Genomic DNA, 69209 nt, shown 5'->3' on the forward strand with positions numbered 1-69209 from the left:
ACAACTCTAAGACAGAAGGGCAAGGGATAGGCAATTGGGGTTAGGTGACTTGTCCAGGGTCACATAGCTAGGAAGTGTCTGAGACCAAATTTGGACCCAGGTCCTCCCAACTTCAGGCTTGGTACCTATCCATGGTACTACTTTGCTCCCCTTCAATGATGGCTTTTGAGCATGGCAGCGACATGATGAAGCTTGTGTCTCAGGAAAATTTGCCTAGTGGGATGGTTGCTAGAGTCATAACTAGAGTAGGGTGAAGGAAGCCTTGTCCCAAGGAGCCCACATCCTGGAGGGGGCAAGAACAATACTGGTCTTGCTGGCTAGCTAGTCATACTCTCCACAGCAGGGAAGCTGAACTTGAGACTTGACTGGCCCAGAGGGGTCAAAGTTCTGGGGCACTGACCAGAATTCGAAGGATTTGGGGCATCAAAGGCTACCTGGGGAGGAGTCAGTGCCCTTTAGCCTTGGTGGTTTGGCTGGTCCCTGTGGGTCACTACATTTAACCTGCCCTGTTCACTGGATGGGTCTAGGTGTCTGGGACATTAATTGAAAGGAAGTGCGTATCACAGACCTGACTATCCTTTCCTTGCTATGAAGCTGTAAACGTTTTGTTAACTTTCTAAAATTTATCCAGGGAGATACCAGGGAAATTTAATGTAACTGACAAACAAATAAACATTTCAAAAATTAACAGACTTTAAAAAAAAATAAAAGAAAAAAGGAGGATGTGTAATGGGGGAAGATGAGGGGTATGTTAGTCTGTTCTAAGCCTGACTTCTCTTGGGAATAAATAATTCAGGAAGATGCTTAATATCTTTTGTTAGTTTTCTGGCTACACCTGAATCTGAAACACCAGGTGTGGTCTATAGTCTAGGGTGTGGGCCATCTTCCTCCTTGAATAAGGTCACATGCTACTATCCTGCCCCTCCTGGTCCTGTGATGGCTTGGGCTTCAAGATGAGGTGCTGCTCTCTCACCCAAACCAGGTGTTAGGATTTTCCCCATGTGAAGCCTGCCTTCCATAGCATCACACTTTAGTCACTGCAAAGGCAGGGGTTAGGGGTTAGACCCTCTGGAGGAAACACTGTCCCCTCTCCTGGCATTGAAGCTGGATTATTCCCCAACCTGTGTCCTTCACTTAGGTACTCCTGCCTCCAACTCTTTTTGCTCCAGATGAAAGAATTCCTATTTAGGTAGGGCAGGGATAGTGTTGGATTTGGGGTCAGGAAGAGGGGAATGTGAATTAGGTACTTCCTGGCAGTGTGACTCTGGGTGAGTCAGTGATTCTGTTTCAGTTTTTTCATCTGTAAAATGGGCATGAAAATAGGACCTACTTCTCAGGATTTTTGTGGTCAAATGAAATACATTTAAAAACATTTTTTGAAATACAATTTTTAAAGTGCTTTGTAAGCTTAAACATCATATATATATTTTAGTCATTATAATATTATTTAGGGTTTTGGGGAGAGGGGAAATATTGGAAGCAGAGGGGCCTCTTAGGACATAATAAATTATATTATTCCAGGTAAGAGGAGCTTCATTTCCTGTAGTTGAATATGGTAGGAGTGGAAACAGAGGCATGGAGGTTAGAGATCGTAGTGAGTTTAGAACTATTCCACTGGATGACAGTGTTTTAAGTTAACAGATAATATGGTATTTCTTCCTTCTACCTTCTTCAAGTACAAATAAAGAAGAAATAGAAAGTGGGGCAGCTGGGTAGCACAGTGGATTGAGAGTCAGGCCTAGAGATGGGAGGTCCTAGATTCAAATCTGGCCTCAGACCCTTCCCAGCTGTGTGACCCTGGGCAAGTCACTTGACCCCCATTGCCTGGCCCTTACCACTCTTCTGCCTTGGAACCAATACACAGTATTGACTCCAAGACAGAAGGTAAGGGTTTAAATAATAAAATAAAATAAAATAAAAAAATGAAATGAAGAACAGAAAGCTTTATTTTATCTGATTGTCCTTTGACTTGTGACCTTCCACAATGGTGCCTGGTTTGGCCTCAGAAGAGGCCTCTTGGCTTGGGTGATCCAGGAGGGATGCTCAGCCATGAATGGATATGGCAGAGTCATAAGAGTCAAGGCTGCAAGTGACCTTAGACCTCACTGGGCCATCATATATCTGGATCACCATGTTATAGGGACCCATATCAGGTTAGAAAGGTTATTAACACAATGGTGAATGCCAGAAGATCTTAGGTAATGAGTATAAGGAGGGGCATATTAGATCATGCCATTGGAGAGGGGGGATGATCTAGTGAAGAAATAGGACATGTTTAGTCTTGGGAAAACTGTGGACTGGAGTGGATAGACACTGACTATGCTTAATTATTTTTAAAAGTTCTCATTTGGAGAAGAGATTGGGCCTTAAAAGGCAAAAACTGGTGTGGGAGGTGCCCTACGTCCATTAGCATGCCCTACTCAAGACAAAGAAAGGATCTGGCTAAGCTGCTTAAATGGAGTCAGGGTACTGGGGGGAAAACACTGGATTCGGATTCTATATTCTAGATATATATTATCTATCTAGTATCTATCTATCTATCTATCTATCTATCTATCTATCTATCTATCTATCATCTATTTATCTATCTTCTCTCTTGCACCATCCCCATACCAGTTACTTGCACCCTTGAAGGAGGGTGACTCTTTTGGAGTCAAGGGAATTCCTGCCTAGATTTGCCATATCAGCAGAAGTTCTAGCCATGCTGTTCACTTTCCATCAGCAACACAGTTTGGGCAGCTAGGTGGTGCAGTGGATAGAGTACCAGGCCTTGAGTTAAGAAGCCCTGAATTTAAATCCTGCCTCAGATATTGTCTAGTAGTGTGAACCTAGGCAAGTCACTTAACCCTGCTTTCTTTGGTTTCTGTAAAATGAGTTGGAGAAAAGAAAATGGAAAACTATTCCATGATTGTGCTAAGAAAACCCCAAATAGAGGTATGAGGAGTTGGAGGCTACTGAAAAACGACTGAACAAAAACAAGAAAAGTTATAAAAAAATTAAAAAAACAAGCAGCAAATTATTGAATCCTAGGTTAAGATTCCCTGGCTGAATGATTGTTGTGGTCAGTTTCACAATATAACAACAATAACAATAAAAATGTTTTTGTTGTTCAATCCTGTTGAACTCCTTGTGATTCTACTGTTTTTTTTTTTTTTTGGTGTCAACCTGGAAAAACACAGAACCATTAGTCAATAAAACCCAGTCTTTAATCAGGAAAGAGATAGTTAGTGCTCAATATTTGGCTGCCATACAGAGTCAAGCACCTAAAAACCACATAGAGGCAAAGGTTCTGGGACTCTGGGAACAGTATCTCTGAGAGAATCACTGCTCTCTCTCCAAAGAATAATAGAACATAGAGATCTTATATACCTTTTGGGGAATTAAACACAGCAAACATACACTGACGAGTTATAAGCTGACTTGGGAAAGAGAGGCTGTAGCCAGAGGCTGGAGTATCAGGAAGTCTGCTATAATGGATGCTAAAAGGATGTGCTGTCCAGGTATTGGTCTTCTTGGGAATGGATCTTTGATACAATGGGGGAAACTTCTAAGACTAAAAGGGTGATCGAACATTTCTATTACGCCTATTCAGGACACTTAACGGGCCCTGAGAGATCCCTTATTCAGTCTAAGACAGTCACTTTGAGACTTTCCTTAAAGTAAGTTCCCAAAGGAAATGGGCAAACTTGGGGCTTCCAGAATTCATGTCGACACAGCAAAGATACAGAAGAAGTTTGTCAATTCCTTCTCCAGCTCATTTTACAGATAAGGAAACTAAGGCAAACAGGGTGAAATATCTTGCCAGTGTCACACAGCTAGGAAGTGTCCGAGGCTGAATTTGAACTCAGGAAATCTTTCTGATTATAGGCACAGTACTCTAGCCACTGACCCATCTAGCTGTGACAAAAATAATTAGCATTTATATAATGCTTGCAAAGTTCTTTACAAATATTCCATTTGACCCTGACAACAGCTCTAAGAGGTAAGTGCTATTATTATCCCCATTTTATAGACAAAGAAACTGAGGCAGAGGTTAGATGCCTCCATTTGAACTATTGGTCTCCTCCCTTCTAGCTCCTTAAACCTGTCCTCTCTCTACCACAATAAAATCAAAATAACCAACTTGCCTTTATTTTGTAGATACTGTATTTACATGTATATAGATCTTTAGCTCTGGGGAAATTCTAAGAGCTAACCAAGTCTATTGTACCCCTCTTCTGCAGACAAGGAAACTGAGGCACAAAGCCATTTAAGAAATTTGCCAACAATTGGCAAGGACTTAAATCCCCAAGTCCAATATACCTTCTCTGTAAGGAGCATGCAGTACCTAGGTGGTTCATTGATTCGGGAAGTCCTGAGTTTGAATTTTGCCTCACACACTAGCAAATGGCTCTATCGGCTTCAGTTTCCTCATTTAGAAAATAGGGGGAAGAACAGCACCAACCCTATAGGGTGCCCGGGAGAATCAGAAGAGTTCACAGTAGGTGCTTCACCAGCTGGCGGCTGAAGACTAGATAGTAGCAGAGAGGAAACTTGAACCCCAGCTGACCTCGGCAGCAGGAAGAAGTCGTTCGCTTCTTCTCGGGCTAGAGGTAGTTATTGCAAAGCTCTGTCCCTACGTTTACTAAGGCCCACAATGTGCCCCGATGACGCAGGACCAGGCAGCTCGGGTAGCAAGCCCAGCTGTCCCGAGCCAGTGCTCCGGCAGCAGCGTCGCGGCAGGACAGCCACATCAATCATTGGGCCTCAACCGCAACCTTCCAGCAGGTTACTTTGTGGTAACTTTGCGAAGCGGCTGGGTCGCAGAGATACCGGGCCAAGAGCCGAACCCCATCCCCGTCTCCGCATTGGACAGAGGTGGCATCCATCCCACTCTCTTTTGCTTCCATTGGCGGGGCGTGTTGGACTGGAGAAGGCTGCTGGAGGCCGAGAGAAAGGCGTGTGACGTTTCCATCTTTATTTGTTGTGGGGGATTCGGGATATTAATGGCTCAGCCTCAGCCCGCGAGGCCTCGGCAGCGGCCATTGGCAGCTCGGGTTCCAACTTGATTATTCATGAGCCGATCCCTCCCTAGGCTCGGTGCCCCAACTTCCCCGAGCCAGCAGCAGCTGCGCAGAAGGGCCGGCTGGCGACAGAGGCGGGGCCGCGCATAAATTAGTCAAATGCAGCGGGCGCGGGGCGGGCCGGGAGCCCGGCGGCGGCAGTGGCGGCGGTGGCAGCGGGGCAGGCGAGACAGCCGAAGCGAGTGAAGATGGCGGCGGAGCGGAGCCGCTCCCCGATGGGTTCGCCGGTGCCAGCTTGTATGTTCGCGCCGGAGCCCAGTCCCCCGGGTGCGGCCCGTGCTGCGGCCGCCGCCGCCCGCCTTCATACAGGCTTCGACTCGGACTGCAGCGAGGACGGGGAGGCGCTCAACGGCGAGCCGGAGCTGGACCTCACCAGCAAGGTGCGTGGGGGCCGCCGGGGAGAGCTGGCGGGTGACGGGGACTTAGGCCCGGCGCGGGGCATGCCGGGAGGGACCGGGTCGGGGAGAAGAGGGAGGGGGCGACACCATGGCAACTGCGCTCTGTCCCGCCAGGCCCGGCCCCCCACTTGGGCGTCTCGCTCCGCCTCCCAGCGCGTCTGGGGAAACTGAGGACCAGGGAAAGTGGGGGAGGGGGCCCGGGCCATTGCTTCCTCTTCCCACTCCCTGCTGTTCCGGGGCCTCCCCCTCCCTCCAGAAGCGTTTTATCTGGCATCCCTAGGGAGGGGGGCCCCTGTCCCGTCCCTGCCCCGCCCCCTCTCCCGAGATAAGCACTTGGTGCACTTTCCCTGCCAGTCTCTGACACGTGGGCAGCTGCCCCCCACTCCCACCCCCACCCGAGGCGGCTGGTGGTGGCTGGGGCTGGAAGAATATCTGAGGCGATTGAGGGCCTTGAGCCCTGTTTGATAGAGGAGGAAACTTAGGTCTGCTAGGAGTGAACCAGAGTAGAACTGAGAAGGACCAAGGCTTGTCCTGGCCTCCTCTTTTACAGAGGAGGAAACTGAGGTTCAGAAGCCCTATGGGCTCGAAGGCAGTGTTTTGGCGGCTGGGCCAGGGCCCCTAGCTAATGATGGTGATTCACGAAACTGAGCTTGGCTTCTCACCCCTCCACCCTTCCCTATCCTGTCGGACAGGTAGTGCAGGGATGGATGGGTTGTGACCCCGACTTTAAAGCCTCTGGGAGCCCCTGCCAAGAGTAGCTTCAGACCTGGGGAGTTCTCCTTTCTGCCCCTCACTGTCCCAGGCAGCTTTGTTTACAACCCCAGTCCGATGAGAGCAAATGCCCCAGTAGTAGGGCTGCATCGGATTTAGTGACACCTTGTAGATATTAGGATAACCCCAGGATCTTCTAAGTCCCCCTGAAGCAGCCTGGAGGCAAGGACCCAGGGTCTCTTGGATGTTGAGCCCTCCTGTCTCTTCCTGGGGACTATACTGAATCCCAGGGAGACCCTCAGCAAGAGGTCCCTGGGAGGGGACATTTTCTATGGCACCAGAGTTGGCAGTCCAATTAGCTTGAGGATGGGGAGGGGGCCCTGAAAACTCACACCTTCCTCTTGATGATAATCTCTGCCTGCTTGCCTTGTCTCTGTGGGTGCTGCCATAGCTGGCTTTGGGGTGTCAGGTTTCATCCTTCCTCAAGGAATTACCATTGGAACCCAGCCCAGCCCTACCTCCTTTTCCACAGGATAAAATCCGTACCCTCACATGGCTTAGACTCTCCCCTGGGCCAGTTAACCCACCACCTAGATACCAGAGAGGAGATGCCCCTTCAGTGCACCAGCCAGCTCTTCTTTCTCCTGGGTTCCTCCCAGGTCTTAACAGCTGAGGGCTTCCTGGGTAAACTGAGGAACACCAGTGCCTAGGAGATGGAGCCCCCACTTTCTGCTACCTCCTCTTCCTTTGATGGGGCATTCTTATGGTTAAGGGGTGGAGGAGGATCCCCTTGCATTGGCAAGTGTTCATAGATATCAGAGTATTGGAGTCTTGGCCAGAAGCCAAGCAAGAAGGAAGCCTTGCTTGCAACAGTGTGAACTAGTTTTTAATTCAGAAAGAGGTTTCCCTTTCTTCCAAGTCTTGTCCTCTAGTACTTGAGTCAGGGGACCTGGATTCAAATCTAGGTCCTGACACTAAGGAGCTTCAGGATCTTTCCCCATGGAAGCTGTAGTACTGTCTACATCACACAGGATGGGAATGTATGGGGCAAATCTCAAAGTATATTTATAAAACAGCAAGGAGTGTAAGAGGCAATGGAGACAGAGACACACACACATATAGTAGAGATAGGAGAGAGATGGTTGAGCTGGGCCAAGAGAGCTTCTTATTTCCTTGTACCCTCAGTATTCAAGGACTACACCACTCAAGTCTTGGCCAGTTTGTGAACTATGTCTCTTCTCTTTCCTGTGTATGTGATTGTTTGGGGGGGGGGGGGAATGGTATGAGCCTTCTCCTCTAAACTGTGACAACACAAAATGAACACATATAGGCCATGGAGAACAGTTTTTTTTTTTACATTAAACATAAACCTTCGAGAAAAGTTATGATAAAAAGTGCCCCCTGTTGCCCCTGACACCCCAGCCATGTTTTACTCCAGATAGGTCTTGCCCGGCCTTCCCTAGTTAGTTATAAAGTTGAGAGGAATCCAGATGATTTTGCAGCAGTAAGAACAACTGGGGGGGAGGAGGGGATAAGTCAGTGGTGATTGGCCTGATACCAAATGATAGCCAGCATCCTGCCTTCAGATCAGCTTAGTGAAGGGAGTCCCAAAGGGCTAGGCAGCTGATAGAGGTGCCTTATAGGAGATTATACTGAGAAACCTGAAAAAAAAAACAAAAAACCCAAAACCCAACCAAATCTGCACAAGTCATGGGGTAAACAAACCAAAAACCCACTTGACAATTGAGGGTAATTTCACTCACTTCTACCCTGTGAAGTGTCTCTTTTTCTGAAAATAGCTGGGGATACCCCAGTGTATCTGTGCCCCATTTCCCAGACCTACCCTTGGAGGAGTGAGCAATCATCGGGGTTGATTAACTCCCTAGTTATCAAGCAGTAAGAGGGGCTGAAGAAAGCAGCCTTGCTGGATGGATGGAGGGAAACATTCTCTTCCAACTAGTGTCTCAAGACTTAGCTGGGCTGAAATTTCAAGGGTTTTATTGCCTGGAGCACTTGGGCCACTCTGCCTTAGGTGGCTGGGGAATACTTCATGATGGCCCAGCCCTAGAGCTGTAAGGAGACTGCCAGGTCACCCCCAGGTGAGTCTGCCAAGGGAGCAGATGAATAAATGATAAAGCATATGCCATGGAAGAAAGTGAGGCTGGCCTCAGTAGACTTTGGCCTGCCATTTGTTGCCTATTATGAGGAAGGACAGAGATGGTGTGGCACCCGAACAACAGAATAAAGGGGTGTTGAAAGAAGCAGAAGAAAGGTTGTGGGGTGGGTTATGTGCCAGCTTTGACTGGGTTGATACTCCAGGCCCTGGGGGTCCTAAGGCTTTTTGATTTCTCCTCTAGCTGGTGCTAGTAAGCCCAACATCAGAGCAGTATGACAGCCTCCTTCGGCAGATGTGGGAGAGGATGGACGAGGGATGTGGAGAGACCATCTATGTCATTGGGCAGGGATCAGGTGAGCACTATTCTTTCAACAATGCAGTACTTCCAGGTACCATGGTTTCAGTAGCTGGGAGGGCATGGTGTTCCCTCCTGACACAAATCACAACCCCTTCACGTCTGAGTAGACTGTTGTCATGAGCCGCTCTGACAGAAAGTCCCCCCATACCTAGTGTTGAGCCTCTGTGGGCCTTTGCCAGCCTGGCCCTCATTCCCAAGTCATTGGGTTAGCCTGTTGCCAGGTTGTGCTCAGACTCTGTCCTCTGTAAGCTTGGGTTCCCTGAGAGTAGCCATCAGACAAAGGTGCCTTATTCAACTTTTTTCTTGACTGGCTTTTCTCTCCCCACTAAGAATATAAAGGAATGGTTAGAGAATAGAAAGTACAGAGAGAAGGCATTCACTTGAGAAGTCAAGGAGCAGGATACAGTTGAGCCTTCAAGCCCCTAACTGCTCCTTTCTTTGTGGGTCCTGGATCATTGGAGAACAATCATGAAGTCAGGTTTGACTTTTGACTGTGATTCTGGCCAAATAAAAGAATATTACCCTTTCCAGTCAGTTTGGCAACCCTTGTACCACCCCTTACAGGAAAAATGGGCCCTTCTTGGCTGTAGCAAGTTCTTAGTAGGCCTAAACCAGGACATGATTCCCATGGTCTTGGAAAGGCCCTCATTCTGTGCAGGCCTGCTGGTCACCCATCTTCGAACATTGAGCTATCATCGTAGAACTTGTCCTCTTCAAACTTTAGTAGGGCCTGGTGGGTGGGCATTGGAACTGGCTCTTCAACCTGGTAGCTTTCCTGCAAAGTAACCCTTAGTGCTTCAGAGCTCAAGGAGCCCTTCTCTCACAAGCGCACGTGTCTAGAGACTCCATCACAGACTTGATGCCCTGGTGCCCTCCAGCAGAAATGAGGCCTTTGGAGGCAACTAGATTGCACAGTGGATAGAGCATCGCATAGAGGCCTGGAATTGGGAGGACCTAAGTTCATAACTGGCCTCATATACTTTTTTTTTTTAATATATTTTATTTGATCATTTCCAAGCATTATTCGTTAAAGACATAGATCATTTTCTTTTCCTCCCCCCCACCCCCCATAGCCGACGCGTAAGTCCACTGGGCATTAGATGTTTTCTTGATTTGAACCCATTGCTTTGTTGATAATATTTGCATTAGAGTGTTCATTTAGAGTCTCTCCTCTGTCATGTCCCCTCAACCGCTGTATTCAGGCAGTTGCTTTTCCTCGGTGTTTCCACTCCCATAGTTTGTCCTTTGCTTATGAATAGTGTTTTTTTCTCCTGGATCCCTGCAAATTGTTCAGGGACATTACACCACCACTAATGGAGACGTCCATTTCGTTCTATTATACCACAGTGTATTAGTCTCTGTGTACAATGTTCTCCTGGTTCTGCTCCTCTCGCTCTGCATCACTTCCTGGAGGTTGTTCCAGTCTCCATGGAACTCCTCCACTTTATTATTCCTTTTAGCACAATAGTATTCCATCACCAACATATACCACAATTTGCTCAGCCATTCCCCAATTGATGGGCATCCCCTCGTTTTCCAGTTTTTGGCCACCACAAAGAGCGCAGCTATGAATATTTTTGTATAAGTCTTTTTGTCCATTATCTCTTTGGGGTACAGACCCAGCAGTGCTATGGCTGGGTCAAAGGGTAGATATTCTTTTGTCGCCCTTTGGGCATAGTTCCAAATTGCCCTCCAGAATGGCTGGATCAGTTCACAACTCCACCAGCAATGAATTAATGTCCCGACTTTGCCACATCCCCTCCAGCATTCATTACTTTCCTTTGCTGTTATGTTAGCCAATCCTCATATACTTTTTAGCTTGTATGACCCTGGCCAAGTCACTTAACCCGGTTTGCCTAGTCCTTGTCCTTCTATCTTAGAGTTGTTACTAGGACAAAAGGTAAGGGATAATAAAAGAAAAGAAAAGAAATGAGGCCTTCAGCTGTCCTCATCATCCTAGCATTCTCTTCCCTGGCCAGGATAGGTAGGGCATCTTGCCAGTGACCATAAACAGGTCCAGTCCTGCCATCTGCTTCCCTCCTCCCTTTGACTGAAGGTCAAAAGTGACCTTATTAAAGGAATGGTTTCATTTCTGAGCTTTGTTTTGTGTAAGTAAGGCCAGAGAGTGAGGGCATTTCTATGTCCTACCTTGATTTACTGAGTCTTTTGAGTGGCTGCTGGGTTGGGATGGGATGAAAGGGGTCTTCATCCCCTCAGATGTGTCATGGGCCCTGCAGTGAGGAAGCTTGGAACCTAATAAATGAAGAGAGATCAAGGCAAGACTGGGGCAGGCTTCCCTCCATTGAGACACAGGAGACGGTCAGTTCTGGAGGACTAATCAGACAGTATGCCAGAGGATGTGAGGAGAAGGGAGAAGTTTCCAGTTCAGCCTTATCTCTTTTTGTCAATCTTTTTAAATGTTTCACTGATTTCTCTTTTGTTCGTCATGGCTAGTCACCAGTAACTCTTTCCAACATTCATCCACCCCAAATCTAGAATCTTCCCTTCTAATAAACAAGTTAATTCTCATACTGAATAGACCCAGAGATGAATGGCCTTGTCCAATATACTTGGTGCTCAGAGAGGTCATCTCTCCAGGGTCCCCTTTGGCCCTTCCTTTCTAATCTTGTGACTGTCTCCCAAGTTTAAGCCCTACTCTCACTGCCTAGATCATGCTAGCTCTCCATCTGGGGTTCTTCCCAACTCTGAGGTTCTTCTGGTGTTTCCTTTCTTTCGGTCTTTTCCTTCAGAAATACTGAGATAGTCTCTCCAGCTCAGAAAGCTAACTGAGTAAAAGCCTGGCTTGTTCCAGAGGACCTCCTGGTCCTGTCTCCTTTCTCTCCAAGGATCCCTCTTCCCTTAACTTCCTTAACTTGTATTTCCACCTAGCAAAATCCAGGGTGGTCTTCACCCTCCCAATTCCCATGCCTCTGTGATCTTTCTCTAACCTTCCTGCCTGGATATTTGTTCACCTAGCATTTGTTGAATGTGGTGTGACCAGGTTTGCTAGAACCCTTTGAAAACCCTGATTCTCAGGGCCATGGCTGTCTGCCCCTTTCTCTTTCATGTGGCTTCTCAGTGGACTTCTCTAACTTAGCATCATACAGCTAATTAGTCCTTTCAATCCTCAAGCACCATGTGGTGTCCATACACTCTTTAATCCATCTTCCATCAAACCTTCTATGTGGCAGCCTTGCAGCTGCCCATCGGCCCTGGTGGATGAATAGTGCTAGTAAGACCTTCCTGGATGCTCACTTTCTGCCAGAGTCAGGGTTCCTCATTCCATCCTGCATCTCCTTATCCCAGGTCTTTTTACTGACTGGCCTGCCAGCTGCCTTCTACTTCCCAGGCCTGAAATGCTCTCCTTCCTTGCCTCCACTTTTGCTACCTTGGCTTCCTACAGGACTTGGGCCTTCCTTCTGTTATTACTGCCCATGGACACAGTATAGACCTTGACAGGTTTGCCTTTCTCTAGCTTCCAGGGCTGAGCCAGTGCCTAGCACATAGTAAAACCTCTTAAATGTTTCTGACCGACTAGGCCTCAAGAATGAAAGACTGGTCTTAGTTGTGCCCTCTAGAACTTGGTCCCCTTCAGAGAGCTAACCTCTAAATCTCAGCCTGGGGGCCTAGAAGGTGACCTTGTCCAGCCCTTACCTAGACAGGCATCTCTCTGAAGGTTCCCCCCAAAGCCTTCTTCCAGCTTGTGCTTGAAAACCTCAGTGGTCTCCCTTGGTCTGAGGCCATGCTAAATCTGGTTCAGTGTCCTCTGGTGAAAGTGGCAGAAGATAAGAGATGGGTCAAAAGTCATGGGTCAACATGGGGCCAGGCCCATGGCCTTCTTGCCTCAAAGAGTTTTGGCATTCAGGCCCAAACCACCTGCTCATCAGGCATCTAGCAGCCATGCAGTTAGTGCATCCTTTATGCCAGGAAGTATACCAGGTGCTGGGGAGATAAAGGCAATGACATAGACAAACAGAAAGCAAGTGCAGGGTAATTGGAGGTGGGGGTGACCAAAAAGAGCTTTAAAAGTAATGAGGGATTGTTGGAGGTAAAAGTGAGGAGGGAGGACATTCCAAATAGGGGGAACAGCCTGGGCAAAGGAGTTGAAGTAGGAAATGCAAAGTTACTGTACTACTCAGAGCTGGAGAACTGCCCTGTGAGAGCACTATAGTCCTTTATTCTAAAGATACCCTGCTCCATGGGGACAGCTTGAATGGTTGGTCAGTGTGAGCCTCCTGGGTTCTAGAGGCAGGGTAGACATGGGTTCACATTTGTTGTTGGACAGTCACTGAAGATCCTCATCCATAAGACAGGAGCAGTGATGGCAGTGCCATGTGGCACAGTCCCCCTCCCCTGCATCCTGCCCAGGCCCTTCTGCTTACAAGCAAGTGATGGTGCTTGGAAAGTTGGAATCCTTTCTCTTTTGCTAGTGGGGGCTTAAGGGCCCTGCTCTGATGGAAGGCCTCACTGTGTAGAAGGGCTTTTCAAGCCCTTCTGTCTTCTCTTCCAAGAATCAATCACTTGGGGCATCTCTGCTAGCCTTGTCTGCCTCTCCAGGTGCTGGAGGATGGATGAGAGCCCAGGCTCGGGCAGCACAGGGGGCCAGGCAATGGAAATAGAAGGGTTTGGTCAACAAAACACCTATGGGTTATGTTCATGCCAATAGTAGTAACTCCATTTGACAGATAGGGAAATAGGTTCAGAGCAATGAAGAGGTTTTCTTACTCAAGAGGACTCTGTATTCTCTTGCCTCCCTGCTTCATGTGACAAGAACATGCTCTCAGATCCAGGCTGTGGAAGTGCTCTCATCCCTCCCCTCCCTGCTCTAGGTACTACACCAGTGCAGACAAATGAGTAGCTCTGGTGGGTAAATAATCACCTAGTGAATAGAAGCTTTAGGTATCATCTCAAGTATCTGAAGGGCTGCCATATGCCAGTGGGGTCTACTGGCTCAGAGGGCAGAAGGAGGATCTGGGGTTAGCCACTTTACTCCTCTTAGTCTTAGTTTCCTCATCTGCAAAGAAAAGGAGAGGGGTGGGAGGGGCCTCAGGGGGAATTCCTACATGAACTCAGCAGGTAATTGTGAGGGGCCTCTTCTGTGCCTGAGACTAGGGCTAAGTACTAGGGACAGAGACAAAAGGAGAATCCATGGAGGTTAGCCTAGACCATGACTGACTGAGGCTTTGAACAGACAGACATTACCCAGGGAATGGTGAGTGGGAGTGGGTGGACTTCCCCTTCCTTTGGGTCTTTCAGCTCAGGCTGCCAGGAACATAGGAAAAGGGATGCCCTTTGAGGTTCTTCCCAATTCTGAGATTCTACAAACATTCCTTGTGTGCTTGGACAACAATAAACAAGGTCCTGTCCTGTGCTTCCAGTGTAAACCATAAAAGGAGAGAGATTAAAGGGACCTCAGGCAAGTCTAACATCCTGGACATACAGCCTCTGATCATCCTGGGTTTGGAGGCCTCCTTCCAGCCATGGAAAGCCCAGAGGCCCATCATGCCACCTTTTTGGTTTAATGTACTAATTTTATTTTAAATTGAAGCATGTTCTCTCTCTTTTATGCTGAACTTATCAAACCCCAAATAAGATTAGTATTTCCATGTAAATTGTAGCCTAGGAGAGGATGAAGCTGTGATTGCTATTATGCTGGGCTTGTTAATTCTTTTTGAGGATGTAATAAATTCAATATGTCACTTCCCAAACTGCCCTGTTTATCTGGGATCCCTTAACGACTTTTAATCTTTTTATGGTTAGTACCACTGACAACTGACAGGCAGAAAGCCCTGGCTCTCCTGCTGTTATTGAGAGTGTTAGGGAGGGAAGGGGTGGGCAGCCACAGAGCCTTGATGGCCCTGGCAGCACCCAAGCTGCTTCACCCAAGCTGCTCTCCAGGCTCCTGGGGTGGAGGTGGGGGTGGGGGCGGTATTTGCTATTGCCTCTGGGAGGACTGATATGCCTCCCTCAGATCTCCTCTCTGGGCATTCTTCCTGGGAGGCCGTAGCACCTGTCACCTGGAGACTTCAACCTATGAGCCTGAAGGGCGCATCTCAGTGCTTGGGTGTCTTTTGGGGAGTTAGTAAATTCTCTGAATGAATGGCAGTACCTTTCTGCAGATGGGACTGAGTATGGACTGAGTGAGGCAGACATGGAGGCCTCATACGCCACCGTCAAGAGCATGGCCGAACAGATGGAGGCAGACGTCATCCTTCTCCGAGAGCACCAGGAGGCTGGTGGTCGTGTACGGGACTACCTTGTCCGGAAGCGGGTTGGAGACAATGACTTCCTGGAGGTCAGGTGAGGAGATGACCCTGTGGGAGAATGGATCCCTTGGGCCCAACCTCTACCTGATGTAGACAAAACCTCGAGACTTTGCCATCTCAGTTTTGATCCTCACTTGTTTATGCTTTCTTTGAGGGTGTGTGGGCCACCTAGCAATGGTGGCCCAGCTCCTTCCCTTTCCCAGCCTTTCCTGTTAGGATTTGGGTTTAGATGGTCTAGAAGATGAGGGGTGATAGGAAAGGCAGCGCTGATCAGGGGCCATCTCAGTAGTTAGTAAACCAGAGATTAGGTTGTACTGAAAGGGATGGTCTGGGGGAATACTGCAGGGAGAATAGGAATCCTTGGAGAGGAAAGGGGAGGGAGGATAATCTTTTTAAAAAGCTAGACCTTGGGGGCAGCCAGGTAGCTCAGTGGATTGAGAACCAGGCCTGGAGATGGGAGGTCTTGGGTTCAAATGTGGCCTCAGACACTTCCTAGCTGTATGATCCCAGGCAATTCATTTAACACCTATTGCCTAGCCCTTATTGTTCTTCTGCCTTGGAACCATCACACAGTGTTCTAAGATGGAAGGTAAGGGGTTAAAAAAAATTAGACCTTGGGAGCACCCTCAGTCTGGAGCCTGGCTTCTAGCCAGAGTTGCTCTTTCAGCCTTGGCTGTCTTCTGATAGACCCTGATCTCAATCATGTGAGTGCTGATTGTAGCCCATATGGCCATCCCCCCAAGGAAATTCATGCCAGGCTTGTGACTCAGCTTGTCCATGGGCATATAGACCAGATAGGCAGGGAGCCTAAAGGGAGAAGCCCAGGAGGCCCCTGCATAGGTGTAGGTATGTATGGGCTTTGTGCTCCATGCTCCACTTACTCTTTTCCCCCCCACCTTTATGCCCTCCCTCAGAGTCGCTGTGGTGGGCAATGTGGATGCAGGGAAAAGCACACTCCTGGGAGTCCTGACTCACGGGGAGCTGGACAATGGCCGAGGCTTTGCTCGGCAGAAACTCTTCCGACATAAGCACGAGATGGAGTCTGGCCGCACCAGCAGCGTGGGCAACGACATCCTGGGCTTTGACAGTGAGGGCAATGTGGTGAACAAGCCTGACAGCCATGGGGGCAGCCTGGAGTGGACCAAGATCTGTGAAAAGTCCACCAAGGTCATCACCTTCATAGACTTGGCCGGCCATGAGAAGTACCTGAAAACCACTGTTTTTGGCATGACTGGCCACCTGCCCGACTTCTGCATGCTCATGGTAAGTGCACGCCTCCACACTGAAGGCCAGCTGACCAAGAGCATGGCCTGGAGGGTCCAGAGTGCATGGAGCGAGGTACAGGAGTAGTCTCTTGCCTTGTCAGACAGTTCACTTGAGAGGTTTGATAGGTAAAGGATCTCAGCTCTACCTACAGCCTGAAGGGCTCTGAATAGTGTCGGTAGCATGTTGGAGGGAAAGGGTGCCAGAGTGGATGTCCTGGCCGGGTCATTTCATAGCATTGTCCTCACAGCAAGCCAGAAACCAAAGCCCAGGTCAGGAGGTGCCGGGACTTTCTCTGAGTCAAGCAGCTCCTGAGGTGGAGTGGGGGTGGGGGCCAGAGGTCACCCTGCAGAGCCAGGACAGCTGTGTGACTGTTTTTGGAGGAAGAGAAGCTGTAGGCACCCTCTCCCTCATGTGGACTGATGAGTATGGATGGCAAGAATGAAAATGCCCAGGTGGAGGAGAATGTTGGCTGGGTTAAGAAGTCTAGACAAGGGAAAGTGCCCACAGAACCGGGGACAAGGCCCAGCAGAGTTAGTTCCGTCACCTACGGAGATCACTACCCAATGAAATGAAAGGACATCTGGGCCTTTGTATTCTAGGGGTTCATTTATTTTGGTCAGTCTGGAGTTTCTTATCTGACAGAGGGAGAGAATGAGAACTTACAAGGTCTTCATTAGCCACATAAATAACAGTCAGAAATAATTAAGCTACAATAGTTTTGTATGGAAAGCACAAGTTGTATTGGCGGGCCCTTTCTGTAGTGATCTCATGTTGTCCTGCTGTCCTCAGGAGCAGGTCCATAAGCAAACATCTGCTCATAGGGAAGACACACAGACACATACACACTCACACAGATATACTCATACAGCCACACACACAGATTCTCAGGAAAACCAGCCTGGAGGGGAAGAGATCTCAGATGGTGCTTGTGGTCTGATCATCTTCAGCATGGCAGCAGCCAGGACCTATTCCTGTGGCCTGGCTAAGAGCCAGGCTTCTTCGCCGTATTTATGCCTCAGACCTCTTCTCAGAACCATGTTTGTAAATGCTTAAAAAAGAGTACATAGGGTGGTGAAGGAAATCAGTTTTATGGAAGTGCTGATGGCCACAATCAAGATCCTTCAAGAAGAGGTCACTCCCCCTGTTCCCACAGCCTTCATTTTGCCAACAAGGGAGGTTGCCTGATGGGGTGGGATGGGGCTGAAATATGATGGACCTGACTGTTGTCCTCTGGGTGGACCTAGGCTCTCCTGCTGGCCCAAGCAGGCTTCCTTATCCTGGACTGTTCTCACGCACCTTTCCCATAGAAGATTTACTCAGGCAGCTAGAAGCCTTTCTCTGAAGCTCACCCCTCAGCTGTCCATCTGGTCTCTTGTACTCAACTTCTCTTTTAGTCCTTTGTGTCCTTGGTGCCATCCTTCATGCCCCTTGGTGTCCAGTCATCACCAGGGACACATGATGGCTACAGTCTTTCACTTTGCTTTTGCCTTTTGGGTCACTGAAATTTTGATTGAGGTCATGGGTCCTCTGAGCAATGCTCAGAAACAGTAGGTCCTGGCAGGAGAAGGCCATTGGTGTTCTCCAAAGTGCTGCCTGGTTTCCTGCATGCCATGGGCATTGTGCTCTGCCACAGATTAGTTAGGGGCCCAGCTGAGTCAGTTTACTTCTCTGAGCCAACCATTGAACTGGTACTCCAACCTTGCAGGGCTGGTGAGAAGTCTGCTGTGACCTGTAGTGATGGGCCAGGCACTTTTCCACCCAGAGTCCAGCTTTGTTGGTTCTTCTTAGTCTCTCCCTTTGCAACCCTGGGTTTCTTTGTAGGCTATAGGCAGGCAGACCATGTGGTTCAGTAGGAGCTGACCTGCCTGGCTGTGTGGTCTTGGCCAGGTCTCCTGACCTCTCTGTAAGAGCCCAGGCCTCTCTCCAGAACAGTAAGTCAGGGGCACTGCTTGTCTGTTTTGGTGGAGGGGCTTTTTCAGCTCAATGATATCCCAGGTACAGATCAAAAAGAAGAGTTGATAGCACTGGCCCCTGCCGGCTCCTGTGCCCTCCTGGCGTCAGAGTCATGCTGTTGTGCTGCTGTAATAAATAAATGACAATGCCTGAGGAAGCAGTGCAGGCCAATGACGAGACCCCTTCCTCAGCTTTAGGGCTGGACCCTGATTACTGGGGGAGACAGATTTTTATACGTTAAAAACAATAAATCAAACAACAACACAGTATTAGGTCATTGGATTTCTAGTTGGAGGACAGATTAGGGACTTTGCAAGGTGGGGTTGGGGTGGGAGAGAACGAACAAATATAGTTCCTAAATTCAGGAAGAGATGTCCTACTCTTCCCCAAGTATCTGTAGATAATCAAAGGAACATGGAAACAATAACCGATTGACTAGTATGGCCTTGGGGGGTTTTCAGATAAGACATTTAGGGAACTTAAGATGTACAATTAGGAAAAAATTCTGACTTTGTCTCTAGGCAGTGTAACCTGGGTCCCTGGTTAAGGGTCTCTAAACAGCAGGGACAGGTGGGTCCTAGCCATGCAAGGCTAGGTTTGGATAATGCAATAAGATTCTCTTCCAGGTCTCACAATTGAATCAAATTTTCTCATGAGACTCATATGTAAATAAAAAGGGGACTGAGCTGTCTCCAGAATGGTCAGCAGATGGAGGTGGTTCACTCAGTTCCCACAGTTCACCACTTGCTGTCCCATTCCCCTCAGTTCCTTCTCTGCCAGTGTCAGGTCTCCTGCCATACCAGCTTTTGAGTTCCTTCTGTTCTGACAATCCCAGTACTGAGGGCCACCCCTGCCCCTACCTCCCTTCTACTCACAGTCTCTTTCTTTGTCTGGGCAGGTGGGCAGCAATGCTGGGATTGTGGGCATGACCAAGGAGCATCTGGGCTTGGCACTGGCACTCAACGTTCCTGTCTTTGTTGTGGTCACCAAGATTGACATGTGTCCTGCCAACATCCTGCAAGGTAATTGGGGGCCTCTGCCTTGGCATGCCCTCCTCCTGGGCTCCCTCCAGCAATCCTAGGGTGGCTTCTTGCTAATTTCTTGTTTGGATCTTGGCCTGGAAATGTCTTTTTAAATTGAATGACTTGTCCCCCCCCCAGATCCTGAAGGGTGGAACGAGGGGCAATGGGGTGGAGGCAAAGAGAAGTTGGGCAGTTGGTGTGGAAGGCATGCTGGAGCCTGACACCAACCTGCTTTTCCAGCCTTATCCTCGTTACTTCCCTTCTCTCTCTGTGTGTGGCCAAAGTGGATGGTGGTTCTGCTCTCGGCCTGCTCAGCTGGCACACTTGCCTTACCTGTTCCTTTAAGGTCTGGGTGAGATGCTGGCTCCTCTCTAAAGCCTGCCTTCATTTCCCTCAGGTGAAATGGGTTTCTCCTCCTGTTTTTTCCCCCTTAGAGCCCTTTGTCTGGCTCTCTCCCCTACTGTCCAGTCTCTCTTGTATTGTTCATAGCAGTGTATGTGGCTCCCCATCCCTGTGGGAGGTGACAAGCTCCCTGAGGAAAGGGTCTGAGGGTTTCCTCATCTTTGGATTTGGGGACTGAATGGTGGCTGAATTATTGATGGAAGTTCCAGATGTTCCTACTTGGACCCTAGGGGGCCTAGCTCTGTGGGAGGATGGAAGCAGTGGTCACGTGGGCCAGCCCATACCTTCCTAGAATCTCTGCTGACCACTGGTCATAGTTTGCTTCTCTGCTCTGGGACAGTTTGGACTTTCAGGAAAGTTTTCCTTATGTTGGATTCAGTTTAGGGTATATCAGGGCCTGCAGCTGGAGAAAGCTGGCAAGTTGACCCAATCTGGGGAGCCCTGGACTTCCCTAGGTGGCAGGAAGTGGACCTCAGGCTGTGAGCTCTCTTTTGTCTCCCTTGCTGTCACTCTTGCTTTCTCTTTTTCTCCCTCCTCTCTTTCTCCTCCCTTCTTTCACTTTCCCTCTCTCTTCCTCTTTCTTTGTCTCTCATCTTTTGCTCTTCTTTGTCTCTTTCCCTTTCTCTTTCCCTCAGTCTTTCTTGGTCTCTTTCACTCTCTTGGTCTGTCTTTCTCTGTCTTTCTCTTTTGTCTTTCTCCTTTGTCTTGATCTTTCAGTCGCTCTCATTCTTGGTCTCTCTTGATGTTTCTCTAAACTTTGTATCTTCTTTTTCTCGATCTCCTTCATCCTCTGTCTCTTCTGTCCTGGCACAGGCTGTCACATAAGTTTTTGACCCTTTCTGTTTCTTTAGGCTTCATGGTCATTAACGCTCATCTGCCCACCTGCCCATCCACTCATCCATGTGTCTGTCTCCTCTCATCAGTGATGAGCACACCTGCCCCATCCTAGGAAGCCTGGCTGGAGGGATGGCTGGGCACCCTAATTCTGTTCCCTTTCCCCCCTTAAGAGACCCTGAAGCTGTTGCAGCGCCTGCTGAAGTCTCCAGGCTGCCGCAAGATCCCTGTGTTGGTACAGAGCAAGGATGATGTGATTGTGACCGCATCCAACTTCAGTTCTGAGAGGTAGTCAGGGTGAGGGCTGGGTGGGAGAGTAACACCCTGGGCCAGAAGCCTAGGGACCAAGGTCATGGGGCTTATACCCAGGGATCCTGTAGATCAAGACTGACTGGGTCTATATGTGGCAGGGACCTCAGCAGCATCCTCCCAGGCACTAGTGATCTAGAGCCACCCCTTCTGCTCACTGACTGTCCTCTTGGTTAGCCCATCTCTCACGGCCCAGTTCACATGCCACCTCTTCCAGGAAGTCTTCCCTCTTCCCCCTAGGTCAAAGTGATCTCTTCTTTTTCTGGACTGGAGTCCTTTATTCTGAGGGTATTATGGTCAGATCAGATGGTTATTTGTCATAGTCACCATCATCCTTATCCTGGGGAAGGTCCTTCCAAGCTCATACTGCCATAGTCCTTGGTAGTTTGTGAGTCTTGTTGAGGGCAGTAGGGTCATCACCCTGGAGGAGCTGAGGCATGTGGCTCATTTCTGACCTTCTTGGCCTGTTCTAAGGTAACCCTAGTTTTCCACTGTCACTGCTATTTTTGGGAGTTGCCAGTTGTGGCCTCCTGGGCCCAGAAGAGTGGGCAGTCCCTTGGAGGACTTTTTTTGGTCACCACTTTTCCACTAAGATAATGCCTCTGATTTCTTTGAGGTTGATACAAGTTGTCTTGAAGGCTGCAAACTGGGCTTCCTTGGGGCTCTGTTGTTGATTGTGGGGGAAAAGAACCCAAAGCCTGCCCAGGTCTGGCCCCAGTGTGGAGCCTCCATCCTCACTGGTCCCTAAGGAAGGAGCCAGCCACTTCAGCTTGACTGTTCATTTCCTTTGCTCCCTGCTTAGGATGTGCCCCATATTCCAGATCTCCAATGTTACAGGAGAGAATTTAGACCTGCTCAAGATGTTCCTGAACCTGCTGTCTCCACGTACCAGTTACCGGGAAGATGAGCCTGCCGAGTTCCAGATTGATGATACATACTCTGTGCCGGTGAGAGGTCCAGGGCTATGCTGGAGCCTGGGGATTGGTGCCCAGTGGCTGGCTGGGGGGATGTCCCAACACTAGATCTCTTTCTTTCCCTGTAGGGAGTGGGGACTGTGGTGTCGGGGACTACCCTGAGGGGCCTCATCAAGCTGAATGACACATTACTGCTGGGTCCTGATCCCCTGGGCAACTTCCTGTCCATTGCAGTGAAGTCCATTCACCGAAAGAGGATGCCAGTGAAGGAGGTGCGCGGAGGCCAGACAGCCTCCTTTGCTCTGAAGAAGGTGAGGCCATGGGCACAGAGCCTAACATGGGGGCTTCTCCTGGACTTGGGGGCAGACTTGCCTCTCCCTCTGCCTTCAGGCTATCAGGGCTTAGACTGAAATAGGATTTCTTAGTCCATCTTGAGGGTAAGCTTGCTTTGTTTGAGTGTTTTGGTTACTGTATATGACTAGAATAAGTTTCCTTTGTAATACTGTACACTTATTTTGTGTATTTCACAGTGTGGATCTGAGAAGGGCTCAATGGGCTTTATCAGACTGACTGCCCAAGAGATACTAAGAGGGTGAAGAATCCTCTGGTGCCAGGAAGAAGCCCCACACCCTTTAGGGCTTTCTAGGGTTCTCTCCTCCAACTGCAGAAGAAGCAGTGAGGGCCTTCCAGAGCAGGGGAGGGGGTTGCTGAACCAGAGCCAGCTCTCTAGCTAGAGAAGGGCAGAGAGAGCACTTGGAAAGCTTGGGTTTAAGACCTGGCCTGCTCTTGACCAGCACTGGGACCTTAGGCAGGTTGCCTCTCCTCTGAGCTCCTTTGCTCCTTTGGAAAGCCAAAGAGCTTGGTGAGCCTTAGAGCACTCCTGTCTTGATGGTCCCTCCCTCTCAGATTAAGCGCTCATCTATACGGAAAGGCATGGTCATGGTCTCTCCGAGACTGAATCCCCAAGCCTCCTGGGAGTTTGAGGCAGAGATCCTGGTCCTCCATCATCCCACCACAATCAGCCCTCGATACCAGGCAATGGGTAGGTAGCCCCCCAAATCCAGAGACCGCTTCTGCTTGTCCCAAGCCCCTGCATTGACCAGGACCCTCAGGTTTGGACTTTATCTCATCCTGTCTACCCCCATTGGTGCTGCTCAGTTTGGGGGAAATCCATGGTAGGGGCTGTGGCCACAACATTTGGAGCTGCTGGGGGGGTGATGGTCCTATATCCAAAGAGCACAGACCTTGTCTCTCCTCTTACTCTTCCTGCTTGGCAGGATTCTCCCCTCTCCCCACTAAGGACCTTGGTTGGGTCAGGTTGGCCTTAACTTGCTTATAAGGCCCAGGAAGGCAGAGGACATAGCTTAGCTAGCTTCTCTCCTGTAACATTGGAAATCTGGAATATGGCACATGTTGCCCCCACTTCCCCCCAATCAATTTGGTGACCTTAGTCTATCCCAAGGTCAGCTGGGACTACCCACCCTCTTTAGCCACTTCTCCAAGATGAGCAGAGAGAGGTAACTCCTTCCCCTCCTCCATGGCAGTGCATTGTGGGAGCATCCGGCAAACTGCCACCATCTTGAGCATGGACAAAGACTGTCTGCGCACTGGGGACAAGGCCACCGTACACTTTCGCTTCATCAAGACTCCCGAGTATCTGCACATAGACCAGAGGCTGGTATTCCGAGAAGGTCGCACCAAAGCCGTGGGCACCATCACCAAGGTTGGGGCCATCCCCTTTCCCAACTTGTATGGCAGCTTCGGTGGGAGGGCTGGACCCTGGACTTAGTGTGGGCTACTGAACAGGAGGTGCAAGCCAGGTGGGGCTGGGGTAAAGAGGAGAGCCAGCCTTGGCTTCTCGTAGCCATTATGTGAGCTCCTCATGGGCTTTGTGCTGGGGGAGGGGGAATGCAGGCCCTGAGCAGGGTCCTCCAGCTCTTGAAAGGAGAAGATATGTGGGCAAGCACTGAGGTTGTTGAGTCTTTGGCATCTGTGGCCACCTAGAAGGGAAGGAGCTGGGCCTGTGCAGGGGACATAGAGACAGGGCTCTTAGCAGGAGGAGTGCCCAGGAAGGACTTGTGGCAGTTGTAGCTGGGGAGTGGGATAGAGAGGAAGGGAGGCCACAGTTGCCATTGGGGTTAGGAAAGCCCAAACCCTTCCTGAGAGAGTCCAGCCTGGGGGCTGCCAGCTCACCCTTTTCCCTGGGCTTGCAGCTTCTCCAGACGACCAACAATTCACCAATGAATGCCAAGCCCCAGCAGATCAAGATGCAGTCTACAAAAAAGGGGCCCTTGCCCAAGCGAGATGATGGGGGGCTGCCTGGTGGACCAGCCACAGGGGCACCTCCTGGAGAGGAAGCTTCCCAGCTCGGGGCCAGCCAGCCAGCCCCTTCCAGTGTCCTTCAGCCACAGGTAGGCTCAATGGCCCCTCTGGTTTCCCAGGGAGGATGTGGGCTGGAGGAGCCTGTGGTGGGGTCATGGCTTCTGTTCAGGAGTCTCCCCTGGTAGCTCTATATGCTCCCTTGGGGAACAAAACAGAGGAGCTGGGGCAGTTTGTAGTTTCCTCCTCTGCATCCCTGCCAGCTGCTTTTTGTCTCTGCTCTCTTCCCACTTCTGTTCTCCTGCCCATTCAACTCAGCTTCTGAGGCCTTTCTCTTTCCCGGTGACCCTAAGGATTTCTTGGGGAGGTCGTTGGTGGGCCCTGGGGCCTTTGCCTTGCCTGGCCTGTGCTGCCCTTTGGTCCCTCTCTTGTGCCCGCCCACTCTGTTTCTTGCTCATCTCTTCTCTCCCCTTCTCTCAATATTCCTTCCTGCCAGAATGCCCAGGATGAAGAGCCCCTGTGTCGAGAGGGCACCAAGGTATTCGGTGTGTGCTCGGGAGCTGACTGGTGCCGGCGACCCTGGCCGCCACCACCATCTGCTTGTCTGGCTCTCTGCCCCTTGGCACTTGTCTTGCTGCTGTCCTCTTTGGCCTGCCCCTCAATTTCTTGATGACACCAGGGTAGTCCCTTCCCATGTGCCAGGATAGTCTTTGAAGCACGTTTCCTTACATGAGCCCTGGAAGAGGAAGAGGATTCCCGTTTTAGAGACTGAAAAACTAAGACCCAGAGAAGTAAAGAAAACTTCCTGAGGTCACCTAATTAGTGGCATGCGCCATAAATGAGACCCTGGGGCTCCTGACTGTCAGTCACTGTCTCACTGCCTGCCCCCTGACGGCCCTAGATGTGACCTCTGAGGCCGTCTCCATTCTTCTTGCTGAGGCTCTCCCTTTCTCTCTTGCAGCCCAAGCCCAGCAGTGGGGGCCGTCGACGGGGAGGCCAGAGGCACAAAGTGAAGTCCCAGGGGGCCTGTGTGATGCCAGCCAGTGGTTGCTGAGCCCTTCGTGGCTCCACTCACCCACCCATCCATCCCTGGAGCCTCCTGTCCACCACCTCCTGTCATGATGAACCAGAGCAGCCGTAACTACACAAACCCAGCACCCACCTTCAGCTCCTTCCCCCCCTAGTGTTCCCCACAGGATTGTAATTTATAAGCTCAAGAAGGGGGCCAAAGGAGTGCGGGACTGACCAGCCCCCACTTTCCTCCTGGTCCCTTTGCCCTCCCTTTCCCTGACACATTTTTGTACATCTTGGGCCCTTAGTTTTTATTCCTTTTTATTATATATATAAATATAACTATATATAGTATGTGTGTGTGCACGCATGTGAGCGTGTGTGTGCGCATGCATATGCATGTGCATGCATGTGTGCGTGTGTATGTATGTATGAACGTATGTATGTATGTATGTGTGAAGATGGAGGCTGGGCCAGGTAGCAAGACCCATCTCTCTTCTCTCCCCTTGCCTCAACCATTTACTTACATCCTCAGGGGTTCTCAGATTCATGGGGCTTGAGGCAGAGTGGGGGGGTGGGGATGGGGGAGACACTGCACTCTTTGCCCTTTGCTGGGACCTATTCCCTGCTCCCTGCTGCCCTTGAGAGCAGCAAGAATGGCCCCTGGGATGGGGAGAGGCTGCTCTGCACAGTGGCCACCAAAGCAGGGGTCCTCTGGCCCTTCCCATCTGCTATTTTTAAATGGGGGAAGAGAGTGGAAGGGGCAACCCTCCCCTCCCCTTCTCTTTCCTTCCTTTTTTTTACTTTTATCTCTTTCTAGGTATCCCCCCCCCCAAAAAAAAAAGAATGCCCAAAGCGCTTAACTCCTAATCGGTCAACTGGAGGGCTTCATTCAGATTGGCTTTATATGCACCCCTCAGCCTTGCTCCAGATGGCTGCCAGTTCTTTCTCTTTGGAGACAATCCCCCTCCCCACCCCTTTTGCCCTTGCCTGTGCTTGGCAATCCCAAGGGGAGCCCACCCTCCAATCTTTTGGTGTGGCATATCCCTTGGAATTAGCTTTGCTTTGGGGATTCTAGAGGATTCTCCCCATCTCCCTTCACCATGGCCTAGAAGTGAGGCCTTCAGCTTGCTCAGGATTGTGTTGTTGACATCTTTTGTGGGTCGGGGGATCCCCTCCCCAAGTGGATGGAGCAGCTGCTTCTATTTCCCTCCTGAGCTATGCTGGTCCTCTGGACCCCAGCCACCCTACCATCTTCCCCATCCCTACCCTCATTGTGGCTGCAACTGGAGCTGCGTTTTGGCTTACTTCAAGGAAGCCCCTAGCAGTTTGGGAGTCTCTGGGTGCTAATAGGAGTGGGAAGGATTCTCCAAGGCTTGACTCAGAGCAGGCAGTTCAAGTAGGGGTGCTTCTGTGCCTCAGAGATGCCCGGGCTGGCTTTCGGACGAGCTCTGGTGGCAGCCTTGGGATGCACTTATCATTTAGTCTTCCCTTTAGGGAGGACCAACAGCCGGGGCTTGGACCCTGTCCCGTCTGGGGCCTCCCTTAGCTCTTCCTCTCTTCCCCCCTCTGGTCCCGCCTATTTCCACTAGAAGACAAGGCCCCTTTCCCAGACTTGTCTTCACTTCCCTCCCTTGTCCCCAGGACTTTCTCCCAGTTACCAACCAGCATTTATGGACCGGCCAGACTGATGTCCAAAATAAAAGTTTGTTCCAAGTTGAATAGCCTCACGTGTTCCCTTGGCCAGCTAGAGAGCACCTCCTAGGAGCTTGTGAAGGCCATTAAGGAGATGCTGGGTCAGGGTCATCCAGCTGGGGAGGCCAGTGTCCTGCCTGGCCTCTGAGAGAGCCCCAGGAACAGAGGGGATGAAGGCCAGACCTGCCTTTGCAGTCCCAAGACCTGTGTTCCTACTGCATGTCCTTTGGAGGTGGTGGGCAGAAGAGTTCAGTGGCAGTCTGAAACGATATGGGCATCATTGCAGGGAAGGTTTCCTTGGGCTATCTCGCTTGGCTCATGGCATTGAGAGCTATAATGGACCCCAGAGAGCCCCAGGGCTAATTTCTACCTTATACACATGAAGACAGGAGGACCAATGGGGCTGCCCAAGCAAGTTGTGATAGCAGAGCCAAGATGGAAGCCACATCCTTGGCTCCAGTGCCCAGACTTTCTCCACTACAGCTTGATGACGGTAGTGTGATCTGTCCCATTGGACCTCGGATTTTAGAGCTGTAGAGAGGTCCCCCAAGGACCCTTGAGATCCTCCTATGCAAACTAGCATTTCTTCTGCAACTTCTGGCTTCGGAGAGCTGCCTGGGCCACTGAGATGTTAAGGGACTTCTATAGGATCATGCAAGCAGCCTAGGTCAAATTGGAAAACCCAGGTTGTCCGACCTGATTGAGAATGAGTCTCTACCAAGCCACTTAGCCTCTCCTAGGCTCCACCTTTAGTAAGCCCCCTTCTGAAATGCCAGCCACTGGCCTAGTAGGGGTGGGGATGGGGTGATTTGATCACTGTCTGGGAGGTGGTGTCTTACCTTTGTTGCCGTTACTGCTCATTCTCTTTCCTTCCAGAAGTTGTGGACTCAGTCCTTTCCCTAGCCTGTAAATAGGGTCCGTTCTCCATCCACATGGCATTAGCTGGGTGAAATGGGAGGGACTTCAGCCTTTAGAGCTGGGAGACCCTTAGGCAATATCCCTATGTTACAGAAAACTGAGGCTGACAAGGAAGAAACCCACAGAGAAAAGTTGGCATTCCAATCATTTTTATTTTTTTAAACCTTTACTTTCTGTCTTAGAATCAATACTAAGTATCAGTTCCAAGGCAGAAGAACAGTAAGGGCTAGGCAGTGGAAGGTAAGTGGCTTGCCTAGGGTCACCCATCTAGGAAGTATCTGAGGTCAGATTTGAACTTGGGACATCCCATCTCCAGACCTGGTAATGTAGCCACTGAGTCCCCTACCTGTCCCTCTCCTAGTTTTAAGATCAGGAACCATTAATTAGCAAAGGTTTCCTTCCAGGAAGGAGTATACAATACAGCCTGTAAATTCTTAATTCAAACAGGGTCCTAGTCCTTCCATCATTATCTACATAATGTGTTATCCCCATCCTTTCTGGGAATAAAACTACAGAATTTAGAGCTTCAGTATGACCTAGTCCAAGCCTTTAATTGTACAGTGAAAGAAACTGAGACTCAGTAAAGTTGTGACTTGGGGAAGATCACACAGTAAGCAGAAGAGCTGAGCTGCAAAACCAAGTCTTCGAATGCCAAGTCCAATGCTATACATGGGCTTTAGAAGAGTAGGAGTATCTGGGATTCCAATCTGGCCTCTGCAATTTACACAAATGAGGTCAAATCTGAGGCTTGACTTGGCTGGACATGGGTGTACCCACTGACATGGGTCATGGCCCAGGTGAGTTGTAAGAGGGCACATTTAGTTGCATCTGAGTGGGGTGTAAACGTCATGTGTGTGAATTTCCTATTTATGAATGTCTAAGTACCTTAATATCCATTATCCTCCTCAACATCATTCATTTTGGTGAATATTAAACTACTTTGCTGCTCTACAAACTGTAATTTTTTAAAAATGGAAATAACTTGAGAATGGTTATAACTATTTGATTTTCAATAATTAGGGCTAACTCGTAAGTATTTTAGACTCGGGTAAAAATTAGTGTTTGTGTGCGTGTTTTAAGCTGTGTTGGAGTCAAAAAAGTACAAGGAAGGTATTGCACAGCTACCTGATATAAGAAGATAGCTGGATTGCTCATTTTTTACTTTGCTTCTATTTTCTCTTCCAAGGAGAATGATCTTTGAAATAGGAAGGATAAGACACAAAAATGGATAGCAGTATTGGAAACTCAAGATCAGTGGAGGTGGTAAGTCAATTCAATTCAATAAAATCTAAGAAGTTCTTGCTTTGTTGTAATCACTGTGGTACAGCAGTGAACAGTCCAGGCCCTCAAGGGACTTAGCAAGACATACCTGAATAAGTCAATATGTAGTTCTTCAGGGACAGGGAGAAAACTAACAGTTAGGGGAAGGAGAAGACTTCCCAGAGGAAACAGCACCAGAACTAATAAGGTAAGGCTTTTGAGCAGTTTAACCTATATGGTCTAGCCATTAGGTAGTGACTTGGCATTAGCAACTCAGAAAACAAAAATGCACAATTGCCTTCATTTATAGGCATTCTTCTTGTACATCCTCAATGATAGTGGCAGTGTCCAAAAATGGAACAGAGAGGGGTACAGATCACAGCTTTTAGATGGCCTTTAAACATTTATTTAACTATGCTACCCTAAATGGATGATGTTAATTCAACATTCTACTGGAGGATCTGAGCCTATCAATATTGGAATTCTTGCTATAAATGAAACCTGTAGACATCAAGAAATGAAAGCTGAATGCAAGGATTGCTCATAGGTTCTTGGAGAAGTAAATAAAGGGATTGGTGTAATTGTGCCTCAAAAGCAACAAGTAGGAAATGCTATGCTTCCTAGGTTATTTGGCCTTCTTCCTTGGCAGAGCTCATTACAGGCATCAGCTAAAGAGCCTCCAAAAGTGAATTGTAGCTTCTCGTGTCAACATTTGAGCAGAAGATATTTAGAAATTCCATGAAGAAATAAATATGTTTCTCTAGATGAAGTCAATATATCCCTTAATATTGGGTGACTTCATTGCAAAGGTGGACAGAGAGGATGACAGAAAATATATTGGAAAGTGTAATTTGGGGCTAAGAAAGGAAAGACTCAATTGTCTCTATATTGTGAATACTTCCTTCAGGTAGAGTTAGAAGAATTGAAAACGCCGAAATATAAGAATTTATGTTGTTCAATTCTGCATATTTATTACAAGGGTTTTGTTTTTCAGTAGTGAAGAAATGGGAAAGAGAGCAAGTAGTTTATCATTAACTTGAAAAAAAAGTTCCAGAAGCCACTAGATGTGGCAAATGCCAAACAACCTCTCAAAAAAATCAAAATGAATAAGAAGTGATTGTTATTGATGTGGGAATCTGAATAAACCTTGCAGTCACATCATCAGTTTGTTAGAGAAAAGGTCAAAATCTCTAAATTAGAGGAAAGGAAAAAGATTAGAAAAGATGGCATATAATTAAAATAGCTTCAACTTGATCCATTCACTTAAGATGTCAGTGATGGTGAACCTTTTAGAGGAGTCCTGGGCTCTGCCCCCACCCCACCCCCAGACTGACTGCCATGCCCCTCCCCACCACCAAGTGCCTGGCACACCACCCCCATCTTATCCCACACAGGAGGAAGTGTGCCCATTGGGTTGCTCATCAGAGGGGTGGGTGAAGTGAAGGTGAAGATGGGGAGAGGAGTGGCCTGAGCATTCTGCACCCCTCCAGCTCTGCCACATGTGAACCGCTCACCTTACCTCCTGTGTGCTCCCATTTGGCTGCTGGGCAGAGGGACAGAGGATGGGAAAAAAATGTCCTCAGACACAGTGGAGAGGGGGAGGGGAGCAGCTCTGTCCAAGTTCCTCTGCCTTTCTAGTAACAAACTGAGTTGGGGGGGGGGCAGCCACATGCCCACAGAGAGCATGCCAATAGTTTTGTCATCCTTGATATAAGTGCTAAAAAGTAGGAAATAGATCAAGGAAAAGGCAGAAATTTAATCAACACAAAGCAGTCATCACAATGAGGTGGCCAAAATATTCCTAGAAATTGCTTCAGCCAACCAACATTAGATCTTATCAGACAGTGAAACATGGTAACCAAGAGTGACAACAGTTTAAAATACTCATTTCTAAAATGTAAATAGGATGGTGAAAAGTCATCAGCAGAATCACCTCTAATCTAACAAAGTAGTAAGAAGTAGTAGAGGGGAAAGTAAATTTACAGAAAACTGGGTGTGGGACCTAATTAAATCACCTTGAATATTAAAAATGAAACTGGCAAGAAGACAACAAAATACTCAAAATGAAGCAACTGGCAGTGTTTTTGTAATAAGTTATTTTACCTTCTGTCTTAGTATCAGTTCTAAGTCAGAAGAGTGGCAAAGGGCTAGGCAGTTGGTTAAGTGGCTAAGTGACCAGGGGCACACAACTAGGAGGTGTCCAAGACTAGATTTGAGCCCAGGTTCTCCCTCATTCCAGATCTGGTGCTCTATCCATTGTGTTACCTAGTTGCCCCTTGTAACAAATTATTTTTTATCATTGACCACATTTAAACTCTTAATGTTTCTGTCCCTCATTTCTATATAGATACAGTACTAAAGAAAAATGAAAATAGGAGAAAGAGCTGGATTGAGAAGTATTGTTTGATTCCATTGCCTACAAGTGATACCTTCACTTCCTTTCCTTTCACTCTTCTTAACTGTCTATGGTTTGGCTTCCAACCTCCCAAGTTAGGATCTTTTAACTGCCAAATCTATTGGTTTTCTCTCAATCCTCTTTCTTAAGATCTACAGCCTTTAATATGATCAGTCAGTCAATAAACATTTATTAAATACTTATTGTATGCCAGGCACTGTGCTAAATGCTAGGAATAAAAAGAAAGGCAAAAATAAAGTCCTTGCCCTCAAGGAGCTCTCGATCCAAAGAGGGAGACAACATGGAAACAACTGTGTAGAAACAATGTATGGGAAAAATAGGAAGTAGCCAATAGAAGGATGGCACTAGAATGAAGAGGGACTGGGGAAGACTTCTTGTAGAAGGTGGGATTTTAACTGGCCCTTGAAGGAAGCCAGGAGGTGGAAATGAGGAGGGGACAGCCAGAGAAAAGGCCTAGAGTTGGGAGATGGAAGGTCAGGTACAAGGAACTGCCAGGAGACCAGTGTCACTGGATTGAAGATGTGACGTGTAACAAGACTGGAAAGGGAGGAGAGGGATAGGTTAGGAAAAGCTCTTAACAATAAGCAGAGCATTTTGGATTTGATCTTGAGGCAGTAGGGAGCCAACTGAACTTTATTGAGTAGGTGGGTGGCATAGTCAGACTTGTGCTTTAGAAAAATCAGTTTGACAGTTGAATGAGGAATGGAACATATGAGGGAAGGCTTGAGGCAGGCTGACCCACCAGCAGCTACTACATAATCCAGGCATGAAGTAATGAGGCTTGGACCAAGGAGGGGACAGTGTCAAAGGAGAGAAGGGGACTTATGGGAGAGTAGAGGGGAAGTGTACAAGGGATGCTGCAGAGGTGGAATTACCAGGCCTTGGCAACAGCTTGAATATGGAGGCTGAGAGTAAGAAGATAACAGGTTGGGAACCTGAGGGAGGGGAGGGGAGTAATTGGGAAGAGAGGAGCAGGGAAGGTTTAGGGGGAAAGGTGACGAATTTGTTTTAGACACACTGAGTTTTAATATATCTGAAAGGCTGCTGGAGATGGAAACATGAAAGTCAACAAAGGTTCCACTTGGAATAGGTAGATCTGAGAATCACAGGTGTTAAGATGGGCATTGAATCCCTGGGAGCTGAGGAGACCACCCAGGACGGAGCCCAGAGCCCTCCTCTCCTTCACAGTCTTTTCTCTAGGTCTGACACTTTCTCACCCTAGTTCTCTTTCCTGTCTGTTTGACTGCTCATCAGTCTTTTCTGGATAGTCATCCAGGTCACACCTGCTCTGTGGGTGCTGTATCCCCCAGAGCTCTGCAAGGTCCCTAGGAATGGAGGCCCAGGAAGACCTCTAGCATATATGTTTTTTTAATTTGGTAAATTTTATTTAATTTAGAATATTTTCCCATGGTTACAAGATTTGTGTTCTTTTCCCCTCCCCTCCCCCCCCCCATGTGTGTGCCGATGCACAATTCCACTGGGTTTTACATGTGTCATTGATCAAGACCTATTTCCATATTATTGATAATTGCACCAGGGTGATCGTTTAGAGTCTACATCCCCAGTCATGTCCTCATCGGACCATGTGATCCAGCAGTTGTTTTTCTTCTGTGTTTCTATTCCTACAGTTCTTCCTCTGGATGTGGATAGTGTTCTTTCTCATACATCCCTCCAAATTTTTCTGGATCATTGCATTGCTGCTAGTAGAGAAGTCCATTACATTCAATTGTGCCACAGTCTCTGTCTCTGTATCAGGCTCTGTGTACAATGTTCTCCTGGTTCTGCTCCTCTCACTTTGCATCAATTCCTGGAAGTCGTTCCAGTTCACATGGAATTCCTCCAGTTTATTATTCCTTTTAGCACAATAGTATTCCATCACCAACATAAACCACAATTTGTTCAGCCATTCCATTCCCCAATTGATGGGCATCCCCTCATTTTCCAATATTTTGCCACTACAAAGAGTGCAGCAATGAATATTCTTGTGCAAGTCTTTTTCCTTATCTCTTTAGGGTACAAACCCAGCAGTGCTATGGCTGGATCAAAGGGTAAAGCCTCTAGCATATTGGGTAATTGCAATTGTATAAGCAAGACTAGCTGCTTCCCACATTTTAACTGTCTTTTCCCGTTGTAGTTTGAAGCAAGGAGGTATAGGTCTCAATATTTTGGTGGCTCCCCCTTTCCCACTGATTGGATTCTCTTGGGCTCCAGATCAATCTAAGTGTCTGTTAGGTAACCTTCAAATTATATTCTTGCCTCATTTGTGTTTTGTTGCCTCAAACCAAACATGAAAAAGTGACTTTTGGGGGGGATAGTAAAAACATTTTATAACAGTCTTATTAGATGGTGAAAGATCACAACCTCCTAAACAGGGGCTAGTGGCTCGGTGGAGAGAGCACTGGGCTTTGAATCAGGAAAACTCATTTTCCTAAATTCAAATTTGGCCTCAGACACTTCCTAGCTATGTAACCCTGGGCAACCTGCAAGCCTATTTGTCTTCGTGTTCTCATCTGCAAAATGAGCTGGAGAAGGAAATAGCAAACCACTCCATTATCTTTGCCATGAAGACCCCAGATAGGGTCAGGAAGAGTCAGAAACAAGTGGAAACAACTGAACAGCAACAGCAACAATAACAAAAGTTCAGGGAAGGCAGGTGAGTACCCCCACCTCTCCCCACTTTCAGATGCCTGGTGACTGAGCCAAGATATAAACCCAGATTTCCTAACTCCAGTTGAATCCTCCTTCCAAAGCATCATGCAAGGGAAGAGAGCTGAAGAACTTGGAATCACAGCACCTGAGGCCAAATCCTGGAGAGGAAAAGGTGACTTAAAAAAAAACCAACTTGCCTTCTAAGAATCAATAGTATTGGTTTAAAAAATGTATTTATTTAGTTAATTTAGAATATTTTCCCATGGTTACATGATTCATATTCTTTCCCTCCCTCTTCCCTCCCCCTCCCAGATAGTATCAGTTTTAAGGCAGAAAGAGGCAAAGGCTAAGCATTTGTGGTTAAGTGGCTTGCCCAGGGCCACACAACTAGGAAGTGTCTGAGGGTAGTTTCGAACCCAGAACTCTAGGCCTGGCTCTTCAGCTACTGAGCTACGTAGGTGCTCTGAAAAGTGACAACAGAGAATCTTGAACTCTTTCTGTTTGTTGCTTTATATAAAGTGAATTAAGGGGGGCAGCTAGGTTAGATCTCTTGTAAAATAGTATCTGATGAGCAGCCAGACTTAGCTTAGATCAGAGAAATGCAGCAAAGTATACTGAGATTTTGGCAACATCTGTGCTTGAGTGGGAGAGACAGGGACCAGATGACAGATGGAGTTACAATGGGTTGAACTGCCAGCCCTGAAGAGGGCTCACTGATGAAAAGGTACCAATTCACGGGGAAAGCTCTGGGGAATTGTCTTAATTGGTCCAGGGATCGTTCCTTGGCCCAGTGTTTGTGGTGACTTAAATAAAGTCACAGAAGGTGCCACTTGTCAGGACTGGGAACAAGGGGTAGAGATGTCAGGTGACAGAAAAGACTTCAGCATGCTAGATGAAGGGCTGACTACTGAGATGAAAATATCCCATGGAGATAAATGCAACATCCTACATAAGAGCTAAAAAAATAAGTCTAGGTGGCAGAGGGAGGGAGGAGGAAGTAGATGCTTCCCTCGTCAAGGGAGCTAGGGCTTTCGGTGAGTAGCAGGGTCTGTGTGAGTCCATAGTGAAACATGATGGCTAAAGGGGCTGCTGTCTTCCTAAGGATCTAGGAATGTCTGTCCTGGTCAGATACAACTAGAGGGTGCTGTTCAGGCTTGAGCATCATGTTTTGGAAAAGAAACAGGACAGGCTGAGGTGAGTTCAGAGAAGGGTGACTTGAACGTGCCATGAGGACTGGTGGAAGGACCCAAGGATAGTTAGCTTGGAGAAGACTTAGGACCACCATGGGAACTGTCTTCAAGTGGTGGCTCAGTGGATAGTGCTAGGTCTGGGAGCAGGAAGACAAGTTCAAATCCACCCTAAGATACTTCCTAGCCATGTGACCCTAGGTAAGTCACTTTACCTGTTTACCTCAGTTTCTTCATTTGTAAAATGGAGATGACACACCTTGTAAGGTGGTTGTGAGGATCAAATGAGGCAATATTGATGATAAAGTGCTCAGCACCAGTGCCTGGCACATAGTAGGTGCTCTATAAATCCTGGCTATTATTTGAAAATTCAAGTGGAAGGAAGCCTTATTCTGCTTGACTCAAGAGGTGGACTTAGCTTGATGCCAGGACAAAGTTTCCAACAATTAGAATTTTCCCAGAGTGGAAGGGGGTGCCCAAGGAGCTAGTAGACCATTTGATCTCATCTGGAGGGCATCCTGAGGTGCCAGATGGTCACTTGTTGAGGCGATAGAGGGGATTCTGCAGATATGAGTTTAACTGAATGCAGATTGTTTGGCAAATAAGTTCATGTTTAGTGTCAGATCCTTTCCCCGGCTATCTACACACAAGTACAAAGTACAATACAAATGTGGGGAGGGGGCCAAGAACTGGGAGATCAGGAAAGGCCTTGGGAAAGAGGTGGCTTGGAAGGGCGATAGCAAAGGTGAGGAGGAAGAGCATAAGCATGGGTTGTGTGTGGAGAATGGCAAGGCTGGACTGGGAACCAACCTCTGAATTTGTTTCTAGTTCTTAAGAGTCTGCCTTCTAAGAACTGCCCTCTAACCTCTCCCTGAGAAATACAGAAAACACTGGCCCTCTCATCTTCAGATTTAACTTCTTTTCAATGAACAAGGATTTTCCCTCCCACCTCAATTATTGGGGGAAGGTGAGCAGAGGTGGGGAGCCCTCCCAACGATTATAATTCTCAGGCCATTTCAAGTTATTTTTCCTTGTTAGGTTGTAGTTTTCCTGATTCTGCTCACTCACTTTAATCTGCATTAGTTTGTGCAAGTCACCTATAGGGGTGCTAATAAATGTGGCACCCCAGGGTCCCCCCGTACAAGGGTTCTGAGCTCAAGTTTCTGTCAACCACCTTTATACTTGGCCTCACTTACCACTTAAGTCAGCAGGGAAGGGAAGAGGGGACTTCTTTCCCTGCTAACTTATCCCTAACCTCAAAATCCCCAAGTACTACATTGAACCTGACCTTAATTCACCGAGTTGACTGCTTTTGTACAGTACTTGGGCTCCCCTAGCCCTGGAGGTCTCTTTGTTTTTCTATACATGGAGTTCCTTCTACCTTGGTTGGCGATCTCTACTGAGATCTGTTTGTGGTCATGAGGTGGCCATAGTGCCGGTTTGGAGGAAGAAGAATTGGAATGGCCTAATGAAGGGGTTGTGAGATTCTGGAGGCCCTTCTCCATCCTAACAATTCCCCTTTCTTGAGAGATTGCAAGAAAAGCCTTCCCAGCCAGCCTGGTCTTCTCTGAATCAAGTTGACACAACGAGGGTTAGCCTGGAATGGGAAAAATGGCTCTTTTCATTGCTGGCTTTGCCATTCTCTGCCCATGACCTCAGGTGAGTCCCTGACCTCCTTTGGGCCTCTTACCTCTTCACCTTAGGCACCCCCCCCCTACCCAAGGGCTCCCCAAGCTCCTCCCAGCTTTCCAGGACCCCCTCAGATAGGCCCCACCATTGAAGAGGGCTTCATCAGAATCCCACCACCTCATCCCCCTCAAGATGAACCTTCACATGGACAAGTAGCAACCACAGAGATCCAAGAGAAAAGTTTATTTTTTTCATAAACATAAATTAGAATCTGTTGATGAAAAAATAGAACTTGGGATCTAAACATGTAGCCTTTATGATGGAAAAAAAGCTAAGCCCATAGCTGTAGGCAATGTCTGAGGCTGTTCATGAGTTTCCGGGGAAGAGATCAAAGGAGAGAGAACAGGCTGTGCTGGTGAGGCAGCTAGCCCAAGCTCTATACTGAGGAGCAAGGATGGCCCCTAAAGCCAGCAGAGGTGTGTGCACCCCTGCTGGATCGGAGGACCCAGTGCTCAGCCCTACAGTCTCTCTAGACAGAAAAGGAAATAGAGCTTGCAGGGAATGGGGATCAGTGCTTGACAGCCCCCTCCTGAGTTGGGGCTGGGGTGAATATCACCTTGTGCCCTAGTGGAGGAGGCCAGGAATGAAACCCTTGGCTTTCCTTTCTGATTAAAAAAAACCTGTGAAATATATATGTGTATATATATATATATATATATAAATCTATATTTATGTACATAATACAATCGGCCCGCAGGGCCAAATAATTTGCCCTCCCCCTCCCAACAAGTCTTAACAGCAACAAGCTTCCCCCCCCATCCCTGTCCCAATGAACTTAATTCCTACCCTCCTCCTCCTTGTGCTAATAAACTAGCCAGAGAGGACCTAGTCAGCCCCAGAGCCCAGAGGGAGAGCTGGAGGAAGCCCAGTTTCCCTGCAGAGGCCCTGGAGCATGGCAGGCCCAGCCTGGGCTCAGTAGAAGTCATCTCCAGGTCAGTAGAGGGGCCCTTTCCACCTGTAACAAGCTCAAAGACCAAAGGAGGCCCTTCCTGCCTGCCTGTCTCCTTTACCACCACACCCTCAACTGCAAGGAGGGCCCAGAGGGACTGGGCTCCAGGTGAAAAGGCGGATGAAGGCATTACCCTGTCTGGCCCTGGGATGAGGAATGGGGCCTTTGGCCTGTTAGAGGACGGAGAAGAACTGGTTTTAGCAAAAGGGAATGCCCTCTCCATTTTGGCTGCACCTACTGCCTGGAAGGGCAAAAATGAGGTCAAGCTGGGAGCCTTAGGAAGCTTCAGCCTGGGTCCTCAGCACTCGGAGCTCTCCCTCACTGCTCCCCATCCCTACAGCATAATCTAATCCATGATTAATGCTGTGTCCAATAACTGTCTTTCTTGCATGTCGGCACACCTCAATTCCTCTATAAGTTGAGCCCCAGTGGGTAGAAGGGGCCTCCTAGCCATGGCTATGCCCCTGGGAACATACAGTATCTAAATGCCACCTTGAGTGATCCTGGAGGTATAACTTCCTCCCAGACTGAGGACAAACCCCTGGGAATTGTGCTTAGTCACAGGTGCTTAATTAGGATCTCAAAATCTGGGCCCATCATGCCCAGGGTGAAGAGAGCCCTGCAAGGTGGCTGACAGGGTCTTCCTCTAAGGTCCTTTAGCTGCCAGAGGCCACTCTCACCTGCTGGGACATGCCCAGGAAAGACAAAGGCTCCCAGCTTCGTGACCTCCAGAACAGAGCCAATTCTTTGTCCCAGAGCAAGATCAGGTCCTGTCAGTGGGGCTCTGGCAGACTGCTGTGGAGCAGGATAAATAGAGGCCCCAACATAGCTGTATATACACCCTCCCCTCCGGGGGTGGCCAGGCTTGACCCTAGAGACAATGGGGAATATGAAGCAGAAATAGCTAACATCAGGTGCCCAACACAGTGAGCCCCACTTCCTCTCTGCCTCTCTTCTCCCACAGACCCACTCCTCTGGCTCCCAGAAGCCATAGAGGTCTGAAGCAGGGGTCAGGGGAGGAGGTGGGGGAGCTGCCTGCTGGTGGAGGGAAGTGGTCCGAGGGAGAATGGCAGGGTGCTAAAAGGGACCCACAGGGAGGGCCTAATAGACAGGCTCCCCGTGGACCCGGAAACGATAGATACAGGTGTATTCAGGGTGACCCCAGTTGCTTAGAATCCGAAGCTCCACCACTTGGTAGATGGCTGTGTTGTTGCTCTGTGAAAAGAGGAGAGAGGTGAGTGGGAGTCCCTCTGCTGGACACCCTGAGCCAGGGGCCCTTTGGGCCCAGGACCGCATCTCCCCAGAAGGCTTCCTTCCATAAATCACTCACATTCCTACAAGACCCTACAAGCTTCCCCTGCAGCTGCTTTCAAAGCCACAGTGTGCCATGGCCACTCGAGTCACAGGGCTGGCTATGGGGCCCTGGGGGGGGGGGCTGCCCCATACCTGCAAGTGGAAAGTCTGAATGGGTTCGCCATTTTGGTCATAGGTGAAATACCCGAGGGCGGCCCCCTCCTGCTGCAAATCTTCGTTTAAGCCCTGCAGAGAAGGACAAGAAAAGGGAAGGGATGGATGGATGGATGGATGGCTGGCTGGCTGGGAGGAAGATGAAGGGAGGAACATGCTGTTAAGGCATGAACCCGATCAGTGCAGGGAGGCAGAGACGGAGGAGGAGGAGGAGGAGGGATATATTGAGAAAGTCAAAGGGAGAAGAAAAAAGCCACACAATGACATTTCTTTCCTTGGATCCCCTCCTCACCTGCTAGCATAGCATCGCGCTCTCTATCCAGTAGCCAGGCCCCTTTCCCTCCTCCATCTGGCTGGCCATGTGGCTTGGGACAACCAGTTCCCCACAGGGGCCTCCATTTTGGCATCTTTATTGGGGGTTCAGGTCCCATTTTCACCTTCTCTGACTCCATCTTTTTTCTCCCAGACCCTATGGGGTCACCCTGTCTGCCCTGAGGAAGTGATGACCTGGGGAATGGGCATCCCCATCCGCCTGTGCATGGCATCCTAGAGGCAGTGCGCTGATGCACTGAATTTTGGTTGTTCTGATGGCTATCATTGTCCTTTCCTGGCTCCTCTCTAAGAGGAGGTGGAGGAGCAGGAGAACTGGCCATGGACTCAGGAGGCCAGCCTCAATATCCCATCCATAAAATGGGCACATCTTCCATTCCCCACCTCACAATGCTGCTGTTAAGAAACTGCTTTCGGCCACTACAAGACTGGGCAGTTGCCAGCTAGTGTGGCCCGGGTACTCACGAGGATGATGAAGTCCTTGGGCGCGCTGGGGATGTTGCTGATGGGGGTCAGGGCTTTGGGCACGTGCTCCAAGGTGACAGCAGTGGGGCGGATAAGAGCAGACAATCGAATCACGGCAAAGCCCTGGGTTCCCTGGAATGCCCAGCAGTTGCCGGGGTAGACGTCCGGCTGTGGGCAGAAAGTGGGACAGTTCAAAGGCAGCAGCTGATCAAAGGACCCCCATCTTGGAGCCCGAGAGCCCAGCTAGCAGTGAGCATGCTTTCACAGAGGATCTGAGGGAGGGGAGCCAAAGGGGACCCACCTGGAGGATGGCTCTTGGGGACTGGGAACGGTACCACAAAGGGATGCCGAACAGACTAAGAAGGGCCGTCTTGGTGTCATAGGTCTCCGAGCAGCGGGTGCTGATGACGCTGGCCCCTGCAAGCGCAACCCTGAGATCAAGTGGGGGAGGAGCCCTTTGGCCCACCCTCACTGAGCATCCCGATTTTCCAATCGGTCCTAAAGACACGGCACAGGCAGGTGGGCCTCAGAACCCACTCTCCTGGCCTGGCCATGGCAGGATGAGAAAGAGGCTGCCTACCTCCAGACTCCAAGGCATAGTCCACCAACCCAATGCGGTCTTCACTGTAGCGCTTCAGGGCCTGATTCACGATACGGTGTACTTTCTAAATGACAAGAATGGACACCCTGGGCTCAGACTACCCAGCTTGGCCTGAACTCACTACCCCACCCCCACCCCAAAAGGGGGGGCCCCAGTGCCCCTAGCCTGGCCTCACCTCCTCCGTTATCCCAACCTCTCCTTCCTTGTCAAGGGTCTGCTCCACCCGGGCAGCAGTTTCCCTGACAAACTTCCCCTGTTCCTCTGCCATTTGTGTGAGGATTCGGTGCTCCAGGTCTCGCAGCTGGGCTTGCACCATGGCCTGCATCTCCTGTCCCTGAGACTCTACCTAGAATCCAACAGAGGAAAGAGCTCAGCAAACCCCCAGAAAGAGCAGAAGCAAAGGAGGGAAAGGCCAGAAGTGAGGGGCTTGGATAGGGCCTTTGTGGATGGGAGCCTGAGTGGTCTGGACTGATGATGCCCAGGAAGGATGGTTTGTGGATCATAAGAGTGTTGTGACCGGCACCGACCAGCCACTTTGGGATCTCCAAATAGCGCATTTGATTCTCTGGGAGGGAGGGGCCCTAGTAGTGCCATTTTACAGATGAGAAATGTCCCACTCCAGACACAAGGGAGAAGCTCACTTCAATGTCAAAAAGTCCCCTTTTTAGACCTAGCTTTTGGGAAGTGTGGTTGAGGCTACTGGAAATATGCCTGAACAGATGCCCCTGCAGCAGTTGCCTGGCTTGGAGTGAGGGGCATGTGTGGCATGACCTATCCTGGGCAGGATCCCCGATCCTACCAGAGGGCACAAACTCACATCATGCTGTAGGGCTTCCACTGCTGCTTGCCTCTGGCTGGCCTCTTCTTGGCTCAGACTAGTCAAAGACAAGAAGATCAAGATCAACCAGCATATAGTCACACAACACAGATGGAGACAAAGAAGAGGGAACTAGTGCACCCTCTGAAGGGTTTGGTTTGGCCTCTGGCCTCTGAGGTCTTTACCAGTTACAATCCTATAGTCATTCAAACCCAAGACGTCTGGCTTTTACTTCAAGGGTTCTATTGATCCCCCCCCCCCAAATCTCAGTTGTGGGGTTCTTTGTTTAGCTTTCTAGCCATCTCCCTCCTGTTCTCTTTGCCAGTCAGGTCTCTATGCAGGAGCCTGCCTCACCTCTGCCAATCAGACTTGAGCTGGAGGAATCTGCTTTCCAAGTCCTAGTAGAAGAAAATGAAAATATCAGCTTGGCAGTTGGAGGGCCTGTGACCTCCTCTGCGGTCTACCTTCTGTCTACTGAGGTGGAAAGTGCCGGCTCTCCAAATCTTGACCTTGGTCTATAGTGTAGTGATGACACACCTTTTAGAGACTGAGTGCCCAAACTGGAAACTGTGTGCAGAGAGAAAGCCCTCTAGCTTTCTAGTAATGAACTCTGGTGCTGGGGCGATGGCTCACATACCCACAGCTCTAAGTGGCACCCCCTTCCCCCCAATAGGTTCACCAACATGGAAGTGGCCTGCTGCTCCTTGCAGGTACCAAGCCAGTGGCTAGTCTTAGGCCTGGGTTCTAAGCTTTTCCAGACCAACTGCCTGGAGGAGGCATTGGAGAAGGACCTGAGCTCAGGGGATTAGGCAGGAACCTCTTCCCCAGTGCAGTGAGGTCACATCTTGCTCCCCTAGAGAAGTTTTAAAAACTTGGCTTTTAAGTCAAGTTCCTCTCACTGAGTTTTAACACAATAGTGCTTGGCACATTGGAGGGATTCCAGCAAGGAGCCCCTTTCCTTGAAGACCTGATAGTGTAGCTGCTGGCAGAAGGCCTATGTTTACTTTAATCAGTAAGCTCTTTCCACAGACTTCAGAGAAGGGGGTCCAGGTTCATCTCCTCGGGTAGCCTTGCTATCAAGTGACCATCTCCCAGCCTGACAGAAGTCAAATGCAAGTCTAAGATACTTCAGTCAACTAATGAAGTTGACCAGAACACTAGGCAAATGCCAGGGCTCTCTGACGGCAACATTTCCCTGTCAAGAATGCCTTAGATGCCCACCCCACTGTCTCTGCCGATTACCTGGAATGCTTGAATAATCTTCTTTTGGTTATCCAAATATTGCTGATATTCTGCCCTTAGAATGGTGAGCTCTTCCTGGGGGGGCACAGAAAAGAAATGGGTTCAACAAGACCCAGAGAACTTTGCCAGCTTTGGCAAGTCCAGAGCTCTATCTCACCTCAAGATGTCTAAGGAGAGAAGGTAGGGCCTAGTGACCGTGGTCTGGGCAGGAGGTCTGAGCAGCTCGACCCTTCTCCTCACCTGGATGTGGGTCATGGCATTCCTTCGGCATTCTTCCTTCAGGACAGCTTCTCTGCGGCTCCACAGGCCCTCCAAGAAGATCATACTATCCTCCTGGCTCAGGCCTTTCACTCCGCCATTCCCACTGGCTCCTTGCTGTAGCCGTAGTTCCAGGTGCTCCATCCTAGTTGCCTCCTTCTGCCAAAGGGCTGAGAATTCTGAAGCCACCGTTTCCAGGCGCCTTTCTAGAGCATGTACCCGTGACAGGATATGCTGTTCAGCCTTGGGGAAAATGAAGGAAAACACCCAAAGAGGTCTCTCATAAGGAGGAACGAGGAAGAGTGGCCAACAGACTCAATCCACCAGCCCTCATTAAACCTATCATGTTCCAGGCACTGGGATGGGTGCTGGGGGCCCAAGAGCCAAGAATGAAGTTCATCTTCCCCACAAGGAATTTCCATTCCAAGGGGAAAGCCCAGGCATTTAACGACTGTGTGTATTTATTCATGGGACATTTCTGCTGTCTGCATTTTTGGTCTACCCCTTAGAATACTGAATGGTTTCCTCTTTGTACCTTCCTCCCTAGGCCCATGCTGGCCCACAGCCTGTACTTCCTAAATACTCATTGGAAGAAAGGAACCTAACTTAGCAGAGTGGGGGAGGTCCAGGAGAGGCCTCAGGTTCAAGATGGGCCCAGAGCTCCATCTAAAGGAGAATCCAGAAGGAATTCCCTCCCGCCATAGTGGGTAGCCACTATAGCAGTCACCAACTATGAGCAAATGGGGAAGGCCCAAGGAGGCTAAGGCTGGAAAGCTAGGCTGGCACTATGTAGCACTGCTTGAAAAGCCAAAGGTTGTCTATTTGACCCAAGAGACAATGGGGAGGGAATGCACATGGTCAGCTCTGTGCTTAAGGAATATTCCTTTGACAGGAGGATTCCAGAGGAGGAGACCACTCTGGAGCCTGCTTCAGTAATCCAGGAGAGTGACAAAGGGCCTGAATTGAGCTGGCCAGGATGGGAGAAAGATTACAAAGGCAGAAACTGCAGAGAGGCTTAAAGACACAACCCCTCCACCGTCCCCTTTTCACAAGTTTCCAGTGCAAAAGGCTGGCTCAGAGACCTCTTTGGGAGGCACAGGGCCAAAGGAGGCCAATTGCTTAGAAGGTTCCTTCTCTCCCACATGCACCGGGGGCAGAGCCAAGATGGCGGATGGAGTGTTGGCCTCTAGTATGGCAATGCATCCTGTCTCATGGAATTTGCAAAAGAATACCAATGATGGGGTAGCTAGGTGATTGATGGATAGAGAGCCCACTCAAGCTACTACTTCCATTCTAGAAAAAAACCCCACCAGACTACATTCTGATCAGGAAAGCCCAGAAAACATCCCCACCTGGGTCATTTTTCCACCCTATGGGGCAGCTGAAATACTACAGGAGCAGACACTATGCAGAATTCTTCTTGATCCTTCTGGAGCCCCATTTTCCTGGCCAGATGTGGATGCCCAGTGGGTAGGGCCCATTTCTCTGACAGACAGTAGAAGGATAATGGAAAGAAAACTTGGGGGACAGTGGGTAGTTAGAGGGAAAAGACCAGCATGGCCATGGAGAGGCATACTTTCCCCCTCCCAGATACACAAGAGAAGGACTGGAGGTTATAACACAGGATTATTTGACAGTTTAGGATTATTTGATAGTTTCTACTATCTCCTATACTCTTCCTTCCCAGAATGGAGATTAAGGCTGAAAAAGGGGCCTGGATAGCAAGAAAAGTAAAAGAATTTTGAAAAAAAAAACCCTCAAAATCAGAGTTTTGTTTTTCCTTTCCTAGTAAATGTATTTGTCTAAGAGTTAGAGGAATCCCAATTATTTAGCCTCTAGTATGGCACCAACTCATGTCTCATGGAATTTGCAGAGGACCAATGATGGGGTAGCTAAATGGTTGGTGGATAGAGAGAGCCAGGGCTCAAATCTGGCCTCAGACACTTCCTAGCTGTGTGACCCTGGGCAAGTCACTTAACCTCAATTGCTTAGCCCTTACCTTGATTCTGCATTAGAACCAATACTTAGTATTGATTTTAAGACAGATGGGTTTTTAAAAAAGCTTATCAACTGGGCTGAACAAGAATAAAGAACTGCCCATAGGAGTAATCAAAGACATGGATGGCATCATGTTCTGTAGGGTGGGGAAATGACTGTAATAATCCTTGAGGGCAGCTTCTAAGGTGGTTCCTGTTGACTGGGAAATGGTTGAACAGGTCATGGTGGGTGAATGCAGTGGAATACCAGTGTGCTCTAAGAAATATATTTAGGAATGGCCTAGAATGTGAAAACTGTAGATGACAGGATGACAGGGACTACTTCAAACAACAATAATAGGAGCGTAATGAAAGTAAATGTTCAGACAGGACCAAAATTAAATTCAGTCATTTAGGTAAAAATGATGGAACCCAAAGCTGACACACCAAGCTATTGGAAGAACAAAAAATAAAAGGATCTGCTGATTTGTTTTCCCATCAGATGTTTGTGGCCAATTCCCCAGTAGATAATGGCCAAAGGATATAAATAGGATATAAATTTTTTCCCCTTCTTTTTTAAACCTTTATCTGCCTTCTTGGAATCAATACTATGTATTGGTTCCAAGACAGAAGAGTGGTAAGGGCTAGGCAATGGGGGTTCAGTAAAAGTATTTTTTAAAAGAAGAAATACAAACTATCAACAACATATGATCAAAAAAGAGAAATGTCATGAAGGCAGCTCCAGGGCTACCAGGGGACAAAAGGGGAACTGACACCTCAAAGGGATTATGGGGAAAAAAGCCCTATGATGTCCTACTGTTGGAACTGCAAATTAGTCTAGCCATTCTGTTAGAAATTAGGAATTGAGCCCCAAAGTCACTAAACTGACCTGGTGACATCACTACAACAAGAATCCTGACAGCTGCTTCTTTGTTGTGACAAAGCCAGGGCAGCTCCTAAGGGGGTTCCTGTTGACTGGGAAATGGTGGAACAGGTCATGGTGGGTGAATGCAGTGGAATGCCAGTGTGCTCTAAGAAATGATGAAGGAGGTGGTTTGGGGAGAAACCTGGGAAGACTTACATGGGCTGAAAGCAGAAACAGGAGAACAACTGACCCCCAACAATCTTACAAAGACAAACAGCTTGGATAACCCAGCCCATGAGGGATTGGTTTTTGCTTGATTATGCAAGGGAGTTTTTATTTTATTTTTTTGTTTGGGTGGAAGGGGAAAACATAGATTTTTGATAATTAAAAAATGAATTTAAGAGTCGCTGGGAAGCTCAGAACCAGGCTTAGAGATGGGAGGTCCTGGGTTCAAATTTGACCTCAGAAACTTCATAGCTGTATGATCCTGGGCAAGTCCCTTAACCCCTATTGCCTAGCTCTTACCACTCTCTTATGCCTTGAAACTAATATACAGTGTTGATTCTAAGATAGAAGGTGAGGGTTTAAAAAAATGGAAAAAAAAATCTTTCTATGGTTAATCATGCCTGTCCCTGATCTGATGCCTCATGGTGCTGCAGAGTTGACCCAAGGAGGGGATGACAAGATTATGTACGGGCTCTGTACGAGAAACAGCTGTGCCAGTTCCCACTTGTCCTGTTTAACTCTCACTGTAACTAGTTGTCTGTCTCATCAAGACTATGAGCTCCTTGAGAGTAGGGTCTGTGTCTGTGTGTGAGGGTTGTAGGCCCTGCTTAATAAATGCTGGGTGGCGAATGTTGGGGTTGAGAGGAATGAAATGGGTTGTAAAGAGGCTGCCGGTGAAAAGAGGGCTGTTTGCCCCTCCTGCACAAATTTCTAGTCACTCACCTTGAAATAGGAGTTGGAGTCCACAGGCTCCCATACCTCTCTCTTGTTGCCTCCCTTTGCTGCCCACCAGGAAAACAGAGCAGGGTGGAAGGTCTTCAGTCCATAGGGATAGAAATACCAAGCACCTAGCGAGAAGAAGGGTGAATTAAAGCTCAGGCTGAGGCAATGAGGCAACAGGTTCTACTTAAAGGGCAGGAAGTTCAAGGTGAAGACCTACATCTGGACTGAGTCTAAGCAACCTGACCTGGCCAAAGAAAGGGGATGGACTTAATTAAGGGCCCCAGGACTACCCCAAGAGTCTTCAGGATATGATTCCTTCTCCCCATCCTCTCAAAAGTAATTTCTATACTTTTGGATCATGGGAAAAGGATGGAAAATAGGCTGGTGAGGAGATGTAGAAATTGAACCCAGAGGCCTGTCTTCTGATCCAAAGCCTGGTCAGCACCGAGGTTTGTCTTTTTTTTTTTAATTGAGATCCATGATGCTCTAAAAAGATGCCACCTAAAGGCGCCTCTGGGTACCATCTACTTGTGGCATCATCCTTCCCAAGCTGGGCTTTTCAGTGCTCCTGATTTCACAGTACAGGCCGAATAATATCAAGGCTCATGCCCAAGAACCACCCTGTCTGTCCTTCCCAATTTTTGAGCCCCAAAAGAAGGGGCAAAAAGATCCAGAGCTGGTGCTGATCACGTCCTACTCAAAGAGTTTGGAAGGGGACAGAAAATGGATTCACTGTCCTCAAGTTCCTTGGGAATTACGGGGTGTCAGTGACCACCTGGGGTGCATTCCAGGCAGCAGGGACAGGGCAGAGGTTTGCTGAAATCAATCAAGCGGGCAACCATAAACAAGACACAAGTCAGACTTTAGGCCCAAGAACTTGTCCGTCCTTGGCCTGTGCCCATCTCTCGGGGCTTTTGTCCTGTGTCCCTAAAGAGTCCCTGTGCAAGCTCAGTCTTCCAAACCTTGTCAGTCCCCTCCCCTTCCCCCACCAGGCTTGTGTGGGGACTCAACATTCAACAAGGCTTACTTACCAAAGGCAAGTGAAGCCAACAGCATCATCATCAGAAAAGACAGAAGCAACTTTTTCAGGGACGCAAAGCACCTGGATTTCATAGGGAAGGAGGGGCTGTTAGGAGGGGAGCCTCAGTGCCACTGCCCCCCTGAGACTGCCTCAGTGGCCCGAGAAACAGTGTGCCAGGTGGGCCCTCAGGGCAGTCAGCCGGGGGAGAGCTGGGGGGTTGGCCCAGGCCTGGAGGAGTGACATGATGCCCTTTGAGGTCTCCCCACCTGTTCTAACCAGCCCCGATCGCGTCATTCTACCAGAAAGGGCAGACTTAAGTCCTTCTAGGCCTGTTGCTCCCCCTGGGCCTACGCTTTAGCCCAGGAATCTTGTCGAAGCCCACAGCCTTACTTAGAGCCTGCTGGCTTCTGCCCTGGAAGCAGCTTGGCTACTTTACCTCCATGTCTTTTTTTCCCCAGAGAAACAGCAAGAATGGCCTGGCAAATGGGCAGAAAATGCTTGACTCCTGCCCTAAAGTAGTGATGGTCTCTGCGACCCCAGCACACTCAGCCGGGGTCAGAGGCTCAGGAAGAGAGGACCACCTGTGCTCACGGCTGACTCACTTCCTGGGAAAGCCAAGAGTCACGGAATGGGGCCAGAGCTGACCCTGCCCAGGGGCGCTAGTACGTTTGGATGGCAGGCTTCTGCACCCTCACTGACCTGGTTAAGACAAAGACATCCAGCAGGGAGGCAGCCGTGGTCAGGCGGTACCAGGTAGTGCCAAGCCACCAGTAGAACAGGCCAAAGAACCGACCTGTAAAAGTCCCAGCACGGGGTTCAAAGGCTTCCCTCTCCAAGCCCCAAACCTGTTCTAGAGCTCCTCAGGCCCCACCTAGCGACGCAGCAGATGCTTCTCTTCTATTCTCAGAACCTCCCACCTCTATCTATGCTCGGCTTGTCTCCACTGTCTAGAGCATAACCCTTGCACAGGAATGAGGGACACCCTGGGCACAGTGGCCACCCACTCCCAGAACCCACCTGGAAAAGTGACCACCATCCACAGGAAAGCACCAGCTTGGAAGAAGGCATTGCTTAGTCTGGATACAGAGCTGGGCTGGTCCATACCTAAGTTCCGTGTGGGACAGGGGGGAAATGAGGAACCCCAAAGTGGGCGGCCCTCTTGTGTCTCTTGGTACCAGGCTGAGGCTCCAATCTTCCCAAGCCTCCAGAACAGCCCTCCAACAGCCGGATGGCAGAGTTCTTCTTATCTCAGAAACACCCATTGCCCGCCCCAGTGGTGGGGGTGCCCCTCCCAGTCAGAGGGCCGTGCCCGGGGTGAGCAATCTCTTTCTCAGCATCCTAAGCTGCTGCAGGGTGGCTCATGGTTACAGATGGGAGGCAATGTAGCTTACCTGAATAATCATCCTCAGAGGAATACCCCGATGAAGAGCCATATGTGTCGTAGGAGATTTTGTCCTCAGTTTGCATATTAATTTTGCTACTCTCGGGGCCTCCAATGCCTCTTCTCCTCCCCACCATCAGGTCCCCACCTGTCCACAGAACATGGGAGGTATCTTAAGGGAGCAAAAAAGGACCCAGAGGCATCTGCCCAGAAGGTGTGATGCCTGGCAGCAGCTGTCCCAGGCCACAGAAACCTCCCCCGGAAGGCCTCTTGAGGACTTAGACATGTCACCCCTTAGTGGCTGAAGCCAGGAGTCCATCCCACCTGCTCTACTGCATGGAGTGAATTTTAGTTTTAAAAAGGGGGGGCAAGATCTGGCCCATTTTCTGTTTCTGAGATCAGAAGGGCTGATGTTTGAGACCGTGGTGCAACTATCTCAACAGGTCAAACACCATGGGCTTAGCTCCTGGGCTGTCTGAATCAGGCAGTGTTCTGACTTCGGAGGGAGGGTCATTCTTTCAGTGACCTGCAATAGTGTTCTCTGAGGCTTCCAGAGAAGCCTGCTCGGTACCAGGCAGATGACATAATCCCATCGCGTTGGACAGATGAGGAAACAGGCCCAGAGAGGAGCCCAGTCTCCGGTGGAGAGCTCTGGGCAGAGTTTGGGGCACTTACTCCAGGAGGAGTCACTGTCCAGCTGCTCATGCAGGATGGAGCTCTTGGTCACAGAGGGGGCCCGGAACCCCCGACCGTAAGACTCGCTCACCACGGACTCGCTGTAGTATGAGGTGTGAGGTTTGGAAGCCGAGCCCAGGTGTGGAGCGGGAGAGAGCCGCTTCATACTGCCAGATTTCCTCCTCAGAGCCCTGTGGGGCCCCACACATGAAGAAGATAAGACAGGATCAAAAAGAGGAAGGGGAAGAGAGAGAGGACCTGGAGGGGAGCTGCAGGGAAGGGAACTGGCCAAAAGGAGGCGACTTTGCAGAATGAAAGGACACCAAAAGCTCTCTTTTCCCTACTATTATTCTTTAAACAGATGAATCATTTTTGGTGTTTGAGGCACGGTTGAACAAAGCCATGGGGCAGCTTTGGATACTCACAAAGGCTCAGTGGATAGAGAGCCTGAGATGGGGACGGGGCAATCCTAGGTTCAAATTCGGCCTTAGACATTTCCTGGCTGTGTGACCTTGGGCAAGTCACTTAGCCCCAATAGCCTAGTTCTTGTCACTCTTCTACCTTTCAATCGATACTAAGTCAGAAGGTAAGGGTTTAAAAAACAAAACAAAAACCAAAGCCACAGCTACTATGGGCGATGGAGGGCCTCTTTTCAAATCAAAAAACCAGGATAAGGCATGAGAGAGGCTAAGGCCACCTAAACCTGCCTCCTCACTGAGAGGTCCCTTGCTCATGTTTCCAGGCCCTGCAGCTCATAGGAGACACCTTAGGCATTGGGGTTAGGGAGAAGAGACATGAAGCAGAGAGGAGTTGCTCTGAGCCCAGCTTCAAGCCTCATGGCTTCCGGCCTCCTGGATGCTCAGTTGCCCCTCCCTGTTCCTGTTCTTAGAAAAGGCAGCAGTAGCCTTGGTTGTGGTAGAAGGGGAAGAGATAGTGATGGGCCAGGAAATTCTCACATTTGGGGGAAAGAAAGCAGCAGGGATCTCTCCATCAAGGATGGAGGCAGGAAGGAAATCTGTGCAGGGGAAGTGCCAAGGCACTGGCCAGCTGAGATCTCTCTGGCACTGCTCACCTGAGGGGACTATCCTTAAAGGGGACATGTTGGCCAATCATCAGGGAGCTGCTAGCACTGCTGCTGCTGCTACCTCCATCATCATCACCCTGAGAATAACGGATCAGGCGTTGGCTTCGTCGAGACATGATGAGTGAATGAATGCCACTCTGATTTCCACCTATTGAGAAGAAATGGGGGCTATTTTGAAGGAGAGAGAAAAATGCCCCAACTTATTCCTCCCAAAGAGTCCCTGAGCTAGGAATCTAGGGAGGTGCTATCAGAAAGGGTAGTTATTAAGCATTTCCAAGGCACCTTGACTCTAGCTACCTACCAGGGCTGAGCCAACCAGCTTACTGCTTAACCTCAGCCTTGGTTCAGGCCTTTCCTTTCCTGCCAATTTCCAGCCACTGGTTCAGAGCTGACTGCAGAGTGGCTTCCCCAATTAAGTGCCAGCGCCCCCCCCCCCCCAGCACATCTTTATTTCAGCTGGGCTTTCTCCACTTGAAATTGTTCTCAGGATGCTTCATGAACACACAACTTATTTCTCAGTGTCTCGGAACCTCGGTGTTGAGGACCAAGTTGTAATTCATTTCTTTGGTTTCTTCCCTCTGACCCCCCAACAGTGTCTACTGTGAGGTGATCTGTCCTGGAGGGTGCACAAAGGAACATTTACCATCCAACAAGGTCACACAGACGAAACCCTGACCCACATTAGATAACATGGACTCTTGACAGCCTCCGTTTTCATTTGAACATGACAACTCTTAAGGATTTCTTGACTTCCTTTGACAGATGAGGAAATGGAGATGTGGCCAGAGCACCAGGAAGAGCTTCAAAGGTAGGCCCTTGGCCTTCACATCCCCTGCTCATTCCACTGCAAGCTCTTAGTTCTTCTCAAGCACAGAGAGCAGCTCGGGGATTTCTAACTTTCCTAGGATGGCACAGGAAAGGCTTCGGGTAAAGAAGGGGAGTGCAAGTGGGAGGTCGCCCCAGCCTTAGGAGAAGTTGATGTAATGACAGCGAACTTGCCTTCCTTCCCCTCTAGAGACCAGGCTTCACTGCCTAATTCAGATTATGGATGAGAATAGGCTGCTTGTGGATCTCAGTTGGGTCCCCAGTCTGTCCGCACCACAAATCCACCTCTAACAACCTAAGCCTGACTTGGGGGGCCTAGGACCTTTGCGGGGACTTGTATCCTTGGTGTTGCGGCTTTTATTTAAATTACATTGGCTTGGGTCTCAGGACAGACCCTACTGTGTCTCTGGGCCAACTGTGAAAACTCGAAGGTCTGGTTTGGCTAGCAGGGAGAGTTCCTAGCAGACCTCTCCCGAAAAGCAAGAAGCCACATGTCTTCTTGGTGAAGGAAGCCCATTTGGTCAACCTTGCTAGCTTCTCTGCAGTTGGGTTGTCTACTTGGCAGGAAAAGAGGCAAATCAGAAGTCAAGGCAGCCTGCTGGTTTGATGCCCCTTCCTGTCTCCTCCCCGCCTATAAAGTCTGCCCCACCCCCTTGCCCACTGGAGTCTTTGAATGCCCACCCACGCGTGGGCATTGCATTCTCGCTTTCCTTTTCAGCCCCCTCTGCCACCCCCTCCCCCACGCTGGGGTGGAGTCTCTCCCCCGAGGCCTCAAACAAAGCCATCCGGCTAGTACAGTCTAGGACTGCTGCTGTTAACACAAACCTAAGCACATCAAGGAATGGAAGGGGTCCTAGAGTACCCCCAAAGTGCCAAGCCTGCCCACTGGTCTTACCTTTGGAGATCTAGAATCATAAAGATGATGGCGACGGTTCCGATTTCCCCAGTTCAAGGAAAAAAGCCAAGCCCTACCCTCTGCCATCACAGTCCAATGTGTCCTCCTCCCCGCCACCATAATCTAAAGTGTTCTCTGCCCCTCCCCCCAGGTTTTGAAGTGTGAAGAAAAGAGTTCTCCAAATGATCTGAAAACCCAGAAATAAGCAGGTCTCCTTCTCTGCTCTGCTCTCCTAAGCTGACTAACACAGACTGCTCGAGCTGATGGGGACCACAGGGGTCATGGGTCAGCCACGCCAGCCCCTGGATCTTCACACCTCAGCCCCCAAGTGTAGAAGGCAATCGGGATCTAAAGGGGCTCCCAGCTTCCATTTCAGAGAAGAGCAAACATAGGGACTCCTCTGCCATCCCGGTGGGGACCAGAGCCCAGGTCTCACAATGTCTTCTCCTGACCCAGCCCCCTCCCCACTCCGTGCACCTGCTGCCCTGCCCCATAAGGAGCCACTGGACCTGCCATGGGCCGTGCATGCCAACCCTGCCAAGGGACTTTTGTCCAAAGGACTCCTCTCCTTTTTGCCAACCACCTGCCCTGCCCTAGCAGTCACTGACCCACAGGGATGGCTTCCTGTTGGCTCAGGCCAGCAAGTGCATTGGACCTGCCCCCTGCTGTCAACAAAGTTTGGAGTGGCAGAGATGGACAGAACATCCCAGGAGGCCCAGCAAAGGCCCTGGAGCCTGGGGGGGCTCCAAACACAAATATTAGCCCCTCTGAAAAGCTCCAGCTCGCAGCAGCCTGGCTTGTGTGCCGAGAGTGCCCCACAACACCCCTCACTTCTCCCTCAGTCCAAAGCGAGTGGTCCCTTACACCTGCCAGGAGAGCTCTGGGTCAGCGGCGGAAGTGGCCCCTGGCTCCCGAGGACTTCCTACAGGGAGGAAAAGGTGGTGATGCCCATGAGCCACGGGCAGCGGGGCCCTGACGCTGGAAAGACGAGCCCTGGGCATAGAAGTCCACCAGGGTCCCCAGTCTGGCCAGCCAAGAGGGCCTTTGGGCCCAGGCCGGACACAGACACACAGACACACAGACACACAGACACACACACCTACCTCTGTGGGGCAAACCAACACAACTTTGGCCCAGAGGGAGATGGAAAGGCATGCCAGGCCTTGGCTCTGGGAGCTAAGCCCTGGTCCGGGCAACTCAGTTTTGGGCTTGTTTATGTAAGAGGGAGATGAAGCCAGGGGTGGCCAGGCCTGGCACAGAGGGACTGGCTCAGCCCAGGCACCGGCATCCTTCATGCTGGGGATTTGGGGGAGAAAGGCTGGGAGATGGACCAGAGGCAGCTGGACCCTGGCCCAGGCCGGCTGAGTTCTGTCCTGCCCAACCCTAGCCCAGTGAGGGGGCAGGAGCTCTTTCCTGGGCAGCCCAACTCCGCGGGTGAGGGCATGGGCAGCTGTGCCCTGGCACAGAGGAGGGGGCAGACAAGGAGGGGCAGCTGTGCCCTGGCACAGAGGAGGGGACAGACAAGGGGAGGAGCAGTCACTGCGCCCTGACACAGAGGAGGGCACTGTGCCCGCGCCCCGGTCCCTCCCCCTCCCCAGCCTTCCTGGCCCGGCCCGGTCTCGGTACCTGAGGCGGCGGGGCGGCGGCTACTCCCCCGCCTGTCCCGTCCGCGTCCGTTGGCGGCTATCGGGGAAACGTAGGGCGCGCGCACGAGGGGGCGCGAGGACAAAGCGGGCGCGAGCTGGGGCTGGGGGCGCGCGGAGAGAGCGCGTCCGCGCAGCTCCACGGGAACCTCAGTTCTGCTGTTTGGGGCTGCGTCTGTCACCCGACAAGGCAAGGCGGAGGCAACCGCCCCTGTAACCCGGTCACGCCCACGCCCACGCCCATTGGCCATTTTGAACAATAAGGGCCCCGCATGGCCCCACCCCCCGCAGGGCCAGCCATTTAGAGTCCGCCATCGGTCCCACCAGGTCCCTCCCTTCCACTGGTCTTTCCCCTCCCCCCTTTCCTCCTCTTCTCCTTCCCACCCCTTCCTTCTATGATCCCTCCAGGCCTCCCTTCCCCTCCCCTCTTCTCCCCTTTAGCCTTCCCTCCCCAGTTTTTCCTCTCCTCCTCTCCCTTCCTTCCCTTCTCCGCCTCCTCTTCTCTCCCTCCCCTTCATGATCCCCTCAATCCGCCCTCCCCCTGCTTCCCTTCCTCTCCCCCATTTTCCCCTTCCCTCTTTTCTGCCCACTTGCCCTCTCTCCTTGCTTCCCTCCAGTTCTCCATCTCCCCTCCCTCCGAACTCCTCTCTCTCCTCCTCCCTGCCTTCCCCTTCCTGCAGCTCTTCCTTCATTTCCCCTCACTTCTCCCCTCCTTTCCTTCTTCCTCTCCCCCCTTCCTCCTCTTCTCCTAGTTCCTCCCATTCCCAAAGGGCTGGCATCCCAGGCTTAGTCAGCCTGGGCAAGGAAGGGGAAGGATGCTGGCTAGTTTCAGGCAATTTCCAACCTGACCCACCCAACATCCTCCTTTGTGGTTCAAATGACCTGAAACTTGGCAAGGCCCCCTACCCATTCCCCACCAAAGTGATGAAACAGGGCAGAGCCAGAAGTTATGGGTTCAAATCCTACCAGTCCACTGCTCCAAAGGGAAGCAGCTAAGTAGCAATCAGGAAGACCCAAATCCCAGCCTCAAACACTTATGGTTGAAACCCTGGGCAAGTCACAACCTTTGCTTCAGTTTCCTCAATTGTAACATACGGTCATACTACTCCCTCCCTCCCAAGAAAAGTGCTTAGCATAGAACCTACTTAATTAAGAAGCTTAATAAATAGGTGTTCCTTCTTCCCCCAATTTCCTTCATCTTGATGAAATGAAATAAGGCACAGAAAAGGCTTTAAGAATATTAAAAGAAGGGGGCAGCTGGGTAGCTTAGTGGATTGATAGGCAGGCCTAGAGAAGGAGGTCCTGGGTTCAAATTTGACCTCAGACACTTCCCAGCTGTGTGACCCTTTTCAAGACACTTAACTCCCATTGCCTAGAACCAATACACAGTATTCTAAGATGGAAGGTGAGGGCTTTCATTTTTAAAAAAGAATATTAAAAGAAAAATATTAAAAGGATCCTTGTTAAAGAAATGTGAGCCTTAATTCTCCCTGGACTTCCCTTCTTGGAGCAGCCTACAGCTTAGTCTGTAGCCAGGATAACTTGCTGAGTGATTTGTAATTGTCCCCAGTTCCTCTCCAGCCCCAAGCTCTGGCAGTCTGTGTCCTCAAAGAGCTGACATTCTATTGGGGGAGGAAGCAAAGGAGGGGTGACCTGTACATAGAGTGCTGAAGGGTGGGGACAAAAGAAACCTTTGGAACAGGAGAAATCTGACCCAGGCCCATGGAGGTATCTGGTTGCTGAGCCTAAGGGAAGCAAAGATTCTGGAAGTTGTCTTCCAAGCTTGGAGACAGTCAGTAAACATTTATTGAGCATTTACTATGTGATAGGCTGCGTTCATGCTGGAGGTCTGTGAGGAAGGAGGAAGTGGCATGTTGAGGGCAGGGATCAGACTTAGAGCTCAAGAGGGAAGAAGAAGAAGAAAGAAGAAGAAGGAGGAGGAGGAGGAGGACAAGAAGAAGGAGGAGAAGGAGAAGGAGAAGAAGGAGAAGAAGAAGAGGAAGAGGAAGAGGAAGAAGAAAGAAGAAGAAGAAGAAGAAGAAGAAGAAGAAGAAGAAGAAGAAGAAGAAGAAGAAGAAGAAGAAGAAGAAGAAGAAGAAGGAGAAGGAGAAGGAGAAGGAGGAGAAGGAGAAGGAGAAGGAGGAGAAGGAGAAGGAGAAGGAGAAGGAGAAGGAGAAGGAGGAGAAGGAGAAGAAGAAGAAGAAGGAGAAGGAGAAGGAGAAGAAGAAGAAGAAGAAGAAGAAGAAGAAGAAGAAGAAGAAGAAGAAGAAGAAGAAGAAGAAGAAGAAGAAGAAGAAGAAGAAGAAGAAGAAGAAGAAGAAGAAGAAGAAGAAGAAGAAGAAGAAGAAGAAGAAAGAAGAAGGAGGAGAAGAAGAAGAAGAAGAAGAAGAAGAAGAAGAAGAAGAAGAAGAAGAAGAAGAAGAAGAAGAAGAAGAAGAAGAAGAAAGAAGAAGAAGGAAGAGAAGGGAAATCCCTCATTTTACAGAGGAGGAAACCAAGGCCTGGGGAAGGGTCCCATGGTTGCCCAGGGACTGGCAGGATTCGAGCCAAACTCATCCAGATCCTCTGACCCTGAAGGACCCTGAAGGTGGTGCTCTGGAACACTCCCTAGTCTTATTCAATGGCGAAATGGTGACTGTTCTACAATCAAGAGCAATAGATTTGAGAGTTCAGATTTTGAGCATTCCACTACACTTGCCTGACTTCCTCCCCTTGTTGGTGGTTGGAGTTGACCCCAATGTAGGTCCCTTCCTGCTGGAGAGGAAGGATGCTGCTACTCTGAAAGGTTTTTTCTTTTTGGACTAGAGTGCACAGCGCCTGGCTTTGGATTGATGGGCTCATAGAGTTTGCGGGGGCCCTGAGAGGTGGAGCAGTGCCTGCCGGAGCTGACTTCTCTTTCTTCTCCCCTCCCTCCCTTTCTCTTCTTTGCTCTTCTCTTTTTTCTTTCCTTCTTGGTCGCTGTCCTCACGCTGGGTCTTTGCACTTGGGAGGCCCCCTGGAGCCTAGAATGTGCTCTTTCTCTCTGGCTCCTTTCACTCCCATCCTCCTGGTTGGGCTCTCAGCCTTCCCAGCTGAGATCACCTTCCCTCTGTTTGTTCCTCTCATTGCTGTTCTTCTAGAACAGGCTTTAAAAACTGCCTGAACACGGCGAGCATTTAAAAAAAAAGAGCCTTTTTTGGATGGACTGACAAGGGGAAAGTAGTGATGCATATTTGTGCAGAGCCATATTATTTATTCAGCCTTCACAGGGCAGCGCTGAGTCATGGACTCATAGTCTGTTGGAGGTAAAGGAAGATCACAAAGACAATACTCGGGAGGCTGATGGATTGCTGGGGTCCCTGGCAACCAAGGCAATGGAGAGAGCGCTAACGTAGAAGCCAAAGGCTTGGGTTCAGGTCCTGCCTGTTACTCTGGGTGACCCTGGGCAAACACCACTTCTCATCTCTGGGTCTCAGCTTGCCATCTGTAAGTTGAGGGGCTTAAAGTAGTGGGTCACCAAGTTCCCTTCTAGTTTGAAGTCAGCCGTCCTTGAAAGCCCACTGCTCAGTGTCCAGAAGCAGGAGAAGGAACCACGGAAGGTGTGTGAGCCCCGCCTAGGAAGAGGTCCCTGGCCACTGACAGGACTGTGCAAACACACCAAAGGGACTCTTTCTCCTGGGGGGAAGCAACACGTAACAAGGAGAAGTGATCTCTCTGCCCACCTTCGTTGTACCACTCGTGTCCTTTCACAGTCCCTGTGCACTGTTTTTATTTGGGCTCGCTACACCAGACTGGAAGTGCCATGGGAGCACGGACTGTATATTGGGTCCTTTCCTCTGTATCCTCCACGCAAAGCAGGAACCTATCCCTTCATGTACTTATACCAGCTACTAAAGTACTCAGTACTAAATATGGAAGGGAGGGAGGGAGGGAAGGAGGGAAGGAGGAGACAAAGGAAGGGAGGAAGGAAGGGAAGGGAGAAAGGGAAGAAGGGAGGAAAGAAGGAAGGGAAGGAAGAAGGGAGGAAGGAAGGGAGGGAGAGAGGGAAGGAAGAGAGGAGGGAAGGGAGGAAAGAAGGAAGGGAAGGAGGATAGGAGGGAAGGGAGGAAAGAAGGAAGGGAAGGAGGATAGGAGAGAAGGGAGGAAAGAAGGAAGGAAGGAGGGAGGAAAGGAGGATAGGAGGGAAGGGAGGCAGAAAGGAAAGGAGGATAGGAGGGAAGGGAGGAAAGAAGGAAGGGAAGGAGGATAGGAGGGAAGGGAGGCAGAAAGGAAAGGAGGATAGGAGGGAAGGGAGGAAAGAAGGAAGGAAGGAAGGAGGGAGGAAAGGAGGATAGGAGGGAAGGGAGGCAGAAAGGAAAGGAGGATAGGAGGGAAGGGAGGAAAGAAGGAAGGGAAGGAGGATAGGAGGGAAGGGAGGAAAGAAGGAAGGGAAGGAAGGAGGGAGGAAAGGAGGATAGGAGGGAAGGGAGGCAGAAAGGAAAGGAGGATAGGAGGGAAGGGAGGAAAGAAGGAAGGGAAGGAGGATAGGAGGGGAGGGAGGAAAGAAGGAAGGGAAGGAAGGAGGGAGGAAAGGAGGATAGGAGGGAAGGGAGGCAGAAAGGAAAGGAGGATAGGAGGGAAGGGAGGCAGAAAGGAAAGGAGGATAGGAGGGAAGGGAGGAAAGAAGGAAGGGAAGGAGGATAAGAGGGAAGGGAGGCAGAAAGGAAGGGAAGGAGGAAAGAAAGGAAGGGAGGGAGGGAAGGGAGAAAGGGAGGAAGGGAGGAAGGGAGGAAAAGAGGATTCTGAGCTTAAAGCTCAGAAAGTAGCACAGCTGCTCATTGGTTCTCTCTGTTGGGAAGATCTAGTCACCCTGACTCCTAGTGATTGATTAATCACCCTCAAAGCTTTACAGCAACTCCAGTTCTGAAGTGGGGCAATTCCTGAGGTTGAGCCCAGTTTGGTGCAGGCCTTCCCTGGGTTAAAGGGTGCCAGATTTGCCATTTGGATCTTTCTTCTGCTCCAACAGTATAAAAGGGGGAAGCTAGGTGGTTCAGTGGACTGAGAACCAGGCCTGGATTCAGGAGGTCCTGGGATCAAATTTGGTCTCAGATACTTCCTAGCTTTGTGACCCTGGGCAAGTCACTTAACCAATCCCCACTGTCTAGCCCTTATTGCTCCTCTGCCTTGGGACTAATACACAACATTGATTCTAATCCTGGAGGTAAGAGTTTAAAAAACTAAAATCCAATATAAGAACCCATGACTCAGTAGAAGAAATAAGAAGGCAAACGTGTTTCCTGTAGATTGAGTGCCACACAGATGTGCATCACTCTTTTTCAAATGCAAATAGATGTTGCTGTGATTAATATGCTACAAAATCATTTAAGAGCCTCCATGAATTTCTAGGGCCTTTTTTTGTCTCATATTTATATGGGGTTTTAAGGCTTACAAAGCTTTTAATCTGCTCCTCTCAGTGATTCTGTGTAGTAGATGCTGTTGTTATTCCCATTTGATTCTAAGATGAAAGGTAAGGGTTTAAAAAAAAAGAATTTAGGAGCTTATATTCCATCATGTGGGAGTTTGATAAATTCTTGGAAGCTAAAATGAAGGGGTCCCCTTGGCTAATGTGTTGGTTACCTTTGCTGAATTGTTTGTTGTGCCCCCCCTTTTAAACCCTTACCTTATTTGCTTTTGAAAAAGAGTGATGCACATCTGTGTTGCACTCAATCTATAGGAAACAAGTTCTACCAAGTCATGGGTTCTTATATTGGGTTTTATTTTTTAAACTCTTACTTCTGGGATTAGAATCAATATTTTGTATTAGTTTTAAGGCAAAAGAGCAGTAAGGGCTAGGCAATGGGGGTTAAGTGACTTGCCCAGGGTCACACAGCTAGGAAGTGTCCGAGTTCGGATTTGAACCCAGGACCTCCCATTTCTAGGCTTGGTTCTCCATCCACTGAGCTACCCAGCTCTCCTGTTGTTTTTGATTCTTCCTATAAGGCATGACTATGGGAAGGAGAAGGGAGAGAAGTAGACATTGGGAAATGAAGGTAATGGAAAAACAATTAAAATTTTCAAGTTTAAAAGAATAATAAGGGGTTCTCCTACTCTTGGAAGCTATCATTCTAGATCAAATCTGCAAGTTTTCTAAGTCAGATGACTCTAGCAAAGCTTTGGATCAGAGCTCCCCTCACTCTGTTCCTGAATCCCCCACCTTGACCTCCCAACATCCCCTCATCTCCAGAGAGAACCATTCATGTTCTTGCTTTGTGAATTTGACAGGAGATCATGGATGCATAGATTAAAAAAAAATCCTTAACTTCCGTCTTAAAATCAATACTGTATATTGATTCCAAGGAAGAAAAGCAGTAAGGGCTAGGCAATGGGGTGAAGTGACTTGCCCAGGGTCACCCAGCTAGGAAGTGTCTGAGGCCAGATTTGAACCCAAGACCTCCCATCTCTAGGCCTGGCTCTCTGTCCACTGAGTCACCCAGCTGCCCTATGGGTGCATAGATTTAAGCTGAAAGGGCCCTTACATCTCTAAGTCACTATTCAAACAGAAAAGACAGGGTTGGCTCCATCCTCATTTTCATGAAACAAATTCCCAAAGCTCCCTTTGCTTCCTTGGAGTGATATCTAGTGTTGGGGCACTGAGAGTCAAGGACCTCTAGGTTCCAACTCCATCTGTGAAATGGGCATGATGAAGTTTGACCACTTTTGGTAACATGGCCCCAGCTCCTCTGAGGGAAGTGCAAGATCTCTGGGTGTTTGTTTCACCCAAACAGTCCCAAGAAGGGCTTTAGGAAATGACATTGCATGGCCCAATCATGAAAGGAAATTGCGGAGAAGATGCAGGGGCAGAAGAGGAGAGAAAGGAAGTGGGTGGTTTTCTAGCATCCTCCCCTCGAAAGCCTGCTTCCATTCAATTCAAACAAGCATTTCTAACTGCTCTGGGGAGACAGTGGGGACAAAGTGGTGGTGGAGGGGGGCAGGGAGGGACGTGGACCATGGGCAAGACCAGGAAAGACATTCTGATCCTTGAGGCGGCACCAGGGAGGGAGGCAAGGCTTGGGTGTCAACGCTTGTCAGGCTGTGGTTTGGGACTTAGAGCCTCTACGAGAAGGACTCAGCGGATCATATGTCTATAGCTGGAAGAGACTTAGGCAGGTGCGCTCCAGCTCACCCTCCTTGCCTTACAGGTGAGGAAATGAGGCTAAAGAGGTCGACCTGGACTTCCCAAGATCACACAGGTAACAAGGGACAGAACCTGGTCAGAGCTGGAAGTTCTAGAGTTCTTGGTTTGGTTGGTTTTCTAGCTGCTTCTCTACTCTCTTCTTTTCTGTGATTTAGAGGCAGAGGACCTGGGTTCTAATCCTGACCTTGCTCCTCTGTGGCCATGGGCATATCACAAAGTCCTTCTGGGCCTCACTTTTCTTCTCTGTAAAACGAGGGGAGGGTGCATGGACTAGATTCTTGGCTCTAACAATCTCTATTTTAGGGGACCTGCAAGCTCAAACATTTGGCAGTCCAGTGGAGAAAGTGGTGCTGAGTCATAAACTTTAGTTCAAAGCCCATCTCCGAGACTTCCTGCCTGTGTGACCTTAGGCAGGTTACTTCCCCTCTCTAGCCCTCAGTTTCTCCATCTGTAAAATGAAGGATTTGGACTCACAGGTCCTTGAGGTCCCTTCTAGCTCTAAAGCTATAATCATATGAAGTCACTTCATTTTTATGGGTCTCAGTTTCCCCATCTGTAAATTGACTAGATGTTTCTGAGCTCCCTTCCAGCTCTACCCAGATTATCCATGATCTCAAGATCTATGAGCTCTGTGACCTTGTTAGTCATTCGGACTTCCTTGAGCTTCCTTGAGGGCAGGACCTTATGAAATGATGGAATCCCAAAGATGGGGGCTGTTTTGGGTCATCTGGTCCACCTGTCCTGGACCAAGAGTCCCTTCAGACACATTGCAAACCCTTCCAGCAAGGGAGAAGCCCCTGCCTCCTGAATCCTCTGCTGGACAGTTCTCTTTGTTCAAGCTTGACTCTACTACCTCTCTTCAACTCTCAGGTCCCAAGACAGGGAAAAGGGGCCCTCTAGAGCTGCCATCAGAGGACCCGAGTCTAGATGCAAGCTATGGCTCTCCCTGTGTGGCATTGGGCCCAAGTTTACTTAGCCTCTCTGGGCCTCAGTCCTCTCATTTGTAAAATGAGGGGTGTGGGGTGGACCCATCCATCTCTAACAGTACAACCCTATGAAGCCTTCTGAGACTTTCTTCCTCAGTTGGAGTTTTTCTCCCTGGTCTCCATCTATAGTTTTTCAGCTCAAATCCCACCCACCTCCCATTCCCTCATAATATAGGGCAGGGGTGTGCTGGAGCCAGCTCCAACTGGCTCTTCTAGGATACTTAAATTTTCTGCATGAGCATTGACCCCTTGGAAACTGACAAGTTATAAAGAGCCTTTGATTCATTATTTTGCTAATTGTCCAGATCTAAAAAAAAGATAGAGAAAAATGCAGATTAAATTTAGAAGTGTGTCTAGGGGTCAGCTAGGAAGCTCAGTGGATTAAGAGCCAAGCCTAGAGAGACGGGCAGTCCTGGATTCAAATTTGACCTCAGATATTTCCTAGCTGTATGACCCTGGGCAAGTCACTTAACTCTCATTACCTAGCTCTTACCAATCTTTTGCCTTGGAACTAATACACAGGATTGATTTTAAGCCTGAAGGGCTTAAAATAATGTGTCTCAATTACTCCCCTACCTTTTTTCAGAATTTAAGCATTAGCTACTACCCTGCTGATTTTGATTCTTCTCTCCTCCTTTTCCATTTCCCTCTGTCCCTTCGGTAATGAAAAGAGGTAGAATGAAGAGGGTGGGGCTATTTTTCACCTATTGAGGCAGGAGGCTAACTTTGGGTCAAGATGACAGGAAAGGGAACATTAGGAAAGAACTATTCTAATAGATCACCTTTATAAAGCACTTAGCATATATTATCTCATTGAGTCCTAGCCCTGTGACAGTAGGCAGGGCAGGAATTAGTACATTTACAGATGAGAAAACCGAGGCTCAGAGGAGCACAAAGTCATGCTGGTATGTGGCAGAGCCAGGATTAGGTTCCTGGGTTCCCTAAGTCCAAGCTCATGCTCCTCATACCTTGCTAGGCTGCCCTGGTGTTCCTAGAATCCCCCAGGAAGGGCCCAGTCGTGAGCCAGGGGAGTTCAAATCCTTGTCTGTGGTCCTGGTCCTTTCTAAGGGTGCCCTTTGTCAGGACAGGGTGCTTTGTGCTGCATAGGGATATTAGAAGTGGGCTGGGAGGGAGGTCATCTTTTCTACTTGGGGTCTTCTCCTTCCTTTGGCTGCCCCCTTGGAGGCCTGGGTAGCACAGCACATGCCATCAGTATCCATAACTGGTTAATCAGCCCCTGTGGCCATGGGTGGGGTGGAGGGAGAGCATTATGGGCATGGCTTCTTCCTTGGGGATCATTCGGTCAGAGAAACAAGTTTGGTTGGTCGGGGCCTCTGGGGCTCTGACCTCAGGGCCCCTTGAGAAATCCTGGGAAGTGTGGTCCAAGTGGGTTCTCTCCACTCCCTGGGGGCCCGATGTGCAATTCCTTTGGCACCCTTCCCCACCCTGGGCCTGCTTCCCCCAGGAGGAGACCAGCACCTGCAGTTTCTTTCATCCCCAGGATTCAAAGGGCTTCATTGGCTCTGAGGTAGCATCACTAACCTGGTTTTATAGAAAGACAAGCCCAGGTTCAAGGAAGCAGGGACTTGGATCCAGGTCGAGGAGCAGCTCGTTAAAGCAAGCTGGGAATTTAGAGCCTGGGATCCTGGCCAAGGCTGCCTTGCTCAGAGGCTCACGGGCATTGTCCTGACGGCCTCGGAGGTAACCCAAACTCTGTACGCTTTGGCTAGGGAAGTAGGGTACAAAGAATGCTCACTGTCCTTGGAGACTGTCTGATGGGTTTGGAGGGGCTGTCTCAGGATCTGGATTTTACTTCTTGGCTCTGTCACTAATTAACTGTGTGACTTTGGAGGCATCTTTCTGCCTCTCTGGTCTCAGTTTCCTCATCTGTAAAAAGAGAGGGTTAGACTACTGGAACCCGCAGGACCTTTTCAGCTCCAGGTTCCATACATTTGTCTAGGCTACTGTGGGAAGGTCATCTTACCCACAAAACTGGCCTTTGAGTCTTAGGAGAGGCCTAACATTGTAACCATTGCTTCTGTCTCTTTGGGGGAGCAATGGCCCATAGGGGAAACACATTGGGAAACCCCTATTGGGGTTGGGAGGAAGGAAGCCAAACCCCGGGAGATAGGCATCATGGTGATGGGACCCTAGAGAGGGGTCGTAGGACCACGGATTCAGAAAGGGAAGGGACCTTACAAGGCTGTCTAGTCCAGTCCAACTTCATTTTACAGACAAAGAAACTGAGGAAGGGAGAGGTTAAGCAACTTGATCAGTGTCAGAGGCACAATTTGAATGACCATACTTTCCCCTGTAAGAATATAGTCACTTTTGCTGGGTAGTTGATTCTTGGTTGTAGACCTAGTTCCCTTGCTTTCCGGAATATCATATTCCATGCCTTTCTTTTTTTCAGTGTGGATGCAGCCAGATCCTGAGTTATCCTCACTGTGGTTCCGTGGTATCTGAATGACTTCTTCTTGGCAGCTTGTAATATCTTTTCTTTGGTCTGATAGTTCTTGAATTTGGCTATAACATTCCTGGGTGTTGTCAGTTGGGGATTAAGTACAGGAGGTGATCTGTGGATTCTATCAATCTCCACTTTTCCCTCTTGTTCAAGGATTTCGGGGCAGTTTTCTTTAATAATTTCCTGTAATATAATGTCCAGGCTTTTTTTTTTTTTTGTCATGGTCTTCTGGTAGGCCAATAATTCTTAAATTGTCTCTCCTTGAACGATTTTCTAAATCCTTTGTTTTGTGAATGAGATGCTTCATATTTTCCTCAATTTTTTCATTCTTTTGGTTTTGTTTTATAGTGTCCTGCTGCCTTGTGAGGTCACTTCTAGTTGTATTCTGGTTCTTAAAGACTGGATTTCATCCTTAGTTTTTTGGTCGTCCTTTTCCTTTTGGTCGGATTTTCTTTGGAGGTCATCTTTCATCTGCTTTGCCTCATTTTCCAGCTGGTTGATTTTGGCTTTCAAGACACTATTTTCTGTTTCCAGATGACTTATCTTAGTTTTTAAGTTCTTTTCCCAATTGTATTCAGCCTCTCTTAATTGTGTTTTGAATTGTATTTTGAGTTCTTCCAAAGCCTGTATCCAATTCGCTGGGATTTCTGATTTTTCCTTTGCTGATCCTTCCCCCTCTGTTTTGTTCGATCTTTGCTCATTACCTGTGCAGAAGCTGTCTATTGTAATTTCTTTCTTCTTTTTCTGTTGTTTGTTTGAGTTTACCCCTTCTTTGCTCCCCATATTTGTCTGTACTCTTGCTCCTCTCATTTTGTTTTGGTTTTGGGGCTGTCAGTCTTCCCTCTTGGAGCTTTGTCAGATCTCTTGGTACAGTCTCTAGGGGAGGAATGTTAGCTTCCCTGTCCTCTGGAGGCTTTTGATTGGATTGAGTTCAACTGGGTTGGGCTGTATGTGTTATGAAGCTCTGAGGCTCTGAAGACTCCTGGAAGGCTGGGTCACCCAGGCTCTCTCCAGTTGCTTCTCTGCTGTCCACAAGTGCCTTTGCCCACCTCCCTAAACTCTGAGGAGTTCTGATGGGATTATGTTCAACTGGATTGGTCTGGATGGGCCCTGTCTCTCCCTGGCTTCCTCCCCACTGTCCAAGCTGGATGCTCCAAGCCCAGTGCCCCGATGCTCACAAGGTAGACCCTCCAAACCAGCACCTTTGCCTGCTCAGAGGTTCCTGATGCTGCTGGGGGCACAGCCCTCTGGGTTGTGGGGGAGGGGTCCTGGGACCTTCCCTCTGCCTTCCTCTTAGCCCCGAGTATTCTCGGATTCCAGCTTTTGGGGGGCGTACCTTTTGCTACTTGCTAAGCTGCCATCTTGACTCCCCAGAGGCACGATTTGGATGCAGGTGTTCCTGATGTCAAAGCACCATGCTGGAAAAGAGCAAAGGACAACATAGACCTAGGGAAGACTATACCATGAGGCTAGAGGAAGGAAGGAAGAAACACTCCACTCCCACCCCACAACCCCCAATCCTGTCAGCTGCCAAGAAATTGCTCTTGTTTGTTGACACTGTGGCTTAAAATTTCAGTTGCCCCTGGTGGGGAGGGGGTGCAGCTAGGGGGCTCAGTGGATTGAAATTCAGGTCTGGAGATACTTCTAGCTGTGTGACCCTGGGCAAGTCACGTAACTCCCACTGCCTAGCCCTCAGACATATTATTGATTCTAAGAGGGAAGGTAAGGGCTTAGAAACAAATTCTAATTGCCCTAGCCTAATGAAGGCTCTTGACAGACTGATTAGACCTTTCCCCTGTCCGGGGCACTTGTTGGCATAGAAGAAGCCCCTTCCTCTCTGGGGATGTGAATAGCCTTTCTCATTAGCTGTGGGGCTCAACAGATTCCTTGAGACAGTTTTGCGCTTCCCTTTTGCTCATCCCTTGTCCTAATTCCAGCCTGTTTTGTGACTCAAGTCCTTGATGCTCAGCTTGGCCCTATCTCTTGCAGCCCTGCCCTGCCTGGGGCTCTCCTGAGCCTGCTGCCAGGTGCATGATCCAGGAAGGAGGGCAGAATCGGAGCCTGGAACACAATGTGCCATCGTCCTTCTGGGCTGCCAGGTTCTAGTTCCAGGGATTAAGGAGGTCTGTTGGTAGCGGGGGTGAAGTGAGGATAACCCCCCCCCCCCAGGGAGGGAGAATGAGTCTGGGGCAAAACTTCAGGCTACTGGAGACCCACTGATCCCCAAACTCTGTAAACAGGCTCTCTAGAGGTTTATTCTTTAAACCCTTACCTTTCATCTCAGAATGTATTGATTCCAAGGCAGAAGAGAGGTAAGGGCCAGCCAGTGGGGGTTAAGTGGCTTGCTCAGGGTCACACAGCTAGAAAATGTCTGAGGTCAGATTTGAACCCAGGACCTCCATTCTCCAGGCCTGGCTCTCCATCCTCTGAGCCACCTAACTGCCTGCAGGCATCAGTTTACTTCTGGGGAAAAGGCATCCTTTCCAATTCTTTGCAGCAAGTCTGTGGCAGCCCTGTTGTCCAGGGCCTCAGGGCAGTATGGTGTCATGAAGAGCCTGATACCTAGCATCCAAATGGGTTCAAGGGCCAGCTCTACGGAGTGCACTGTGCCTCTTGGAACAAGTGCCTGCCTTCAGGCCCTGCTCCTAGGGGAGTTGAGGCTGAGAGATAGCTTGAGCTTGGGAGTTCTGGGCCACAGCTGGGCTAATGCCTGGCACCAGTACGGTTAGACTGTGAGAGCAGGGGGCTGTCAGGCTGCCTAAGGAGCGGGTGAACACTTCTGTGCTAGTCTGTGCTGGGAGGGATGGAGCCCCTGGGCAGCTGCTGCCACCTTTCCTTGCTTCCATCCTGGGAGGGGACATAACTGTGTCTGAGGATGGAATTTCCTCCTCCAGAAATTCCTTAGACTGGAGATCCTTCACCTGGGATCCATGGACTTATTTTTAAAGCAATTTTGATAATTATATTTTAATAGAATTGGTTTTCCTTGCAATTCTCTGCATTTTATGCACTTAAAGCCATGGCTGTGAGAAGGGGTCCCAGGCCTCTCCAGAATGCCTCTCCGAGGGGGCCAGGACACAGATGAGGTGAAGAGCCCACCCCAGACTCATTAGATCCCAGGGTGAGGGCCCCCAAAGTTTGCACTCCCGTGGCATCCCCCTCCCAGGCTTCTTGTGAGGTTCAAATGAGATAATCTTCGCTAACTCTGAAGCTCTAGTATTGAGATGCTAGAAATATCAGTTATTATTAATATCATTCTTCTACCCTCTGTACAAACTGTTCTCAAGGCCCAGCCCTTCTCCAGTCTTGCCCAGCCTCACCTTGATCCCCTGTAAAATGGGAGTGGGATTCGGGTGATCCAGAAGCAGCAGCACGGTTGGAAGAAGCATTTGACTTGAGTTCCAGGTTTGATTTCCAGCTTTGACCCTCCCTACTGTGATAAAGGATGAAAAGGGTTGCAATTTGCAAAACTGTGCAAAAAACTGAGAAATGCAAACCTAGGAATGATTGACAGTGGCATGTGACCAAAGGTCACAGGGGAGCCGGAGGGATCGAGGTGAAGATTCCATTTTTCCAACTGACTGTCTCCTCCTCTCCTGAGGAAGTGAAGGCTTAAGAAGCTTTTCCTTGTGATCAAACTGTGGAAGGAGCTTTCCCCCCCTATCTGGCTGCTGGCAGCATCAGTCTTACTTGGACATCCAACAACAAAAGAGCCTGGCTCTATTTGATTTTGGACTCCTGCTGTGAGAATTGGAGTATTTGGTTAAGTTTTAATTTAGCAACATAGTTAATATAGTATGTCCCTAAGCCCTTATTCCTTTCCCTTCCCAAACAATACAATAGATTTTTATATGTTTTCCTCTTGTGTTTCCCTTACCCCCAATCCTACCCTAACACTACCTGAGTAATTTTCAAAGCTGTCATGCTTAGGAGAGCTGGGTAGCTCAGTGGATTGCAAGTCAGTCCCAGAGATGGGAGGTCCTGGGTTCAAATCTGGTCTCAAATACTTCCTAGCTGGGTGACCCTGGGCAAATCTCTTAACCCCCATTGCCCACCCCTTGCCACAATTCTGCCTTAGAACCAATACCCAGTATTGAGTCTTAGATGGAAGGAAAGGGTTTAAAAGAAAACTTTCATGCCTTTTGGAATCATAGATTTCTTATCAAGTAAAATAATTCTTGAACTCATCGCCTCAAAGCACTAAGATGTCTCCTGTCCACCTCTCAATCCTAGGATCTCATTCCAATATGAGTCACTCCCCTGGTCCCTCCAACGTAGGGAGTGCCTACTGGGCACCAGGTACTGTGTGAAGCATTTTACAAATATGATCTCATGTTCTCCTTCCAACTACTTAGGGAAGGAGATGTTATCATTCTTCTCATTTTACAGATGAGCTGAACAGACTTGC

At 49.2% G+C, this 69209-nt stretch overlaps 2 protein-coding genes across 7 annotated transcripts; one reads left to right on the forward strand and one right to left on the reverse strand.

The window, feature by feature from the left end:
* The first annotated feature begins 3196 nt into the window (after positions 1-3196).
* GTPBP1 (GTP binding protein 1) lies at positions 3197-26664 on the forward strand. Of its 2 annotated transcripts, XM_007503191.3 has the most exons (13): positions 3197-5443; positions 8530-8641; positions 14766-14946; positions 15827-16175; positions 19030-19153; positions 20563-20677; positions 21501-21645; positions 21741-21923; positions 22519-22654; positions 23157-23335; positions 23826-24023; positions 24428-24469; positions 24893-26664. In XM_007503191.3, the coding sequence occupies exons 1-13, from the start codon at positions 5252-5254 to the stop codon at positions 24983-24985; spliced, it is 2049 nt and encodes a 682-aa protein (XP_007503253.1). In that variant the 5' UTR covers positions 3197-5251; the 3' UTR covers positions 24986-26664. The 2 variants fall into 2 exon arrangements, with proteins under 2 accessions (XP_007503253.1, XP_001362471.1); XM_001362434.4 differs by lacking the exon at positions 24428-24469.
* A 10260-nt stretch (positions 26665-36924) lies between these two features.
* On the reverse strand, positions 36925-54540 carry SUN2 (Sad1 and UNC84 domain containing 2). 5 transcript variants are annotated; one of them, XM_056798949.1, is made up of 18 exons: positions 54182-54540; positions 50824-50983; positions 49752-49942; positions 49087-49224; positions 48713-48799; positions 48395-48488; positions 47706-47776; positions 46675-46799; positions 42868-43128; positions 42628-42702; positions 41740-41783; positions 41386-41443; positions 40744-40914; positions 40548-40632; positions 40269-40384; positions 39968-40135; positions 39152-39244; positions 36925-38920 (listed from the first exon to the last, which is right to left on the reverse strand). In XM_056798949.1, exons 1-18 carry the CDS (start codon positions 54447-54449, stop codon positions 38807-38809), a joined length of 2319 nt encoding a protein of 772 aa, XP_056654927.1. In that variant the 5' UTR covers positions 54450-54540; the 3' UTR covers positions 36925-38806. The 5 variants fall into 5 exon arrangements, with proteins under 5 accessions (XP_056654927.1, XP_056654929.1, XP_056654931.1 ...); XM_056798951.1 differs by lacking the exon at positions 54182-54540 and adding an exon at positions 53659-54146; XM_056798953.1 differs by lacking the exon at positions 54182-54540 and adding an exon at positions 51516-51736.
* Positions 54541-69209: the final 14669 nt, after the last annotated feature.

The sequence above is a fragment of the Monodelphis domestica genome, chromosome 5 (genome assembly GCF_027887165.1).
Source record: "Monodelphis domestica isolate mMonDom1 chromosome 5, mMonDom1.pri, whole genome shotgun sequence".
In the NCBI taxonomy this organism is placed as follows: Eukaryota; Metazoa; Chordata; class Mammalia; order Didelphimorphia; family Didelphidae; genus Monodelphis; species Monodelphis domestica.

Excerpts from the sequence above, each read along its gene's own strand:
- SUN2 (XM_056798949.1), bottom strand. The coding sequence starts at position 54,449 with ATGGCCAATGGGCGTGGGCGTGGGCGTGACCGGGTTACAGGGGCGGTT. Across the intron at positions 50,984-54,181 it reads CCGCCGCCCCGCCGCCTCAG|GTGGAAATCAGAGTGGCATT; the intron begins GTACCGAGACCG and ends TCTTCTCAATAG. Across the intron at positions 40,385-40,547 it reads CTATGCCTTGGAGTCTGGAG|GGGCCAGCGTCATCAGCACC; the intron begins GTAGGCAGCCTC and ends TTGCGCTTGCAG.
- GTPBP1 (XM_007503191.3), top strand. The coding sequence starts at position 5,252 with ATGGCGGCGGAGCGGAGCCGCTCCCCGATGGGTTCGCCGGTGCCAGCT. Across the intron at positions 5,444-8,529 it reads AGCTGGACCTCACCAGCAAG|CTGGTGCTAGTAAGCCCAAC; the intron begins GTGCGTGGGGGC and ends TTTCTCCTCTAG. Across the intron at positions 19,154-20,562 it reads TCCTGCCAACATCCTGCAAG|AGACCCTGAAGCTGTTGCAG; the intron begins GTAATTGGGGGC and ends TCCCCCCTTAAG.